Source organism: Perca fluviatilis, chromosome 3 (assembly GCF_010015445.1).
Source record: "Perca fluviatilis chromosome 3, GENO_Pfluv_1.0, whole genome shotgun sequence".
Taxonomy (NCBI): Eukaryota; Metazoa; Chordata; class Actinopteri; order Perciformes; family Percidae; genus Perca; species Perca fluviatilis.
Window position 1 is genome coordinate 44,426,649 of NC_053114.1, and position 72,089 is coordinate 44,498,737.

At 40.6% G+C, this 72,089-nt stretch overlaps 1 protein-coding gene across 2 annotated transcripts; it reads right to left on the reverse strand.

The window, feature by feature from the left end:
• Positions 1 to 19,534: 19,534 nt before the first annotated feature.
• On the reverse strand, positions 19,535 to 50,619 carry LOC120556335 (scavenger receptor cysteine-rich type 1 protein M130-like). Of its 2 annotated transcripts, XM_039795877.1 has the most exons (11): positions 50,436 to 50,619; positions 40,311 to 40,434; positions 32,111 to 32,143; positions 31,646 to 31,999; positions 25,798 to 26,112; positions 25,414 to 25,704; positions 24,448 to 24,762; positions 24,066 to 24,356; positions 23,567 to 23,896; positions 20,550 to 20,632; positions 19,535 to 20,440 (listed from the first exon to the last, which is right to left on the reverse strand). In XM_039795877.1, the coding sequence occupies exons 2-11, from the start codon at positions 40,354 to 40,356 to the stop codon at positions 20,321 to 20,323; spliced, it is 2,178 nt and encodes a 725-aa protein (XP_039651811.1). In that variant the 5' UTR covers positions 40,357 to 40,434; positions 50,436 to 50,619; the 3' UTR covers positions 19,535 to 20,320. The 2 variants fall into 2 exon arrangements, with proteins under 2 accessions (XP_039651811.1, XP_039651810.1); XM_039795876.1 differs by lacking the exons at positions 19,535 to 20,440; positions 20,550 to 20,632 and having other exon boundaries at positions 22,411 to 23,896.
• Between the last annotated feature and the right edge of the window lie 21,470 nt (positions 50,620 to 72,089).

Consider the following 72,089-nt stretch of genomic DNA (forward strand, 5'->3'; position numbering starts at 1 on the left):
CCTTCCTGAGACTATTTAGCAGAGCCACTATCGCTGCGTCAGGAGCTTAGTGCCGCCCAAGACGATTATAATGGGTTTAAAGAAATGCAAACAACAGTTTTTTTCTCTCCTATCCCAGAATGCACCTGTGGTGTAGCCAGACCCTGGCATTGTAAGACTAGGTTAACTGTGTATTTCACTCTTTTTAGTTGCACTCTGGAGGACATGTAGCCTATATTTACTGATTTGCGAGATTAATGCACAGTTGCACACTTTGTATGGGGACTCACTTGAAACGGCAGAGATTTCAGCCTGAGTTCATTACATGGCTTTCTCTCCCACTGTCTCTCTTTCGTGTTTGTCTTTCAGCCTCACAGAAAATAGCAGGTGTTTTCAAGGTCAATATCCACGGAGGCGTCTCTGCCTGGAAATCTAATTCTGAGATCAATTTGAGATTGGTTAACACACAAAGTGCAGTTCTCAGTCAGCTGTTGTGCAGTTTGTCTAAATCTAGGAATAATTAAATCTGCCTGTCTGTGTAACTGCTTCTCTGCCTCCAACACACACACACACACACACACACACACACACACACACACACACACACACACACACACACACACACACACACACATGTATCCCCCATTACTCTGTTGGATCCCAGTGAGTGGTGCACTCAGGCTTGTAAAGCAAATAGCTTCTGTTCCCATCCACAGTAAATGTTTCCCTGCTGCCGACGAGGCGGAGGGCCGATTTAAATATTTATCACCTGTAATGATTGTCACATCCATCCCACCACCTGCCGTTTAGGTCACACGTCCTCACAAACATACAGAGAGGGGAAATAGATAGTGAAGCTGCTAATGCATATTTATCTCTCAGCTTCTCACCTCTGCCATATAAAAAGGACAACATTTAAAATAAGATGAGACATCCAGAAGTGCTCATATGACTACTGCTGTGAAGCTGTATCTCTCTTCGAGTAGGGATTTACATATATATCCTGTCACTGAATTTAATATTGTTGAATGATATTTGGAATTTAAAGATATGCTTTCTGTAGAAATATTTTATTAACAAAATGTGTGTATGTGCTCGTTGCAAAAGCGCTGCGTTAGTAATTGAGGAAGTGGCTAGAAGTACTCCGGGTGACCTCTGATGCACAGAAAGTTAAGCTTAAGTCATAAAAATATTTTAGGCTTTCATGGCATAGAGGTGCATTGTTTGAAGGTTGCGAGAACAGAAGGAGAAGTTGCACCACATGGAGGCCCAGACCTTGGAGCGTGTGTGTGTGTGTGTGTGTGTGTGTGTGTGTGTGTGTGTGTGTGTGTGTGTGTGTGTGTGTGTGTGTGTGTCTGTCTGTCTGTGTGTGTGTGTGGGATAACAGTTTCTGCCTAAAAAACAAGACTCCCCCCGGTGAGGATCGGATAAAAGCTTGAGGGAGAGAACAGATCGGAGATCATTTCAGAGGAGATCTTGGTGGACTGAGCTTCGACTTAATGTCTGTCGCTAGGGAAACTTAGACTCTGTTTGTGAACCCAAAATTGTGTTATAACCTCTATGCTAAATCTAAACTTTGCTCAACTGAACTCTTTGTCTCACATTGATCCTTGTGTTCTGGTAAACTTAAGTCCGATGTAAGAAGGCGCGGGAATTAATAAATTGGAGTCAGATTTGACAGGCCTTAGGGCCTTATTTATTACAAATTCAACTACATTTCACAAATTAAGATTGCTTTCACAGCTAAGTTTGGTCCTTTTTAACAGAACCCTGGAGCGTTTCGTGGGATAGTCAGGTTGGTTTGAAGCGGTGTGAAAGCTCCTTCAAACTCTGGTGCGGACCAAACAACTAATCTCTGGTCCGCTTGAAAACGGGGAACTATTCCAAGGTTGTTCCTGTTGAGTCAAAGTTGATCTATCAGCTGCCATGTCATTGGTTGATTAGATAATTGCATTAACGTGAACTTTAACAGGTGTTTCTAATAATCCTTTAGGTGAGTGTATATTGAGAATGAGGACATATGTCATGGTAGCTTGCTGTCACGTGGCGATTTGGTGCCTGAGCCCGTCCACCATTTTGGTATCCTACGCTATCGGTTCCCAGGGGCAACAGTGTCAGAGCGACACAGAGACGGAGCAGGATAGACGGCTTGAGGAATTATCATCACGGTGTTTAAACGGAGAAATTACGAGAAAATTAAACTACCAGCGCCAAGCAGAGGTATTTAGAGAAGCTGGCTGATATCAACAGCATCAACCCATAGCAGCTGCCTGCAGCAGAATGGAACAGAGACCTAGACTCTTTGCCACCTTGCACCTATATGGAAATTGTTAATTACTTGGTTTTTGGCATCAGTTATTACACTATGCAATAATTCAAAAGCCTGAAATCCTTGGAAAGCTACGAGACATTCTGCTGCAGCTGGGTGCAAGACTTGGTTATCTACAAGCCCCCAAACTGTGAAAACACCGTTGTACTGGCAAAGGTAAGTTGCTTCACCTTTTGTATGTTGTAGCCTAATGAGTTTTAATGTGGGGGGTGTAATGTTGTAATGTAACTACGATTGTTTCATAAACAATAGATTGTAACTAGATGTTTCATGTACACTTGTAACTTCCACAAGTTTTCATTAGCTGGGTTAATCTGTAATTTGTCCTCTGTTGTTGATCTGTAATTTATGTAATTTTTTCTTGTGTTGTTTTACTGATTTGTTTTATTTCATTTAACTTATAGGGACCTGTCAGGGACTGAGGATGGAAATTAGACCTTGAGAGGGGAGCACGAGCTCAGAACATGCCTGTGTGTAACTGTGGTCATGAGTGGAACATCCTGTAGAGGGGGAGGGAGTAATGGTTCACCCAAAGTCGTACGCATTCTGTCATGCACTCATCTCTGGTCCCTTCTCTGTAGTGTGACACCACCGATGCAGGCAGCCTCCAGAGTTAGGCACTGGGACGCCTTTCGTAGCGCGTTTCCAGTGACCGCGCACGCTGAGCCACCGTCACGTGGTCAGTGTGCGGAGGCAGGCTTCGCTCAGCACAGGGCCTACTACATCAAGTGGCACGAGGCTCAGCTCCGGCTGCGGAAGGTGTACATCGACTCCCCTTGGGACTTTTCCTTTGCTTGAAATCGAAAGCCGTACAGCTGTGATCAATGTGGGGCAGCTTTCACAGTACAGACTTCCCTAAAACAACATCAACACATGAACATGTTTTAGAGCCATGCTGTTTCCTCCTGCCTCCTCCAGCAACAGTTGATGGTAAGGGCAGTTCTTCAGGGAGTCAGCATTTGAAAGTGTCAGCCAGTAGTTAACTGCACTGAAAATGTAACTCATTCTTTTAGCTGTGTGTGTGTGTGTGTGTGTGTGTGTGTGTGTGTGTGTGTGTGTGTGTGTGTGTGTGTGTGTGTGTGTATATCGATATGATTAATTGTGAGTGACGACAGCCACCCTGCACAGTCTTCTCAGCCTCCTGCCCTCTGGGAGGAGATATAGAAGCCTCACTGCCCGCTCCACCAGACTAGCAAACAGCGTTATCCACCAGGCTGTCAGGAAACTGAACTCTCTCCCCTCTCTACCCCCTTTCTCTGCCGCTCCCCCCACAAAAAAAACCCTCTGGACTCTGAAGTTGCTGCTGTTGCATTTTTTGCACATCTTTCTGCTCTACCACAGCACATCATATAAAAAGGTTTGCTGCATGTGACATTCTTGTGTTTTTGTCTTGTGATGATGTTGCCGTTTAATTGTTTTAGTGTTAGGAAAAAATGTCCCATCTGTTGAGCACTTTTTTTGTGCTCACTCGTTTCATGTCTCGTCTTATTTGTTGTAAATTTTTCTTCTTCACCGTGGGATGGTGAGAAAAGAACTTTCGATTCCTCTGCGTCTAGTATATGTGAAGAAATTGACAAAGTTGACTTGACTATATTCAATTCGTTCAATAAATAAATGTTGGAAATGAAAAGGAAAAAAAAAAAAAAAAGAGGGGACAAGCCTAGGCTGGCCACAGTGCAGAGGCTGCTAGCTGGGGAGACGTGGGGAAGCAACAGGCCGACCGCCGAGGATATTTTGAAGGCGTGGATGCCACCCCAATCGGTGTCCCGGGACGAAGAGGCCCTCCTCTGCTCTGTCAAAGCAGGCTGAGCAGGTGAGGAGCGTAATAACTAAATGCAGCTTCACATTGTTTGGTCCTAGTTCTGGGAACTCTGAACAAACCTGTCCCAGATGATCTGAGGGGTCTGGATCATTGATAGGGAACCAATAAATCCAGCATGTAGTTCGGTCCATGACCCTTTAATGCTTACCCCACTAACACAGAACGTTAGGTTCTCTAGAAGTTAGTTCAAACCAAATTAGGAAAACGGAAACGTTCCCTTACGTTCTCCTGTGGTTGTACTGTACCTCCACACAACGTTCCCGTTTGGTTGTTTTAGGTTGCGGTTTTGAAATGTTTATTTAAACCAGCTCCATTTAAGCTTTTGAAGTAGCATATAAAAAGGTTTGCAGTTACTTGATTTAGATTCACTCAAAAATGATTGGTCTTATAAAATCGAAGTAAGATAAACAGCATCGCAAGAGAATATTTATTTTCAAGCTGATATACATTTTTCTAAAAACAATACTTTTGTGCTTGATTTCGATTTTCTTTTAACTGTAGGCTATTAGGCGAAATACTTAAAACAAGAATCTATCAATAGAACGATTTCCACAACTAAGAAAATTCACTTCTTTCATTTCACATTTCACTTCTGGCTCAACAAGTGGCTCAGTTCAGTGTACAAATCCAACCGTTACTCCCCCACGCCGGTAGGGGGAAGACAGTGCCTCTGCTTTCAGGTGACTGATTGAAGTCCTGTCCTGACTTCTGTGTTGTGCCATTTCTACATACCCAAAGTCCTTCTGGATACACAGAACTTGACTGGGAACATGTCTTCTTTCTGTAGCTTCCGTCTCCTCCTCCGTCCTGTACTGCTCACTGCTGAGGTAGGTTGCGTGTAGGGTTGGGTACCGAAACGCGGTGCCAATAGGGCACCGGTTCCGATGTAAACGGTAGTAACGAGACCGAATAAGAACGAAGATTTCGGTGCCTCATTACGGTGCCTGACTTTTTTTTTTTTCAGAAGCATCGTTGCACGGGACGCTACGTTACTGTTAACTAGTAGCTGGAATAAACACAATGGTTAAAGTGCTGACAGCTTACGTTAAGCGGTGTAAAGTGTGACTGTATTTCCCTGTAGAGGATTCCAACAGCGGGACGTAACAGTCTGACTGCAGCTGCCGTTGTCGGAAAAACCCAACAGACGGTGACTTTACTTGAAATGTGCCAGCCTTGTGGTGCATTTTAAGTTATTGTAAAATACCCTTTTCCCATCTGGTGCTTGTTTTTGTCGTTTACCAGAAGTTTACTGGTGAAATAAGTAATTGTTATAAGTTGTTATTACATTATTAATCAATCATTTAATTTTGACCATATGGCCTTAGCAATAAACAAGCCATTCTTTACTGTCGCCAACTGTCGTTTTGTGCTCCTTTTTTATATTTTATATTTCATGTCAGGCACCGGCGCCGTTTTAAAAGTATTGATTTAGCACCGGTATTGGAAAAAACCCAAACGATACCCAACCCTAGTTGCGTGTAAAAATCTGCTGTGCTATTTTATTTTCTTTGAAAATTGTGTTGTGACCCTTCACTATTTAGTGCCTCAAAGCTAATACGATGTTAAGTTAGCTGTTTAGTTCTGTTTCTACGGTTAACGCTGCTGCCATCCTCCTGCCTCCTCCCCTCTGGCAGGCGCTACAGATCCCTGCACACAAAAACAACCAGACACAAGAACAGCTTCTCTCCCACTGCCATCACTCTCCTGAACTGCCGATAAGTGGGGTCATCCCCACTTTGGCCATTCACCTACAAATTACATACTTTATCATTCCAATATGCATCTTGCACACTACATTTGCACTATGATGTGTCTATATGGCCAATAAAACAGATTTTCTCTCTCTCTCTCTCTCTCTCTCTCTCTCTCTAGGCCTTTTATATTTTTTGTATTTTGTTAATTTTATATTGTATATTCAAGTTTTAAATCCCATCAAGTTTGCCTGTTCATTCATTCCTGTTAATAGTCATTCCTGCTCATGGACAGTTTAAAGTAATAATACAATTGGTACCATGGTTGCTAAAGATTTTTAAAGATTAGGGGAATGTGAAAAAGAACGTTCCCTGAAGGTTCCCTAAATGCTGCTTCGATGTAACCAGAACGTTAAGAGAAAACTTTCCATGGAAACCAAAACCGAACCTAAAACCTAACCTTCAGGGAACGTTCCCGCAACCATAAATTGTTAGCTGCGTAAAGACCAATAATAACGATGATCTGAGGGGTCTGGATGCTCGATAGGGAACCAATAAATCCAGCATGTAGTTTGGTCCATGACCCTTTAGTGCTTAAAGACCAATAATTAGGGCCCGAGCGCCGACAGCGGCGAAGGCCCTATTGAAACTGAAGGAATTATTATTATTCTTCTATTATTATTATTTTCCCGTCAAATGAATTGGCTTTTTGAGGGGCTTAATATATTCAAAAACTCACCAAATTTGGCGGTCGCATCAAGTCTGGTGAAAATTTACGTATTTTAAAGGTTTCGGGAATAGGCGCACAAAAATGGCTTGCTAGCGCCCCCTAGAAAGTTAAGAAAATTGAGCCCCTGCAGTGCGTTTAACGTAGACTCACGAAACTTGGTACACATATGTAACATGTCAAGATGTACAAAACACTTCATTAGAGCCATACCCGAAACCCAACAGGAAGTCCGCCATTTTGATTTCAAAGTTCGAAATTAGTGCGATTTTGGCCATTTCCACATGTCGTACTTTAACGAACTCCTCCTAGAGATTTCATCCGATCAACTTCAAACTCGGTCTGTGTCATCTTAAGATGTTAAAGATGAAAAGTTGTTAAAAGAAAAACTTTTCCTCATAGGGCGTGGCGGGGCGGCCATTTTGTGCGTTTTGCTGCCGAAACAGGAAGTGGGTGTAACTCGAGTGTACGTTGTCCGATTACCTCGAAACTTTTCAGGATTAATAAGGAGGACAAATAAAGGCCGATATTTACTTAAAGTCATAGCGCCCCCTAGTGGCAACAGGAAGTAGGCCTAAAAGGTAGAGTCTTGTGTGAGGTGTCATTGAACTCAGCAGAGAGTTCCTTCTTTATTGGTGATGGTTTGGCCCGCCCCCTATGCATAAGCCACGCCCCCTTTCATAACCCCCTTTTCACCCAACCTTAGCCTCGCGATAACACGTAGCTGTATACAACGTAGACATACACGCGGATAGCTTAATATGCGTACAGATAACACACAACTTGCCTTTAGGAAAAGGTTTATGTTGACAAGAAGTCATGAGGTTATGTGGCCAATAACTTGCATGTAGCCAATGTAGGGACCGGTGTGATATGGTCCAATTCCAAGGGTGCTGTAAGGACCCTGGCAGCAGCATTCTGGATCAGCCGCAGCTGCCTGATTGATTTTGGTTTTATTTAGACCTGTAAAGGCACCATTACAATAATCTAATTTACTGAAAATAAATGCATGAACAAGTTTTTATTGGCAGCTGCACAGACGGCCATTCCGACGAGACACTTGCCGGCCAGCAGGTAGGCGCTTCGGCAGGCTTCACTCAACACAGGGCCGGCTACATCAAGTGGCGCGAGGCTCAGCTCTGGCTGCGGAAGGTGTACATTCTGGGTAAACTTAACCATCGACTCCCCTTGAGACTTTCCCTTTGCTTGAAATCGAAAGCCGTACAGCTATGATCAATGTGGGGCAGCCCCTGCCCTCTGGGAGGAGATATAGAAGACTCAGTGCCGGCTCCACCAGACTAGCAAACAGCTTTATCCACCAGGCTGTCAGGAAACTGAACTCTCTCCCCTCTCTCTGCCCCCTCCCCCCAAAAAACTCCAGACTCTGAAGTTGCTGTTGCATTTCTTGCACATCTTTCTGCACTACCACAGCACATCATATAAAAATGTTTGCTGCATGTGACATTGGCTGTGTCTCAAACCGCCTACTTGCACACTTCAAACACTTAGTTTTAAGTATATCGTGTAAATAACGCACTGAAAGTACCCGGATGACCCCCTAAAAAAAGTCAAAAAGTTCAGTGTGGAACGATGGACACTATGCGCACTAAACGGGCGCCATCTTGACTATGCAGCGGAAAGGGGAGGGACCAGGGACGACGACCGGCAGCTGATTGGATGAACACGTCACATGGGTCTGGCTTCTCCCGGATTTTACAACAGAGCATAATGGCGGCTCGTTCAGAATATAATCTCGTATTTTACGAAAATAGTTCACCGAAACGTGTTTCTGAAAACATTTTAAGAGAGAAATAGGCCGTTCAGTTGCTGTATCTGTCTTCATTTCACATCAAAAAAAGGTCAGATTAAAAGATGTCAGATTTTGAGAGGGAGCGGGGCGAGTTTTCCGTTAAGTGTTTTAACATAAATGTTTCGTTTGGGACAATACTAACCATCCAAAGTGGGCTCTATGGCAGGAAGTGGTCCGTGCACATTAGCAGTACACTGACAGAAGTGTGCGGTTTGAGACACAGCCCTTGTTGTGTTTTTGTCTTGTGATATTGTTGCCATTTAATTTTTAGTTTTAGTGTTAGGAAAAAATGAGGTGTGAGGTTGTCACAAACGGACTCAAAGAATGTGACAAAGAGGGGAGACCAGACAGGAAAAAGTACCAATGAAAGGTTTATTGCTAAATAAACAAGATAACTGGTGAGTAAATGGTACCAGTGGTGTGTGGGGTCAATGGCTGAGTTAACCCTTGTGTTGTTTTCACAGTCGTCCAGGTCTGGGTCCAAATTGAAAAATGTGTATTTCTGTGGGAACTTTTTCCCCGATTACCGCTTAGGCACGATTTTAAAAACATTTTTGTCCCTCTTTTCAACGTTTTCATGTTTTTTTATTTTAAATTTATGGTCAATAAACCTAATTTAAATCACATTATACCTAACTTGAGTATGAAAAAAAAGCAGATATTATGAATTATTTTGACTAATGTTGAGTGAATCACAGACTGGTTTATGTCAGAGTTTGGTCAGGATGCTGTTTTGAAACCATTTAAACCATTCCATACAACATATACTGTACATGCATGCATCCAAGTTATTTTGGGGCAATTTGGTTGTTAAGAAACCAATATTTCTGATATAAGAAACTTCGAAAACGGGTCAAGAATGCATGGATGTATGGCGACTGCAACAAAAGCTGCAAACCGACCCCAAACCAGGAGCTGTGGAGCCTAGAAGAGCAACAAGCCAGAGACACAGACACTGAGACGTGACTGGTAAATATAGACTTGGTTGAGGCCTCCCCAGGTGTAGGCCTATTAGCCAATTAACCCTCCCAAACTGCCAGCTCCTGCAGGATGGCCAGTGAAGCCAACTGAAGGTAGAAAAGGGAGGGGTCTTAACAGAGGTACACTGGTAAGACCAAATGAGGTTTAACCATGGATCGAGCTAATTACAGGTTTTTTTCCGATTGCTAAACGACACTGGGCACAACTGAAGCCACTTGTGCAAAACTCAAACTACAGTCTGCATTAGCAACATGCATTACCAACATTACCAATGGTGATTTATGGAATTACTATAAAAAAAAAACAGTTACAGAGAATAGTGTGACTAATCCTGCCTCTCTCCAGCATCATGGCACAAGTTTTGTTCATCACGTTGGATGTCTGCATCATCTCTAAATACAAATGAATGTGGTGTTTCTATTGCTTTCACCTCCATTACTTTCTGAAAAACAGTAAGAACGCAGTTTTACAATCTGTGTATTCATTCATTATTCGGTTTTCAAACCAAAACTACCCAAAATAAAAAATTGTTTTTTCTGTTTTAAAAACCAGAACGGAAAAACATAAAAACCAATATTCTCTTTCTGTTTATAATGACTGGAATAATGATTGGTCGTCTAGGAGATGCAGAGCTTAATTTGAGCCGGAACACGCTGGAACTGTGTGACTATGAAAAATGTATCGCCTAAATGAAAAAAATTAAACTACTATTTGTGTAGTGTTCAATGTTGTTATCTGTTCTGTTAGTCTTTATTCCCCAATGAAGTTCCACACAAATCTTGTGTTTGCATTTTCCAAACGTTCTGAGGTGAATTTTCAGGGTAAGACTGAGGGGGGAGAGGGAGGGAGGGAGGGGAGGCACTTCAAGTGACACAAAGCGCTTGTCCTGGTTGAGATTGCTGTTATAGCCTCGTTTAACTCAGGGGCAAAATGTCAAAAAGACAACAAAGTTTCCTTAACTTGTTCAAATACGCTGGCCAGTCGGATCTCAAACAAGCAAAAAAACGTTTCCGCCGATCAAGAATGTGGAGACATTACATTTCGTACCCATGCAGTGCATGTTCTGAAATTAAAATAAACACTGCCCTGTGTGGAGGTGCGGGGAGGAGGTGGTGGCTCAGGTGAGCAGGCAGGGAGGGACTGGTTGTTACAGCTGTACCGAGTTGTCTAATTGTGCTCTCCCCTTTAAAAGCAGTAGCAAGCCGGAGCAAGAGGACTTTTTATGGCCGACTGTGAGAGAAGAGACGTGGACACTGTGTGATAAGCTGGACAGCGTGAATTCCTAGATGAACTGTGGGACAGTTCACTGCTGATACGATCATTAAATAAAGAGCTGTGGAAAATATTCCTCTCCGAGTGTTTGTGTGTATCTGTGAACAGAGGTCTGCAGCAGCGGAGCTGCTACACCCTGATGTACACACAGCGTTGTTTAGGTTTTTTTAGTCAGAAGCTACGTAGGCAGTGGCATTTTTTTTTGGTTCTTCTACCTCCAACCCTGGTTTTGAGTCGCCAGATCCACCCCCCGTCCAGACTGATCTCATTATGTGGCGTATGTATGACACAGCAATTCGTATGCCATTTTGGAGCGTTATCAAGACGCATAATCGCTTTTTAGCATATTTATCAACGCCATTCGGCTACCATTGACCTACATTATGTGTGAATTATCACTGTAGCGAGTAGTATGAAAGGACGGAAGTCCGCGGAGGGAGGAGGGTGGATGGGTAAAACACAGGACTTTCACCCTGTCGTTTGTCATTTTTTTGTGTTACTAAAGCCTTTCCCAATGTTCTTTTCCTAAACCCAACACCCCGCCTGTGACCTTGTTCTTGCGATAGTACGGCAACGCCACGTGGATGTATGTTTACATCCACTGTATACAGCGTAGACATACACGTGGATAATTCTAAATGCGTACAGATAACACACCATTTGGTTTTAGGAAAGTGGCGTGTATGTTTACGCAAAGTCTGCGCTCCGGGACCTCCCACTTTACAAATTAACTGAGGAGATGTGAGGAAATCCTAGAGTGCTCCGCACGCCCGCTATCAGACGCAGTTTCATCTCCTCTCCCGCCTGACACACTGACAAACTGACACGGTCATTCATAAAAAGCCAGCAAAGCAAAAGAAAATAGAAACATTCATTTTATTTCGCAGAAGCCAACCTGTGGGTTTCAAGGCAGAAGAAAAAAAAATTGTTGAATGATTTTACACTTACACTCTGCTTTAACGTTAGCTAGTAATTTAACGTTAACGTTAGCCCCACACCTGAATCTATCGTTACCTTCGGTCAGTGTAGCTGCTAGCTTCTAGGATTTCTACACAAAGACCAACGACCTATCAAAATACCCAAACGCCATGGCACAATCCCAAGGCAAACTTACTGTAAAACAGGAACACTTGTATTCTGTATGTTCATTCATTATTCCGTTTCCAAACCAAACCAAATAACACCTTTAATCAATTTATTGCCATAAGTTAGCCTCTAGCTAGCGAGCCGCTAGGATGTTGAACCATTTTAGTTTACCCTTTAATACATAGCATCCACTCTGGGCAGATCGGCTGTATTTCTACTTTAGTATGATACAATTTAATATCTAAAAAAAAATAAGAGTAAGAGTAAAAGTTTAGTAAAAGTAAAAAAAAAAAAAAAAATACTGACACTTTTTCTAATGTTACAAACAACCCAGCCTCACGGCAGTTCATGAAATGATGACGTTATTTAATTATTGATTCGTGTACACAGGCACATTTTTCTGTTTTTTTTCATGGTGGCCAGAACGAAAATGTAAACTAATGAAGCTCAGCGTAAGTTCTTAAAGGAAGACTTCTAATTGTGTCTTTCATCACTCCTAATTGATCAGCTGTTCCATGGCATTCGTTTGTCAGCAGACAGTCGGATTCAGCTGTTTCATTGTTAGTTAAACCAATCAGATTCAGCCACGTATCACAAGCCAATCACAGCATGACATCCTGTTTTAAATCTTCTCTCTCCTCTGCGGTTGTCAGTTGTCGTTTCAGGAATAGAGTGCGTCCCGCCTCCTCCCCTTCATCCACCGGTCGTCTCACCCACGTACTCCGTGGATCGTCAGGTGTATGGCTATCTTGATTGGTTCCTGGGCACCTTCATCAGCACCACCAGTGTCTGGACTCCATCGGGGGATAGGTTTGATATGTTTTGATATTTTTGTTTGTTCGATGGAATCTAATCTCCAGAGACTTTGCACATTGCATTTTCATATTCTGTCTTGTACAATAAACATGTTCATAATTGCAAGGAAGTCTCTCCTGATTGAAATGTATTTCAATGGGAAGCATATTCTGCAAATAGGCCTAAACATCACATATATAATTATTGTGACAGAGACTGGGACTCCAGGTTAACACGATTCTGAATGAGTAGCAAGATATGAATTCAATTGTCATTCTGTGAGAATTCAAACATGAGTCCTCTAAGTTACAGTACGTCTGAGAGGTTTGAGACATTAACGTTAACATTAGCCTAAAATAAAGTCGATTTGAGACAAGACTAAGTAACGTTATCGTTGTCAAAAACAAGAACAGCCTTGAGTAACGTTAACGTTACTACAGCACTGTTACACTAAATCAAGTTACTGAATTCATTTTTAATATAAAGCTATACATGCAGATATTGTATCAGCTAGTATTAGATTATTTTCAAATAAACTGAACGCTCGCTAACCTTAATGTTACATGGGTTACTTAACTAAATGCTAGTGAACCAAGGCATCGTGATTGCTAGCAGGAGAACAAATGTAACTGACCATTAACGTAAACTTAATAAAGTTACTGAAACAAACAACAAATAGCTTTTGATAACAACACAAAGATGCATTTACCTCTGTGTTTTTCAAATTCGATGGGGAGTTCTTGAAAGCCAGCAGTTCGTGGTGTTTCGGTTGGCACAATTTGCAGCACATTATAACAACGTATATTCCCATCCAATTAGATTGAATTCAGTATTGATGACACAAAAAATTATAACGGTAACTCCACTGAAACTATTTGAAACTAAAGTAACAAGCTGATTTAAAAAAAATTTAAGGAGTAGAAAGTACCGATATTCTTGTTAAAAATGTAATGAATAAAAGTAAAAAGTCAGCACAAAATAAATAGTAAAGTAAAAGTAAAAATATCTGAAAAATCTACTTGAAAAATCTAATGAAGTATTTGTACTTTGTTACTTCCCATCTCTGGTTATATTTCAGGATGGCCAGTGAAGCCAACTGCAGGCAGAAAAGGGAGGAGTCTTAACAGCGGTACACCGGTAAGACCAAATGAGGTTTAACCATGGGTCGAGCTAATTAAAATAGCTCACGTTACTGTATTGTGTCAACACTTAACTATATTTAATATTGTATGTGGAGTTTTCTTTTGTGGTGTGAAAATGTTCTGATAGAGCTGGCAATGCGAGACTAGGAGAACAATAACGCGCATTTATTTGAAAAAAATAAATAAAAAAACATCAGTCAGCATCACGCTTTATTTTATTTTGTGGAAGCATTTTTCACTCCTTTATACCTTGATTGAGTTAACAGGTCATAGCGTCAGCACTGTTGCCATGATTACCTGCAGCTCACTGAATTGGCCCGATGCTTAATTTTCCAGAATAATCTCCCAGAATGCCAGGCGTTCCTCTGATAACAACTTGAACCAAAGCCCAGACACAATGAAACACATTTTGGAAGAAAAAAAAAAGACGTCAAACCAAAGAGTTTGGTCCTGAGACAGAAACAGGTCTGGAACTAACTTAAATTGCTCATATTATGCTCCTTTTCAGGTTCATAATTGTAATTTGTGACTTAAACAATTTGTGACCCAACATGCCGGACGGCATGTTGTTCACTGGCCATGCCGGCTAGCTAGCCAGGTAGCATAACAGTCTGTTAAGCTGGGAGAGGCTCCGGTCGCTACTGCACATTCAAGAACAGAGAAGAGAGTTAGAGGATGAAGAAAGACCGGAGATACACCAGAACAACGTGTGCTCGAGAGGAGCCGTCTGTTGTTTCAAAAAAATTGGACATAATTTAGCCACTGTTGTTGCCCGTCGCTCTAACATTACTTGGTTGAGCTAACGTTACTCGGCCGTGCTAACGTTAAAGACATGTCACTTCAAGCATGCAGCGGAGCAACATTATGAACGCAATAACAATCCACCTACGGTCCCGCTACACACCGTTGAGAAAGACGGGTTCAGAGCAATGATTAAAACTCTGGATTTAAGATGCCTTGCCTCGCTGAAATACGTCCGCCAACCTGCTAACGTTATTCAAACAGCGAAGGAGGCTGACAGTGGAGCTCCGTTCAGTCCCCCACTACAACCCCCCCACCACACAAAAAAAAAAAAAAAACTGGTGGTATAATTTTTTTTTTTTAAAAATATTTAAAAATTTTTTTTTTTTTAAAAAAAAAAATTTAAATTTTTTTTTTATTCATTTAATTTAATTTTATTTTATTATTTTGAATTTTCAAAAATAAAATTGTCTAACCCCCCGGTGGTTGTTGTTTTTTTTTTATTTTTTTTTTTTTTTTAAGGAAAAAATATTAAAAATTTTTGTTTTTTTTTTTTTTTTTTTTTTTTTTTTTTTTTTTTTGCATTTAAATTTGTTGATTCTGTAACCGTTTCATGCATTCTCCTTCATATAACCTTATTGTATAATTTTGTGGAGCAAAGCAAACCCTTTAGTAATAAAAGCTTTCAGTAAACATGATAATAATAATAATAATAATAAATTGAATTTATATAGCGCTTTTCATGGACTCAAAGTCGCTTTACAGGGCAGGGTAGATTATAAAAACATAACAAAACAAAACGAGCAAACAAAACAAGTAGAACAAAACAAGATACAGATGAAAAAGGGGAGGGGGCAGGTGGACTATGGGTAGGCTGAGGTGAAGAGATGGGTCTTGAGGCGGGACTGGAAGATGGTGAGGGACTCAGAGGTGCGGATCTCTTGGGGGAGGGAGTTCCAGAGCCTGGGAGCTGCTCTGGAGAAGGCTCTGTCCCCAAAACAGCGCAGGTTGGACTTTTGGATGGAGAGGAGACCGGCTGAGGTGGATCTGAGGGACCGTGAGGGTTGGTAAGGGGAGAGGAGGTCAGTGAGGTATGAGGGGGCCAGATGGTGGAGGGCTTTATAGGTGAGGACCAGGATTTTGTAGGTGATCCGGTGGGAAATGGGAAGCCAGTGGAGTTGTTTATGATGACATTCAAATGTTTTTGTGATATTCTATGTACTCCTGACAGTAGAATAAGCCATTATAAACCTATAAAGGCCCATTATTATTATTATTATTGTTTATTTAAATTATTTTAAGAAGTTTGATTACATTATATTTTCGATTTGACTGCACAATAGTTTTTTAAATCACAAATAAGAATTCAATACATTACATCTATGTTATTTTGTCTTAGTTAGGAAAGTCTGGTGCCTTAAGTGTTCGTGAAATTATCACATTATTTTTAATCTATTGATTTGTGGTGGCCAGCACGAAATGGGAACCATCTATACGGAGGTTGGGTTTAGGAAAAGATTAATGGGGAAAGAAAACGTCACACCCCAGGACAGGGCCGCGGTGGAGGACGCCTCACACGCCGCGAGACGGCCGCAGGGAACGAGCGACAATAACAGACGCTAAAGAGGCGCGGCCGTGGACAAACCCACGGGACACAGAGACAGGAAACTACTCTGAGTTGGGGCGTCTCGCTTCTAAACCGTCTCTGATCAAACTCAGTAAGTCTAACCGAGGTAACGAGGATGTGAGGCTTCTGCGTGATGCTGCTGATGCTTCCAATACCAAAATAAAACCGTGATTCACATGCATGCAGCCAGCGTGACCTTTCCATGACTCCCCAGCTCTGTGAGCCATGTACTGTACTGCATGCTCCCAAACAGCTGCACACCACGAGGCAGTCAGACGAAGTAGAGCAGAAATACTTTAGATCATTGTATTGCTATAGTTTGTAGCTGACTTGTTTTCTCTAGTGGCTGTTGTAACAGACATTAACATTTTAAAACCAGCCTCTGAAGACTTGACTAGCTGAGTCAGATGGCGACACCATTAGCAATTAGCTATTAGCTCCCCAGCACAAGTCACAGTGAGTGAAAATGTGATCTGAGATGCACATTGCAAAATGTATATGGAATTGTTTATAGCTCTAGCTGTGTGATATCTGTCAAGCTGAATGGACTTAGAGTAGTAAAACTGATTTTTGCTTTTAAGAAAGAATATTTGCAAATAAAGCAAACTGTTGCTAAAAAGGAAGAACACACTTGGATAACGTTACTGTTGACAACTTTAAGCATAATCTGCGACCACACTCAGGACCCATAACACCTACAATATTTTGTATTACTGTTTCCTATACGCAGTGAAGCTACTAATGCTAGAGCTTTATTAGAAATGAGGGTACCTAAAGGGGTACTGAAGGAATTTATGTTAATGTGAGCGATGACAGGTCTGGCCCTAAAAAGGCCAGACTTAATCTGACTCCAATTCTATTGTTACTACACCCTGAATAGTGTTCGTTTACTGGTAGATCAGAGAAATAAAACTCAGGATTCGTTCAGTTAAAGTTATAACAACCTTTAGTGAATGATATTGCAAAATTCAAGAGCGTATGCATACGAATCAAAGATGAGTCTACCTCTCCCTGGCCAACAGACAGAGGTTTCCCCAGCATGTGATGCTGCTAAGTTAAAATCCTCTCTTTTTTTCCCATTTCTGTCCCATCTTCTGGTGGTGCTGTCATCAGTTTGGATACAGTCCAGATCTTCTCAGCTCCAGCCGGGCCCTACCACTTATGTAGCACAATGTATGAAAATGTTACCTCGGCCTCTTCCGTTCTCAGGTCAAAAGAGACAAGCTGTTATTGTTGGGATTTGAATACCTATGTGTTCTTAATCTTCTGCAGATTTAGGGGCCATCCACACAGAAACGTTTTTTTTGTGCAAACGCACATGTTTTGCATCGTTTGGGCCGACCGTCCAGACGAATCCTGCAAACGCACTGCCTGAAAACGCACTTTTTTGAAACCCGGGGCCTGTTTCACAAAAGCAGAATATATAAATCCAGGATAACTGATAAAGCGAGGCTTGACCTAGTCTAATCGGTGCATCCTGGCTTGGTGCGTTTCACGAAGGCCAAGCCAGGCTGAGGAGGAGCGACTAGGTTGAGCCAGGCTGAACTAATTCAGATAGATGCGCGTCCACGGCTTTCCTCAAAAGACCGCAAGGTCGATCACAGATTTACTGATGCCAAAATGAGAATACGCATTAACATTAACTGACCACTGCTCTGAATTGAAGCCGTCATAATCATTCCATTCAAGGATTAGGCTACTAATCATTTTCACAAATTAACAGTTGTACTCTTTGCCTTAAAAGTAAGCAGAAGATAATGTTACTCAGGAAATTTACAATGAAGATCAATTTTCTACAACGCTAGAATATGATGCGTAAATATCTCTTTCACTCTGTTCCTCCCTCTCTCTCATGGGCTAAAATATAAGTTTAACTTTTTAAATATAAGTTTAGCTTTTAATACAAAGTGTACAACTGTTCGTTTTTGCAAATGACAGTGACTCATTGGTTTCAGTTAAGAGCAGTAGTTCATAAATGTATATTTTTAAGCTATCATTCAGTCGGTCCGCTATTATCTGCCACGCTTTTTCTCGCGTTTATTTTTTTTTTATTTTCTATAGAGGCAGAGTTTCCTTCTTTACATATTATATGCCTTGCGCCCTGTATATATGGACATAGAAAATAAAGACACTGAAGAAATTGGACTCTAAAATCTAGAAACTATGAAGATAATTAAGTTATAAATTCCATGCAGACTGTAAACATTTATTATAGTAACTTTTACCACGGCTTATTGTAGAAAGGCTACTGCAAGAAAAACGTAGTTTATCAAAAAGACATCATTCATGGATCATTGATGTTTGTTTGACTGCCGATGTTAGAGCTAGCTCGCTAATAACGTACTGCAATCATGCAAAATAAAAAGCAATCCGACAGCACATTATACAATGTAAACAAAGACGTTTTCCTGCGGCGGCCTTTATAAAATGAGCAGTGGTGAAAGTTATTATAGTCCACGGATGTATTAAGAGAGCGTTATAATCTAGCTAGTCATGTTATGATGGGAAGTGGAAGTGACTATGCTCTTCTTCTCCGTTTTTTGGTGAATTTCTGTAGCAGAAACAGCGCCGCCTATGGGCCTGGCATATGAAGTAGCGTATTGAGTCATTTACAAGTGGATTCGTTTGGACGCAACTATTCTTGAAACGAATCCAGGGAAGACGGGTAAAAAAAAGATTGTTTTGGTACGTGTGGACGGGGCCTTAGGGAGTTGCGTGAGAGCCGAGGTCATTTTCATAACCTGTGCCACACTTCTCACACTTGCAAAACCCTGCTCCATTGTCGTCTCTGCCTCCTCCGGTCAGACGAGACCTTTCTCAGTTCCCAATCATTCCCCAGGTGCCAATATCCCATACTACCTTTATAATGTCTTATCACTTTAAAAACCAGATGGCCTCTCATAACCCAGAGAAGCAGAGACAAGGTCAGCTCATGACTTCTAAAGCCTCTCACTTTATTCTCACCAAATATATTCCTACAGTACCTATTAGATTTTATATAATTTTTTTTAAATAATAGCCTCCACTTTCAGTATGAACTTTAACTCATTTTTGTCACTGTTCATGATGTGTTTATACATTGTAAATTAAGATTCACTATAACAACTTACTACAGATTTTGTCATCATTTGATAACCACTAATAAAAAACTTTTTGTATAAGGCCCTGTAGAAATGGACTACGGGCAAGTCAATTCTTTTTGGTTTAAAAAAAAAACAACAAAAAAAACTTAACATTGAACCCTGCCAGGGTGGGGCTTTCTCAGGAGGAAGTGACCAGTGGGCCAGATACCTTCAGTTAAAGGCATAGTAATACTACAACATATTTGGTAGACCCAAACCTCCTCTATCAATCAGTCTTTGTAATTTATTAAAATGTAGGGGCAGGCTTTTTCTCAATGGGCTGTTGAGTCTTCTCAGTGCCCTGAACCAAACTGCAAAATCTTTCTAAATGTCCAGAATTCTTGTCCCTGAAGGTCAGAAATGTAACAGGATTCAGAGAATTGGCAGACCCAAATGCACAGACAGCATGGCAGTGGTGAGCTTGATGATTTAATAAAACAAAAATCAATACAACAAAATGAGTCCTGAAGACAGCAGGCAAAACCGTTCCAAAACGTCAAAGAAGCCAAAATACCAGGAATAACAGAAACAGGCCCACCGAGACAAAGGGGTAGACTACACACATTAACACAATGACCTGCCACCAGACAAAGACCACACAGAGACTAAATACACAAGGTAACGAGGGTGAAACAAGGGACAGGTGACACGAGGGCTCAGGAACAGGTGAAACACATCAAGGCAGGGCAGACAATCACAAAGGCGGGAAAACACAAGGCAGGAAGTAAAACAAGACATGACATGGGAGAAAACAGAGACTACAAAATAAAACTGGAAACTGAAACATACACAACCATGACAAGAAGGGCCTCTACAAAAATCCAAGATAAAGTTCACTTAAAGTCATTTAGAAGAAAGAAATGTCTGTTAAAAATTCCCCTGAAACAGGGTCTCAGGGTTGATGCCGCTAATAATCAGTTGACCTTGGTCCGAATGGAGAAAACACGTTCTGAGCATGCTAGTGCTGTTTTTGAGTGTGTTGTTGCCACGTCCGAGTGGGGCGGGACCATCTTGGTTTAGACCTGCTAGCACCTAGCATGTCAGGGAGGGAAGCGGGACACATGCGGGACACGTGCCATTCAAAATGAGCTGAAAAGTTTTGTAAAGTGTCCAGTTTTTAAATGGCTTTATTTCTTTTGAAAATGGCGCAAAATGCTTAAACTCCATCTGGATGTGAGATGAGCTCCCTGGAGGTTCTACACTGCTCCCTGAGCTCCTTCCTTTTCAGTCGGTCCTCTTTCAGCTGCAGGAACACCCAGGTTATAATAATCCGGCTCAATGTTCTTCTGTCTGCACGACATTTGCCCCCTTTTGGCCTGGAGAGACATGACAGCACACAGATGTGACTTCCTACATCACGCCTTACTTCAGTTCAATAAACACAGTCAGTGGTGGAAACAACAGAGAGAGAGAGTGTGTCCGTACCTTACAGTAGAAGTGAAGGGGAGTGATCACGACCAGCAGAATCAGCGGCAGGGTGATCGCTCTGATGATAAAAGGCCTTGGATCTGATGAAACACATGGACAGTCATCACATCCCACAAACACATCACCCACTAAACACAACCTGACCTGAAATCTAAAATCACTTCAACATAGACACTTATCTCTCACACTTGGTACACTTCATGTTTACTTCAAATTATAACATGGTCTCAACATGGTCCTCCAAACCATACAATGCGTTTGTTTTTACCCTCTAGTACTAGAACGTACCTCGAGTTAAAATGTCCAGTAGCTTGCAAGTACTGCTAGCCTACATTCACTGACAATATTGCTGGTGAATCGCTAAACGGCAACGGGTGTCCTGTTTGGTTATCCGTGGTCCGACCCTTTGGAGGAGCTCTTCGAACTGAGCCCTCAAATATTGCACGAAACTCTCATCATCCAGCCGCAACTCCTACACAAGACGGTGGAATGAGCCTAGTTCAAAACGGGCCTGGAGGGTATCGTGCACCCGTGCACAATGACGACGGCGCTGTCTTCTTCTCCACAGCACGTACACAGCCGCAATCTCAAGAACAGCGGTCTTTTTATTTTCCATTATAGCGGGAAGGCATTTCATTTGTTGACAGGACGTTTAGTCATAATATTTCATCATTCATATGTATATCTCTGGGTCTATCCATAAAGTAAACAGAGGGGACGTGCTTGAAGGTAGCACCAGAGTCAAGTGAGTGCGTGTCGCTGTCTTTTTGTATAGATCAGACGTCCTGGTTTGACCGGGACAGTCCCGATTTTAAGTTGCTTGTCTCGAGTCCCGACAAAAGCCTGTCGGGATGCTAAAATGTCCCAGTTTACACCAACCACTATGAAATTGTCCCGGTTAAAAATGGTTAAAATGCTGACAGCTAAACGGTGTAAAAGTGTGAATGTATTGTAGGAGGATTCCAACAGCGGGACGTACAACAGTCTGCCGCTAAAGCTACGAGCTACAAGACACAAACTAGCTAGCACTTGGTCACTGCTGTTTTCGGAAAAACAACACAGACGTGAATAAAGGTTGTGTTGACTTAAAACTGGTAAAGCTCGTGGTGCATTCATAGTTATTGTTAAATAACCTTTTCTCATCTGTTTTTGTCATTAAACAGCAATTTACTGGTGAAAGAAGTTATTGTTAAACGTTACTGTTATTACATTTTTAATTAATCATTTAAATTCCCCCATTTTTTGTGCTGATCCGAAAATGTATCTGATTTGTGACTCATAACCATGATCCGATCCAACTGTGAGTTTTGTGATCTGTTGCACCCCTATACAAAACCATTCCAAATAATCAGTGATTTAAGGCAAAACAGGTTATTGAAGTCATGTCAATTCCTGATGATTCGTAAGAAATAAATGAACAAAGTAATGCACAAATCATGAATTAGTTCATGCATTAATTCATAATTCATGTACCCTTCCCGTAAAGTGTTACCATAACTTTAGTTCAAGCCTGGGGCAGCAGTTCCAAATAATTTGTTTAGTGCCATGCAATGAAAAATACCTTATCACAAAGTTTCTCACAAGTTCAGTGGGTGCATTTTCCAAAAGAATGCTTTAATTCTGAAAAATAAAGTTGGTCCCCCACAAAACTCATGCAATGTCTTTTAATATTATTTCTTAGATATGTAGGCTACATACCAAGACAATTCATGAATATTAACTGAGATACCCCATTAGGTTCTGAGCAGTAGGCCTACATGTGCTGTGGGCAAAATTGTGTCTAATATGTCTGTGTCTATGTCTGACCTGGGCTGACACATGTTCACGTTAAAAAGCGTGTGCGTGCACAAGCACTACGGTCACTCGCAAAGTGTCCCGGTTTTAGTTCCGGGAAATCTGGTCACCCTACTTTTGTAGCTAATTTGACCGTAGGTTTATATCTAAACAAGAGAGTAACTGGGCAAGATTTAAAAAAAACGTTATTAAGGTTGTGAAACACTGCCTGTCTGACTAATTGATTTGGGGACAATGGCATGGCTGATAGCTAGATAGTCTTGTTGTTTAACATACTGTCACATTATATTTAAATATCTACCGTTGCTAAGCGTGGCAAGTCGTATCGAAGGTCCGTCCTATTTACTAGAGCAGTGGACGTCTGCACTGCAGAAGAATCTTTAGGGATATAAATTATTGTTCCAGGTATTTGTCAAACCCTCAGGTATTACCAGGAAAACGTTATTGTTTGATAAACTTTGGATTTTAATTGTAAAACACTCAACAAAATATCAATTAATGGTCTTAAAGAATGTAATTTCTCAAGTGACCATGGTATAGGCGGGTTCTATGCCTTTGGTAGCATTCTCGGTATGTGAAATAGATGCTGACATACTGTTCTTATATCTTTAATTATTGTCAGTAAGTTTGATGTGCAATATGTACATTTTTGATGATTGATAGCTCATTAGACCGACAGTATGCTTCAATAAGCTAGTTTGCCACTATTATCTTGGGTTGTGCTACATGTAAGTATACTTTAGTTTATTTAGATAAACAATATAGGTCAAATTACGTACACTGTATAACAATACATTATGTATTTCCTTTTTTTCAGCTTACATGTTACTTACTGTATATACTACCGCATTACAGTGAGGTGTAGTTATATTGTTTTTACAATTAAAATTGTGTAATGTTTGTGACTCATCAGTATGTGAGTAACTGGTCACTGTGTTTCATTCCCCAGTTTCTAAGTCAAATAAACTGAGTTAGGACGATCGCAGTCTCCAGAGCTTGATGGTGGAAGGTGTTTAGCTGCTGGTCAGGTTGCACAGGGTTACGTGCATGCAGGACAAGACAGTTTATAACTGAATCTGTACCTTCCAATTTCCCAACAGTGTGTTGTGTTAAAAATAAATAAAAATTGTTAATCACAAAAAAAAGAAATGTCATCAGCTCTTTATTTTCACTCAGTTTGGACAAATCCTCTTTTTCAACCTTGTAAACGGTCAGCTTACCTATGACAGTGAGAGAGAGCAGACGGCTCTCAGAGGAGAAGTTATGAGAGAAAACATACAAGTGATAAACACAGCTGTAGCTTCCTTGGTGGGCGGGCTCTACTCTAGGAAACAGGAAGTGGGCAGAGTTATTGACAGCTGGCTGGGTGGAGTTGTGTGCTGAGTCGGAGGAGGTGAAGGTGAGCTGGAAGGAGCCTCCTGGGTACTGTGGCTGGATGGAGCAGCTAATGGTGAAGTTGAAACCCCTGAACACCCGGAACCCCTGCTGCTGGGCCTCGGAGACCCCGTCCATGGAGAAGGACACAGAGATGTTGGGCTGAAGCAGCAGGCCTTTAAACACAGACAGACAGACAAACTGTTGGAAGCTTCCGGGAAACACTTCTCTACACTTAAGGATGTCATTTACCTGGAAAACGTTACAGTGGAAACCACTGACTGTCACTGTGACAGAGGAAGAAGGACACATTACTACCACAGATGGTGTCACTAATGGGCTTACCTGAACAGGTGAGATTCAGGGTGGATTTGGAGAAATATGATGTTGCACAATCCCTCAGAGCAGATCCAGACTGTATACAATCAGAGTTGACACTCCACACAGATCTGTATGAGGAATCTTCTCTCTGTTCTACAAAAACAGCAGAGCCACAGCCCAACTCACTGCAGGCAACATCTGCTGTCTTCAGGGTCCAGTTATAGCCAACCAATGGTCTCCAGTCTGCCTGAGGTTTCAGCTCCAGTGTTCCTGCGCAGCGATTGTCTCCTCCCACCAACCTGACGACATCAGGCTCTGAACAGAAACCAGAGTCATCATTAAAAGAGTACAGTGAGTTTCATTAGAACAGAAATGAACCAAATCAGAGCTGCAGCTCCTCTTCTACCTGAGCAGGTGAGTCCAACAGCTTTTCCAGATGAGCAGGTGTTTCTATCTGAGCTTGAGCTTCTACAGTCCATGAGAGCAGACTCGTTGCCTCCACACTGGAACTCTTTGACCCTTATTGGAGCCTTCACTTCTCCATAGAGCGCCCCCTGGAGGACTGAAGGAGCCCCACAGCCGAGCTCCCTACAGACCACCTCTGCATCCTGCTGGTCAAAGTCATCTTCACACACTGAGGACCACTTCTGGGTAGACTGGCTAGTCTTCACCTCCAGTCTGCCTGAGCACAGACTGGTCCCATTCACCAGCCTGACAGAGTCTGGAGAGATGATAGAAGATAAAACAGAGAGAGATAAAAGACACCAGACGCAAAATAAAAAGATGTCATGAAACAACTATTCAGGGATTCAAACTGGACTTCATGATAAAACTGTTCCTTCTATCCAGGTACTCCACAATCTTTGCTCTTCACTCACTGTTTTTCTACAAAGATCTGAGACTCAGAATAAAAAGTCTGTTAAGAAAATGTTCCATACAATCTAAAAGAGATAGGTCAGGACTCTCTCCTTTGAAGGGGTTTCCCAGGGTGAAGGATGCCATATAGTATTGGAGATACTGACAAGCCCCCAGGTGAGCTGCCCAAAGTTGTGGCCAGTAGGTCATTGGTACCTGTTATGGTGGCAACCAAAGATCCTGATGGTGGAAAGCGGCTCCGAAAAAGGAGTCCTTTCAGGCTGGTTGGCCCATGGGGACTCCTGAAGCAGCACATGTGTATGTTTTGATATATACAAATATATATCTACTGTAGATGCTTTCAGCAGCTTATTTACTGAAGAAGCAGCTCATCAGACTCCGTCATGGCTGCTGGAGAGAGTCTGCTGCCATTCTAGCTGTTGCATTTGCATGTGTGTGTGTGGGTGTGTCAACCTGGGTACATTACGGTCAAAGATTATGTCACTGATTAGCTTACCTGAGCAGGTGAGATACAGGATTTTGTCAGAGGAAGGTGCTGTTGCACAGTCCCTCAGAGCAGATCCAGACTGAACACAGTCAGAGCTGATCCCCCACAAAGGTGCGTCTTCAATAACTCCCTCGTCTACAATAAGAGCAGAGCCACAGCCCAACTCTCTGCAGATCACAGCTGCTGTCTTCAGGGTCCAGCCAGATTTAGTACTAAGTCGGATCCATTCTCTGTGATGTTTCAGCTCCAGTGATCCTGCACAGTGACTGTCTCCTCCCACCAACCTGACAACAGCAGGCTCTGAAAAGAAATGAGAAAGTCATTAGCAAAAGAGTACAGTGAGTTTCATTAGAACAGAAATGAACCAAATCAGAGCTGCAGCTCCTCTTCTACCTGAGCAGGTGAGTCCAACAGCTTTTCCAGATGAGCAGGTGTTTCTATCTGAGCTTGAGCTTCTACAGTCCATGAGAGCAGACTCGCTGCCTCCACACTGGAACTCTTTGGTCCTCATTGGAGCCTCCATTTCTCCATAGAGCACCCCCTGTAGGACTGATGGAGCCCCACAGCCAAGCTCCCTACAGACCACCTCTGCATCCTGCTGGTCAAAGTCATCATCACATACTGAGGACCACTTCTGGGTAGACTGGCTAGTCTTCACCTCCAGTCTGCCTGAGCACAGACTGGTCCCATTCACCAGCCTGACAGAGTCTGGAGAGATGATAGAAGATAAAACAGAGAGAGATAAAAGACACCAGACGCAAAATAAAAAGATGTCATGAAACAACTATTCAGGGATTCAAACTGGACTCAGAACATTTCCAACAAAAGTTGATCATAAACAACATAACACATCTTTATAACACCACTGACTGTAGCAGTGTTACCATCACATTTACATACGCAATACACTAACAAATGTTTTCCATTTTTGAGAGAATAGATGATGTCATGGATGATAATTTAGACCAAACTGGTTTTATTCCTCAACTGGAGGACAATGTGAGACGAACATTGTCTTGTGGTTGTGGACATTTCTGTTGCTGTTTTGTATCTTTATTCTGTACATTTCTGTTCCCCTGTTGTGTGTTTCTGTTTATCCTGTTTTAACTGTGTATTCCTGTTCGTTGGTGATTCTTTCTGGTTCCTGTTTTATTTTGATAGTCTAGTTTTACTTCCTGTGTCCTGTCTGATTGTCTGATGTGTTTCACCTGTTGTCTCACCTGTTCCTGGTTTACTCATTACCTCATGTATTTAGCCTCTGTGTTCCCTCTGTCTCTTGTTAGATCGTTTTGCGTCCTTGCCCTGCTAGTCTGTATCAGTTTGTATGCATCTGCGTCAGCCCCTGTTACTTTAAGGGTTTCCTGTTTTTTGGATTTCTTTAGATTTTTCTGGACTTTGTATTTTTGCCTGTAGAAGCCTCAGGTCTCCCTTGGTTTGATTTTTGTTTTTCATCAATAAATCCTCAACTTCAACCTTCTCCTGCCTGCCTGCTTCTCCCTGCATTTGGGTCCTTTTAATTCCCTGAACTGCAACACATTGAATATTATAAATATAGCACAAAACATAAAACACCTGTAGGAACATCACTTTAGATGCTGAGAAGGCTTTTTATTAGGTGAATGGCCTTAATTTAAAACACTCATTTTGGGTTGAGTCCAACTTTCACTAAATGGTTGAGAGATATGTAAAAAGAGAATCAGAGCTAATAGAGTGCTCTCAAACATTTAAAAAATGTATCGAACCATTCAACCCGGTCTCAAGGCAGTTTGTGTAAATGTCAACGTTATTCTTAATCTATTGATACGTGTTCACAGAGACGTTTTTCTCGTTTTTACGTGTAAATGTCACGTTATTTTCTCGGGGAAAGGACGCCGGGAGGCGGCGGAAAAGGAAGCTCCATAAGCCAGGAGGCGCCCGCGAGGCGGCCCGCTGGGTACGTGCTGGATGAGGCGGTCGGGAGGCGACCAAAAAGGACGCTCCATGAGCCGGGAGGCGCCCACGAGTCGGCCCGCTGGGGACGCGCCACAATAATGGGATGGCGGAGGTTGGGTTTAGGAAAAACCTTACGGGGAAAGGCTGCCATAAACGCTGGGAGACGCTCCACAGTAACACGCGGGACAAAACGCTACACGCAGGTACGCCATCCCCGGAAACAAAGCGCCACATGCGGGATGCGATCCCCCGCTCGCCCGGGTGAAAGTCCTGTGTTGTTTGACCCATCCACCACCCCGACCAACCTCCCTACGCAGATTTTCGGCTTTTTATATTACATTACTCCCTACCATTTTCCTTCCCTGTGTGGGTCATCATCATCCCCGCTAACGACAGGTGCATAAGCAGCATTAATGATAGGCGTACTACTGCTGTGTCCACTGTGGTCTCCACATTCTTGATCGGCGGAAACGTTTTTTGCTTGTTTGGGATCCGACTGGCCAGAGGGGTATTGCACAAAACTAGGATAAGGGATTAAGCCGGGATATTCAGGTTATCCTGGATGAATTTAGCTTTGACTTGGTTGCACAAAAGCAGGTTGAATTAAGCCCAGCCAAGTAACCATGGCGATTTATCCTTTGCAGCTAGCCTGGTCCAGAGCAGGCTAACAGCCAGGCTAAGATTAATCCTGGAGTCTGATGTGTTAAATCAGCTGCCTCTCTGATCCAAAATAAACGTGTTTAACAGTTATTCCGTTGTCTTCTGAATGTGTTCTGCTTTATTTTTATTAACATGCATTACTTGTCACTATTGCTGTCACGAGTTTGATTTAAATCCTACTACTGCAGTTGTTGAGATGGTAATGGTAAAAAGTGGGACGATACGGAGGAAGTGGGCTTTTCCTCCGCTGCTGTCCCCGTGAAATGTGCCCCCGCCCGTGCAACACGGGGTGGCGGGGGGAGGGGGGGGGCAGGGGGATCCTCCCACACCGTGCAGCGGACTCTAAAAGCGGACTTTTAGCATCAATAACGATGACAATGGCACCTGATCAAACGTCCTTTTTAACCAAATGGGAGTGAGAATGTGTTGGAACGCCACAAAGCTTCTTAATCATTTTATTTTGGTGCTGTCACTTGTCATCTTGGAGCTTGGGAGTGAGAATAAAAACATGAATAATAACAGGCTACATTGTTTTACAGATATGCTTACAGTGTGTATTGAAGTCACTTCTTTTTCTAGTTTTTGTCCAGTCATGCTTGTTCTGTATGAACATTAATTGTAGAAAGATATTTAGAATTAGACATAGCTTATGGAGATTTGTGCATATGGTTGTAAAACATATTATCGCATTATGAATAAGCTTTGAAATTAAGCCTAGTCCTTATAAATTTCCCAGGAACAAGAAATATTATTTTTTTTATTTATAAAGTGCTTTACAGGCTACTCAAATACACTTTACACTAAAACCAGCACATTTGGCGCATAAAAACAGATACAGCAATACAACCAACACATAAAACAAGCATATTAAAGCAATTAAAACGTGGAGTGACTAAGTAGATTTTTTTAACTCCATACGTATTCAGTCGGTCCGCTATTGTCTGTCGGGCTTTTTTTCCGTTTGATAACAGCCGTATTTCCCTTTTTGCATATTATATGTTTCACCTCCTCATAAATTTCCATTAGAAGCTGCTGCTGCACTCGTCTTCTCCATTTCTGCATCAGTAAATCTGTGATTGATACCGTGGTCTATTTAAGAAATCCGTGAACGTGCACTTATCCCAGCTATCTACTCCTGGCTTGACATAGCTTCACCTACTTATCCTGGCTCGGCAAACATGCAACCGATTAAGCCGCGATGAGTGGATCACACTTAGTCAAGCTGCGCTTTTTCATTTATCCTGGATTTCTTTATTCTACTTTTGTGCAATAGGCCCCTGCATATTTAAAAAAGTTAAAGGTGCTCTAAGTGATGTGACGCGTTTTTTAGGCTACAACATTTTTTGTCACAAACAGCAAACATCTCCTCACTATCTGCTAGCTGCCTGTCCCCTGAACACACTGTAAAAAAAACGCCCGGGCTCCACAAATGCCAACAAAAACAAACCACGCCAACCTACACCACCAAACCATAACAAACAGAGTTCCAGCCAATAACAGACAAGAAGGAGTTGGTTAAGTCATGAATACGCATTGTGGAAGTAGCCTATGTGCTAACGCTGCTGCAGTGATGGCTCAACCAGCTCCTTCTCATCGGTTATTGGCTGGAACACCGTTTGTTATGTTTGGTGGTGCAGGTTGGCGCAGTTTGTTTTTGTTGGCATTTGTGGAGCCTGAGCTGTCTACAGAGACCATGTTTTTTTTTACAGTGTGTTCAGGGGACAGGCAGCTAGCAGATAGTGAGATGTGACATGTGATGTGACAAAAAATGTTGTAGCCTAAAAAACGCATCACATCACTTAGAGCACCTTTAAGCAAACTTTGTTGTCTTTTTGACATTTTTCCCCTGATGGGAAACGAGGCTAACAGCAATCTCAACCAGCACAAGCACTTGCCTTACCATGAAAATTTACCTCAAAACGCATCGAAAATGCAAACACAAGATTTTGGTGGAACTTCTAGAGCACTACACAAACAGTCATTTATTTATTTCATTTAGGCGATTCATTTTTCATAGTGACACAGGAGGTGCCGGTAAAAAAACTTTCCAGAGCCAACGTCAGAGGTGCCGGAACATGTTCCAGATCAAATTAAGCCCTGCTCACTCAGTAGCTAAATTTTTTCTCGCCTATTATTAAATTTACAAGCCTATTATCAAGCAGCACAACTTAAACATTAAAATATGGTTATCAGGAACCCCATAACAATAAATGGTGAAAGATGGAATACACCAATGACTATTTTTCCTTTTAAGAAATACACCAAATCCCAGGTTGATAGATTGGACAATAGATGTGTAGTCGCTACACTTAAGGTGTGGAGGGAAGTTTGTAAGAGTTTCAAACTGGAGGGAGAATTAATGTTCCTCATTCCTCCTTCATAAAAATGGCCAACGCATCTTTAAGTTATAGGCAAATAAAGGTTTATGTATATATGGTCAAATGTTTGGGGAAAAGGACATATCTTTCAAACAGTTAAAACCATTATATGACTTACCTGATTCTCATGTTTTGTTTTTTACAAGTGAGAAGCTATCCATTTGACGTTAAGGAAAAGAACTAATCTATGGAATGCCGTTTTATTCACAATTAAATAAATGAATAAATACATCATGAAATAAATAAATGAGGCAATAAATACATAAATAATTAAATAAATTTAATTATTTCATAAATCCATATTTATTTATTTCAAGAAACTTATTTTACTAATGCCACATTTATTTATTTCACTCTCTATTTATTTCAAGTTCTTATATGCAAATCAGGGGGCGTGGCTATCTCTCACATTCAGAACAAGGTGAATGGGACTTCTTTGGCAGACCAACAACAAGACAATTTTAACAATTTTCGCCATCTTATTCATCACTAAATTCACTTCTGACAATGTTTTAGGCGAGAAATTAACTGTTAACATTTCGAATATAGGCAGTCTTGCGAAAATCGTTGCCGAATTGACAATTTGCTTCAAAGTTTTCGGAGCGACAGCCAGCTAGTGTCTGCCGGGGCTGCTAGCTCGTCGCTCGGAGAACCCAATGTAAGCTGGAGGTCTGACACACACACACACACACACACACACACACACACACACACACACACACACACACGGCCAAAGCGCAGCAGGCACAGGCGGGTGAGAGAGAGGTACCCGTTTCTCTTCAAGAAAAATTCCCATTCACCTTGTCTCACTTCACCTTCAACGGAAATGTTGAGTTTAATATGAATTAGAGCAGTCGTTTGCCCGCTAGCTCACTTAACAACGCCTCAGATCTGGTGAATGAAATATATGAATTGGAGAAAACTACTTTAGAAGTCAAATGCATTTACTTGATAAAAGATGGGAGAAATAGATCAAATATTAATTTCTTATTTTTTCTCTCTTGTGGTTTCAATGTGTATAAACATGGGACATTATGTTCTCCTGTAACATGATTTACTTTACTTACTATTTTACCTATCAACCTTTGAACTGTGATCTGTGATTTACAAATTATTATTATAATTGTGTGTATTTATGGTCATTTTATGTTTAACTTTTTAGGTTTTGGTGTATATTTGTTTTGTCAAGTATGTTGTGTATTTGTTTGTTTAGCGTTAAAAAAATGCAATCCAATAAAAAAGATCATAGATGATGTCACTGATGGTCTTACCTGAGCAGGTGAGATCCATGATGTAGGAAGAGAAAGATGATTCTGCACACTCTCTCAGATCTGACTGAACACAGTCAGAGTCGATCCTCCACACAGATTTGACTTTGAGATTTTGTTGAAAAAAGGGATTGTTGTACTCATACTCATACTCATACTCATGCTCATGCGTAAAGTTCTCTGAGGACTCTGTTCTCTTTCCTACAGAAACAACAGAGCCACAGTCCAACTTCCTGCAGACAACATCTGCTGTCTTCAGGGTCCAGAGATCGTAATCAACTGGTCTCCATTCGCCGTGATGTTTCACCTCCAGTGTTCCTGCACAGCGACTGTCTCCTCCCACCAACCTGACAGACTCTGAACAAAAACCAGAGAGTCATCAGCAAAAGAAGTGAATCAAATAAAGGAAAAATCAAACTGAAGCTGGTGATTATGCTTCAATGATTCGTTATTTCTTTCTCTGTGTACCTGGTGAATTGTGTTCTCCTTCTGCCTGGAGTCCTGAAAAGAAAAGATAAATAAAGCAGCATGAATGGATCACAGCCGTAGACAGGACAAACTCTCCCAGGTTGTTCTGTAAAGAATCTTCTAGCAGCTCAAAAACAACTCGGTGAAGAGTCATTTTACCAATCTACTATCAGTGGGATGAACGTGTGAATACACAGAACACAAGTCTGCTGTTTGGCAGTAATCTAAAGAGAATGTATTCTGTAATTATCTTTAACTAACCTAATCTAATATTATTTGCTATCACAGGGGTTCTCAAATCGAACCAAACAGCAAGTCAATCCGGTAAGTCAATCCGGACCCAGCCCATACCTCGTGTGATGAATTCAATAGTCTCACATTGCCAGACCTTCCTCCACAGCGCTGCAAAGGAGGGTCTGGCTAGTCCACACAGCATTCCGGGATGGGAGGAAAACGTGCTCTGGTTTATTGGCAGTTCTTTAAACCAATCACAATCATCTTGGGTGGCGCTAAGCGCCAGACGGAGCCACGGTGCCTCTGCTAAATAGTCTCAGTAAGGAACTTGTTGTGGTGGAACATGTACGTTCAACAAAAAAAACAAATTATAGTCTAGCTATCTGTCTGGATTTACCCTACAGAGATCTGAGGAGCAGTTAACCATAGTCCTCATAAATCCACTGGGAGTTAAAAATTACAACACAAAGAAAACGGAAGGTAAGGGACATCCGGCCGAAAAGAGGGCAGCAGAGAGACAGAGCAAGACTATGTCACCTCTGCAGCTAATTTTTTTTATCTTTGTATTTAAATGTAAAAAACTGCCAAGTCGTCATATAGTGAAGCTTTGTCAATGTCTCTCAGCGTCAGATAATGACGCAAAAATCCCCCTTTAGCGTCTGTATGGAATGCACCGGGCAGAGCAGCAGCTCGACCACGGCGGTGTATGGTGACGTAGTATAAAAGAGGGAAAACGGTAGCAAGTAGTGTTAGAATATATTTGTGAGAGTAAGAGTAACAGGTTTGTAGAGTGCATGATGCTGACCTTGTTGCCTTGTTTCCCAGGGTTATGAGAGGCCATCTGGTTTTACAGTGATTTAACATTATAAAGGGAGTCTGAGATTATTGCCTGAGAAAAAAGGTCTTCTCTGATCAGAAGGGGGAACGAGGCAACAATGGTCAGTGTTTTGCAAGCGCGTGATTTGTGACCCAGAGTATGAAAATGACCTAGCTCTCAGGAAACTCCTTAGTTTGTAGGAGATTAAAAACATACAGGTGTTCGGACCCAACTATAGCGACTTGTCTCTGTTGAGCTGAGAATGAGAGAACTCAGGGTCATGTTTTCATACAGTGTGTTACATATCGTTAGCCGGCTGCAGCCAGAAGATCGGGACTACGTCCAACTGATAACAGCACCACGAATGAAGCAGAGGAAATGGATAAAAAGTGAGGGTTCTGGGTTAGCCGGCATCAGATGCTGGGGGAAACTCTGTTTGCTAGGTTTTAGCAATAGGCTGTTTTGTCTTGAAGTAATCTGATCCTTGTGCATCCTTGTGTGGAAGTTTATTGTATTTTGCAATGTTATTAACTTTAACTGGATGAATCTGGAGTCTTAATTTGAATCCTGAGTCTTTTCCTCTGATCTACCAGTAAACGAACACTCTTCAGTGACCATAGAATTGGAGTCAGATTAAGTCTGGCCTTTTTAGGGCCAGACCGGTCATCGGTCACATTTTAGAATAAAATCCTACAGTAGTATGAAAGACCGACATTCCGCGTATGGAAGCAGGTTGGGGGGGTGGATTGGTCAAAAAACACAGGACTTTCACCCATGAGACCGGGGTTCGTGTAACGTTCTTGCCCCGCGTGTCACTAAAACGTACATTTTGTAACCCCATCCACCATCTTTTCCTAAACCTAACTCTCCCACTCTAGTACGCGTGTCAGTTAAACATACGTCCCGACCCAGAGTGTCAGAAAGTGACGCCAGGAGTCCCGACCAAGCACGTCTAAACATGACGCCAAAGGGCTAGACACGACTCCACCGACCTAGACCATCAAATAGTGATGGCAAGAGTCCCGACCAAGCATGTCTAAATAGAGACTTTTTGTGTCAATAACAAACGCCAAAGGCACCTAACCAGTCATCACCTTTTGATGCGATGGGAGTGAGAATGTGTTGAACAGTCACCAAACAATAGTTAAAAATGTGAGAGGATAAAGGTAGGGGCAGAGGTGGAAAGTAACCAAATACATTTACTCACATTACTGTATTGAGTAGTTTTGTTTTGTATTTTTCAAGTAGTTTTTAAAATCGGTATGTACTTGATTACGTTTTGAGTGAAGTATTGCATTTTGCTACATTACAAATCCCATCCGTTACTGAGAAAAACTAACGAAAACCGAAAGGAAGGACATTTTTTTTTGCCCGGAACAACTACTGTTGTGAATTCCTCACGCTACGGAGACTGTGTAGGTTACAGTGTGTGTAGTTATGGCTACGTTAGTATGAAGGTAAATATGGTGCAAAACGTGAGAGCTTGTAGAATACAATGTGAGAACTTGCAGAACAAAAAAATTTAACTTGTATGTTAAAATTTGCACTTGTAAAATAAAAATTTGCACTTGTAAAATAAAAATTTGCACTTGTAAAATAAAAATGTGCACTTGTAAAATAAAAATTTGCACTTGTAAAATAAAAATTTGCACTTGTAAAATTTCACATTTGAAGTCACAAAAAAAAAAAAAAAAAAAAACATGAGAGCTTGTAAAAAAATCTGAACTTGTAAATTGAAATTTGCACTTGTAGAAAAAATATTCACAAATGTGTAGATTGATATTTGCATGAACACAATGACAGCTGCAAACTTGTAATGCAACATTTACTCATGTACTTTTTTTTTACTCAGGTTGATTTTCCATCACAACCACAACTCAGTGATTACAACCCTCGAATTTGTCACTGTATGCTCTCGCGATCACAAAGAGCGTATGCGCCGACCTCGCAACACTTGTTGCGACATACATTTGGTGCAAAACTAATTTGTACCTGTGGACTTAGGCTGTGGAGCTCTGATCCAACAGAACGGGAAAGCAGGGTTTCTATCGCCAGATGAGGGACAACTCTGTCCGGCTTATTTAGCTATGTCGCATGGAAGCCGGGTTGAATAGCAAGCTAGCGTTAACTAACTAACCAACCAGCCTGATTCCAAATAAATACCTTTTTATTATCTTAACACTTTTTAACAGTCAAACTGAAACACTGGCGGTGAGCTCCAGGTCCTGCAGACGGACCGTCACCAGCGGGTATCGGCCAGCGGAGCAACATCGCTATTATTGCCAGAAAGCTTCGCGCCGACCTCGACCTGCAGTCGGAGCTCCAGCGGGACACGGAGACCCCCGCGACCGTGCGCATCGGCCCATCCCCGGCCATGACCACAGCTTGCTTTGCTGATGTTGTGCCTCACTGCCAATCATTGCACCCGCTTGGGCAGCAACAATAGCTTCTGCAGAATTACATCCACCTCGCGGGCAGCAGCAATCATTTTTGCCGAATAATGCGTCATCTCTTAACCCTCGTTGCTGCCGAGATTTGCACCCAGGTAGCAAGGAAATGATAGTCTGATAAAACATTGATGTCTCTAAACGTTGTAAAATTATAATCATCATTGATGAACATGACAAAGGAATGTATATAGCCTACATTTTAATTAAACAGTAGCTACTTTGCCTTATAAAATCATTATTTCCCCTTATGGATGGAAGTCTTGGCAGGGATGCAGAACTTGGCACGTGTTACCCGCTGATGACGGTCCGTCTGCGGCGCAGGACCTGGAGCTCACCGCCAGTGTTTCAGTTTGACTGTTAAAGTGTTTAGATAACTAAAAGGTATTTATTTAGAAGCTGGTTAGTTAGCTAACGCTAGCTTGCTATTCCACCAACACTAGCGGTGAGCTGCTACCGGGGCGGGGCTCTCTGTGTCCCGCTGGGATCCGACTGCAGGTCGAGGTCGGCAGCAGCTTTCTGGCAATAATAGCGATGGTTCGCTGGCCGATACGCGTGACGGGTCCGGCCCTGCAGGACCTGGAGCTCACCGCCAGTGTTTCAGTTTGACTGTTAAAAAGTGTTAAGATAATTAAAAGGTATTTATTTAGAATCAGGCTGGTTGGTTAGTTAGCTAACGCTAGCTTGCTATTCAACCAGGCTTCCATGCGACATATAGCTAAATAAGCCGGACAGAGTTGTCCCTCATCTGGCGATAGAAACCCTGCTTTCCCGTTCTGTATGGATCAGAGCTCCACAGCCTAAGTCCACAGGTACAAATTAGTTTTGCACCAAATGTATCGCAACAAGTGTTGCAAAAGTCGAGCGCAGATTCGCCTTTGTGATGCGAGAGAGCCGCATACAGTGACAGATTCGAGAGGTTGTAACCACTGAGTTGTGGTTGTGATGGAAAATCAACCTGAGTAAAAAAAAGTACATGAGTAAATGTTGCATTACAAGTTTGCAGCTGTCATTGTGTTCATGCAAATATCAATCTACACATTTGTGAATATTTTTTCTACAAGCGCAAATTTCAATTTACAAGTTCAGATTTTTTTACAAGCTCTCATGTTTTTTTCTTTTGTGACTTCAAATGTGAATAATTTTTACAAGTGCAAATTTTTATTTTACAAGTGCACATTTTTATTTTACAAGTGCAAATTTTTATTTTACAAGTGCAAATTTTTATTTTACAAGTGCAAATTTTTATTTTACAAGTGCAAATTTTAACATACAAGTTAAATTTTTTTGTTCTGCAAGTTCTCACATTGTATTCTACAAGCTCTCACGTTTTGCACCATATTTACCTTCATACGTTAGTTACGTATGCTAATTACGTAAATTACGTAAGCAATCCCCAAGATTAACTCGTGTTTCTTTTCATTACGGCGGTTGCCTGTTCAGAAGTTTGCCTTTTTTTGGTACGCTTTTTGTCACATTTTTTGTTGACACGAAGCCCTACAAAAGTCATCAAAAGAGTTCTTTCTGGGGGAATTTCTGAGTCTCAGAGTCGGCAAATCTGCCAAATTCTGCTTTGAATGTCAGGTAATTGCAGTTTAAAAGCGCACAACTAGGCGGGCCTAAATGTATCGTAAACCCAAATTGATATACGGGCCATATCTAAATCTACAAGGGGCCGGATTTGGCCTGCGGGCCTTGAGTTTGACACGTGTGCTAGTTTATCTGTATTTTGCTAGCTTGCTGACTTTCCACTGTACATCACGTTTTTTGTTTTTTTTTCGTGGGTTTTTCCAACTTTAATTTTTGACAGGACAGCTAGGTGGGGGGTCAGACATGCAGGAAATTTGTCACAGGTCGGATTCGAACCCTGGACCTTTGCATTGAGGCATAAACCTCTCAGTATATGTGCGCCTGCTCTACCACTGAACCAATCCGGCCACACATCACACATGTTACTAGCTAGTGTGTGATAAATTTTTTGGGGCTTTAATTGTTACTGTGCTGGAGAGGATGCTCATTTTACTTGGACAGTGTACTAATTGTACATTTTATGGAAGTATTTGTTAATAAGTGATTAATAACCCACTGTTATATAAAATAATAGTAGTTATAACAGCTGTGACATTAATGTAACTTTTTTGGATTTATTTCAGAAACTTCCTTCATTTATCCAAAAATATACAGCTTGTGAATCCTGTAATGCACCATCTTACTACCAAGTAAAAAGTTGAACTCCACCTGGTGACTCGTGCTCTCTGATAGGAGCCCTGAAGTGGCTAATACACATCATCCAGCATTCACAGGGTTAAAATCCCAACAACTACAGTGACGAATAATCAGCATCTAGGCTTCCTACCAGGCGCCAAGTTTTTCTGTACAAGGTGGAGGTGGATCAGGCAAGCGACGACGGTTCAGAGACTGTTTCAGTAGAAATGCTAGCTGAAACATCGAATTCTGCTTTCCAAAACGACGAAAAAGCATGTTTTGGTAAGTATTTGTGCATTGGTACTTCAAACAAAGTTTTCATGACTAATAGCAAATTGCCAATTAGCAAAACAACATGTTTAGTGGCATTGCAAATTTTTGTCTAGCATTTGCAACCCATAGGACAACGTATGTAGGACACAGGCTACTTAGATGTGTAGAAGCTAGCTGCTAGTCTGGGCTGTTAACTCTTGCAGCATTTTTTTTCCCAGTGTACAAAACAAATTTCTCCTTAGGGAGACTAATAAAGATACTCTGAACATTAGTCTCGGTTGAACAAATGAAATTGTCACCGGTTTGAATGTAAAAGAGCCTTTGAATTTACAGTCAGCAGTGTGAATGGTAAAGGGAGAGCTCAGTTTTTTTGGAGAGGATTCTAGCATGTCATGTGTGACATGTATACACATGTAATAATAACATAACATTTGTATAGATTTTTCTTTAATTAAAAACCAATTGTTTTATTATTTTCACTACATGAGAGGGATCCCTCCGCCCCCTTTTATATATTTTTTTTTTATGTAACTAAGTAACTTTTACTTGAAGTACATTTTGAATGAACTACTTGAGTAATTTTTGAGATAGGTAATTTCACTTTTACTTGAGTAATATTTCATCAAAGTATTGGTACTCTTACTTGAGTACAATACATTTTAGTACTTTTTCCACCTCTGGGTATGGGACAGGTTACAATAAAAAGAAGCATTAAATAAAAGCAATACATAAGAGACAATGAATAAAGGCAATAATAAAGCAAATAACAGGACTCACGGAACCCAGCATCAAAAATCCCGGCACAGGAAGGAGGTTAATTTGCATCACTTGGGAAGACCAAATCCAACATTGAAAAGCTTGCCAAAAAGCCCAGGTTTACCTTTCCCTAATATTGGGACATTTGGCAAATAAAAAATGTCTACCCAAATGTCCTTCACCAACTGGGAATACCAGAAGGGTGGCTGGGATGCATGTATGGGCCTCATAGTGCTCCTTTTCAGGGTAATTCCATGAGCTGATTCCCCTTGGAGAACGGGGGACACTTGGGTAGGTCATTGCGTAATCTGGTTCAGGACAGGCTCTGTCCTTGACCAAAATCAATGTATAGTCTCGCAATGCTCAGGTTTTGATGTGTGCGCCAACTTTCATGAGTTTTCGAGTATGTCAAATGCATCAAAAATGTGCTCAAAGGCTAAAAGTATTAAGGGTTAGGGTAAAACTGTAAAAAAAAATAAAAAATCCACAGATTCTGTTTGGGTCTGGAAATAAGCAATGAATTACTTATGTATTAATGACTCTTTGCAGACATCTCCCCCTCTCTCCCCAAGCCAAATAGGCATAATTTCCCCCCAATAATCAAAACTGGACAGTGTAACCCACCCCAGTGCAATCCACCCAATCATAATATTAATATCATAATTTCCTTTACATAAATAAAGATATTTGCAACATAAAGTGATGCAAAAGGCACAAATTGGAGTAAAATTCACCAGAATGCAGGAAATAATATATACAATATTTAAATTTTGCTCAAAACTGGAGATCTCAACCCTGTGTTGAACCCAAAATTACGCCCCTTGGTTTCCTCTGACTGCTTCACAATAAAAGCCCCGTTTGTGCCGTTGAGGTGTTTTAATGCGAAGCAGCAGCAGGAAGTGTTGTGTGTTAGCATTTAGATAAATCTGCTGTGAATAAATCCTCATATCATTCTGATCAACTCAAACGCAGTCGGACTGATCACATGCTGCAGTGTTTCCTGTCAATCTGTCATGAGGCGGAATCTGTCAATGCAGAATTTTCCGCTTAATGATGAAAACCACAGCACCCAGAGATTAATACTGATTATCAGCGTGGTTCATACGGAGTCCGCAGACGCAGAAGTTTCCACAGACTTTAAACAATTTAAACTCAGAATGTTAACACATCTTCACCCCAAAGCAGAAAAACAGTGTGCTAAATGCAGCAGATTTCCTGGTGATTCTGGATCACCGCTGTGTTTGATTATCAGTAATGTTATATTTTTTGTTATGTAATCATTAGTTCAGTGTTTTATCAATAATTAGGATAAGGGTTGGATGTTGCAGAAATAACAACTGACTCAAAATATAATCAAAAACTTAGTTCTGATCTGTTTGAACACTACAACTGAAACTTTGTGCTCCTGACACGGAAATAAAGAATCAATCAATGATAAGAAGAGATGATGTTTAAAGCAGAGTCGTACCTGAGCTCCACAGCAGCATCAGCAACAACAACAACAGGTGATCCATGTCCAGGTGGAGAGTCTCCGTCTTATCGTCTGTCTGCTCACTGCTCTGAATATCACATGTGCTGTCAACAGGTTGTATCTGCGTACAGGAAGAGGCGGTGCGTTACTGGAATACATCATATTTTCTTCCTCATCACTTTGACGCTAAAGTAATCAGAGTGCAGAATAAAACCTTGACTATCAGCATCCCCTTGATGGCAGGTGGCAGGAGAGAAAAAGTGGCTTGCATCGCGGTACTTTTCCATGGTCCTTGAATATGCAAGAGACTGCCTCTCCATCTCTGTGCAAACACTCAAGGTCAGGGCAGCAACCGTTGACAGCTGGGATGGGGGTTGGTCTGCAGGGTGCAGCTGGAGGAAGTCCCTGAAATTCCACCACACCTTGCTGCCCCTCACGTTCCTGAACTTGATGTCAGGGAAGAATACTACCTTTTCCTCCACAAACCCTTTCATCACACAGTCTTCTTCCCAGCCAGTTCCACCAGGGTACGAGCCCTTTGGAACACGTTAGGGACTGGAAAGCATTGTTTGGTTGACAACTCCTTGCAGAAGGTCTCTAGATCCAATGCCTGATCAGCCTACCAGGTGGTGTGTTGGAACAAAGCGCAGCCATGGGGATTCTGTTGTTCCTCTTGCAGATGTCCCCTAGTAGCACTCTAATCAGTGCTGCACCTGTGACTGGCGGTTGAGCCTCCAGGGTCTGGCATAGAGGGAAAAGGCGCTCTATCTGGTCCCTCTGGAGCTTGTTGTGAGTCCAGTGATGTATTGGGGGGGACCTTCACCACAGCTTGCACTACTATAGGATGCAAGTCCCAGAAACCCTCTGGTGTTTGTTAAGCTCTTTTCAGCCACTGTGTTGACCCCGAAGCTCACTGATAGCTGGAAATCCAGTGGGGAAAGAGAGCGGCCGTAGAATAATTCCTCCAGTGCAAGCTTGCATTGGAAGGCCTTCTAGGACTCGTCATAGAGGCCGACTCCTTCACTTTTTTTTTTTTTTTTTTTTTTTAAATCGGTTCACTGATGGAAATTCCACAGGAAATACATAGAATAAAGTGTGTATCAGTATAAAAATATTTCCAACCTTTTTTCCAACAACCGTCATAAACATCATTCATCAAAATGCCTTAAACTAGCATTACAACATTACAAGTAAAAGATTAATGGCAATGTAAAATTAAAAACTTTATTAATTTATTATAAAGAAATAAAAAACAGGAAAAAAAAGAAAAGGGAAGGGGAGGGGGGAGAGACGGAGATCAAGGCATATCGAAATGCCATAGTAATACTGATAATAACAGCCTTAGTAAATCGTCTGATAAAAATAGGTGTTTTATAAGCCTGTACACCGCGCATTCTCAAAGAGGAAAGAAGAAAAAGTGGAAGTGCAAGGTAGATCATATGGGTTCGGGCTCCAGTCCTTTTAAGTTCCGAAAGTAGGTAATGATGGGTTGCCATCTCAAGTAAAAGTTTTTTAATTGACCCTCTCAGTGTAAATTGAATTTTTTCTAACATAAGTAAAAGCATAACATCCTAGCGATGGAGGTGTGGTGGATTTCCACCCTAGAAGGATTCTATGGCAGGCAAGCAGAGGTAAATGCAATAACATCGGACTGGGCTCTAGTAACTGTTTCCGAGAGGATACCAAATATCGCAATCAAGGGTTCGGTTCGATGGTTATATTGAGAGCCTCAGATAAAATTTTGAACACTCCCGACCAATATGTTTCAAGGGAAGGACAGGACCAAGAAGCGTGAGTAAGATTAGCAGGGGAAAAAGAACACCTGCTTCAGCTAGCTTAGCTTTGCTGTAATGTGCTCTATGTAGCACTTTAAACTGAGTAAGTGCCAAGCAGGGCTCAAAGGAGATGGGAATTTCCCCCTCAAACCTCACCACCTGCTCTATTCTGCAGCCGAGCTGACACACCAGCTTCTCCTTCCGGTTCCGAGCTACGTCACTTTTTTTTAGTCAAAATGTCTGTATCTCCTGAACGGTCGTAGAGACTCGGGGACAAGTTCTGCATATTCAGCGCCCCCTAATTATGTCTGACGGAAGCTGTTTCCAAGTGCCTAGGACGTACTGTTCTGGAGTTATAAGCGAAAATGTCCACGCCATAGACACCCCTTGTTTAGGGGTGGTGGCCATCTTGGTTGTAGGCTGTTGCAGCCTTCCTTTCATCCAGGACATGGCCTCTCATTATGATGTTGTACAGAACTAAAGTAGGAAAACGAGGCTGATCTCTGTGAGGCCACTGTGCGTGATGTTTACACTCTGGACTGAAGGGAACTTCTCTGAACTGAATTTCTGGCGAAACTGATGGTTTGATAAGAAACTGCTGACAGATCACAGATTGTAGGACTGTGGTTTCAGACATGTTCCTGTCTCGTTGCTATTTCCGCTCGATGCAGCCATTGATAGTCTTTCACAGGAGACTCAACTAAGGCTGCAACTAACCATTATATTGATTTGTGATCAATCTATTTATTCTGCTAGGGCTCCGCAACCTTTACTATAAAAAGAGACATTTTCTAACATCACTAACAGTTTTAAATCAGCATCCATGGTTGTTGAGATTTTCATGGCCCTGGCTCTGACGCTCTTTGCACAGAGGGACAAATTCAGAGGAGAAGGCCGTCGGGCCATAGACGCACGGAAGCTATTGCTGTGTCTCTAATCGCAGTACTGAGTCTGTCCTGTCTGAGTTTTCTGTTGTATAATTAAAACAAGGCCGTAAGCATGAAGTGAACTTTGGGGGGGACCAAACCTGCACCCTCTGTGCCACCCAACCCAGTCCCGGGATTGACACCATTTATTCATTTTATAAAAATGTCTAATAGTGTATTGTATTATATAGCTCTACTTCTACTCATCTCTTGTACTGCTGTACACTTGTATCATCTGGCTGGTACTCATTTTCTCAAGCTCTCAACTGACTTTTCTTGTTTTCTGAGGCTGCCCAAATGTCACCACCCTTCGTCTTCCACACGAATAATGATTTTTATCATGAGAAAGTAACATTTTCAATACAGACACTTTCCTCGATGGCTCTCTGACAAATGTAACGTTGCTATTAAAAGGTAATAATCACTGAAAATAGTCTCTCACCCAAAAAGTGTGTTACCACAATTCCACCATATACAATTAGAGCAACAGTTCCAGCACAAAATTAAGTATTTCCATTAACGTTGTCTTTCATGCATGTCCTGGCTGAAGTTACGCGCTAATGCAAGGTCAGGGCCCTAAAGTATAATCCGTTTTAAACCAAAAACGAAAAAACAAAAAAACGGGTCGATATTTCGTTTTTCGTTTAAATCCAAAAACCAAAAAACGGAAATATGAGCTCCGTTTTCCCGTTTTTTCAATGTCCATGCAATTTGAAAATTAAGTGGAAAATTGCTCGTTTTTCAACTGTTGCTTTTTTGTTATTCATCTTTCCGTTTCAACCCAAGAGCGAGAATACGGGCTCATTTTTATAATGTGCATAATCATTGAACATCTGATGGAACACTCGGTCTTACGTCTTAAGATCAAAGTTGACTAAAAGAAATCCGCTCTGGACAGGAATTAACATTAACGTGTCAAAATAAAAGTATAAGAGCTTTAATAACTGCCAGAAGAACAATGTACTTTAGCTTTTGCCTGTAGCTTGTCAGATTAAGCTACAGTTAATTATTTAGGGTTATATAAAGTATTTAATTGAGCAACATTCATTAATATAAGCCACAAAGGGAGTAAGAATGGATATTGTTTTAAAATAGAAATAGGATTATAATATTTTTTGCCAGAAGAATGAGGCACTTTATGAATACATTGTTTGCCTGTAGCTTGTCAGATTAGGCTAAAGTTAGCTATTTAGGGTGATATAAAGTATTTAATTATTAAATAATAATTTTTAAATCACATGAAATATGCATTCATATATTATTAGCCTATGTGTGGCAGTTATTGACTAGTTACTCTAATCTTACACCAGCCAGTAAAAAGGCATCTAACACTTGTGTTGTCTTCGGGTTAAATTTGTCGTGTTTTCAAAGTTTCTTATAAGAAATTTGGGTTTCTTTCAACCAAATTAAGTAAGAATGGATATTGTTTTAAAATAGAAATAGGATTATAATAATTTTTAAATCACATTTTAAATAAAATCTGCATTCCCCTAGCATTATGTGTGGCGTTATTGACTAGTTTTACTCTAATCTTACATCAGCCAGTAAAAAAAAAGGCAAAAAATATAAGGGCTTTTATAAATTGCTCTGCAGAATATTGTATGTGACATGGTTGACCACATTAGTTACCAGTGAACATGTCAATGTGATGAAGAACATTTTTTAAATAAACAATTTTAAGTGTACTGAAGACTCTCTCATCCTCGTCTGGTCCCCTCAAGCCCTGCAGACTGGACCAGAGTTCATGGTGAGCATGGTAGACCTCCTCACTGCTGGACCTGTGCCTGGATCATCCAGCTCGTTAGATGTTCACTGCTCATACTAAGCCCTTGAAACAGTAGTTGGCCAATATTGGATAATAAAATATAATTCATGATAGGTATTGTGTGGTTGAATTACAATAAGGAATGGTCAATGGTAAGCACTGTGGCCTCACAGCAAGAAGCTACTGGGTTGGAACCCTGGTGGCCCGGGGCCTTTCTGCTTGGAGTTTGCATGTTCTTCCCGTGTCTGCATGGGGTTTTCTCCAGGTGCTCCGATTTCCCTCTCCCTTTTACTTAATTGTAAGTCGCTTTGGATAAAAGCACCAGCTAAATGACATGTCATTTAATGTAATGTAATAGAAATAAACAAGTGAACTAAAGCACATATAATAAGACTTAGAACATAACACCGTAATAACATAAAACTCAAAGAACTAAATAACAAAAACGATGTGCTGCTGTTTGCTTGTGTGCTTTTGTGTGTTGTAAATTAAATAATTGGTACCAGTCCTGACTTTGCAATGCATTATTTTTCTGATCAAGATAACGGACATCTCCTCGTAAGCAATATAAATATTTACTGCCATTGTATTGTTGGAGGAGAAGCAGATGGCACAGAATCATGCAAATGTTTAATGTTACAACCGAGATCTCTCTCTCTCTCTCTCTCTCTCTCTCTCTCTCTCTCTCTCTCTCTCTCTCTCTCTCTCTCTCTCTCTCTCTCTCTGAACATACACTTTCACAAAGGCTGGTGCATGTTTATCATATATTGTATGGTGCTGTGGACTCAAGTGGCAAATCTGAATCAGCAAAGTGGCCTACTGTAATATTCTAGAAGTAAACCACAAGTGTGGTCCAGTCTGCAGGGCCTGAGGAGACCAGGATGAGAGAAGCAACATGGCAGCTTCCTCACTAATATGTTGAGAAGTTTGCAATGTGGCCCAGTTGTATCTGCATCACAGAGTTCTTCATCACACTCAAATTACAGTTTTTCACAATCACTAATTTCAGAACCATGATGTCATTTTTCAAAACTCTAGACACAAAACTCAAAATGGTCATCACTTGTAACACAGACTGTCCAATGTTCAAAACATTGCATTGTGCATTCATATATTTAAAGAAATATTGCACTTGCACAATCATCTGTTCAAAAAACTAATTGATTGTGAAATACTGTTGAAACATTACTTTAGATCACCCACACACAAGCTACTCATAGTTTCACTGGGTCATCGTTTGTACAATCATCACAGCTTTTTACAATCACTTTGGCACTAATTTCAGAACCTTGACGTAATTTTTCAAAACTCTAGACACAAAACTCACAACCAATGATCAAAATGCACATTTTTCAAAACTCTTAACACTTTTTCAATTGCTTGGATACAACACACATAAAGCTGAGATCATTTGTTCATTTAACAAAGATCACCTGTTCATTATGACACAACTTAACATCAAAGTATTTCAAAAAGCAATTCACACATTACAGTTCAGATGATTATCTATTAATTTCCTTACAATGATCTAACTATCAATTCATACAACTACACAAAATGAGAAGTAACTGTTGCATTACTCTTAATGCATAGTTGTATGGAAACAGACAAACAATATTCCATGTTTAGATCATGAAAGTTTCTAGATAACAAGATTTATTGTCACCACTTAGCGTGGAGCATGAACCAATTAGACTACATTATTTATGGATGTAAATTTTCATCATCCTTCTTTACTGTAATATACTACTGTTTATCAGACACTGTTGCTATGCTCCCATGTACCACCTTCAAGACTATTGACTGTATTGACAGTATTGCACTGTATGGATGCAGGCCCTTGGAATTGCTGGTCCAATTCCGCCAACTTGTTACTGATGATTGAGATATATAATTTATAAAGTACTGTATATGTGTGTGTGTGTGTGTGTGTGTGTATATATATATATATATACATACACATATATATACATACATACATACATACATACATATATATATATATATATATATATATATATATATATATATACATACTTGTACCACATTGGTCTGTAGTATTCTCTCTACTGCAGTACTTTTACTTGTAGTACCATAATGAAACATGTATCACCTATTTTGTACTACAATATTTAATGATTGTCTAAACGATGACCCAGTGAAACTATGTGTGGCGTTTGTGTGGGTGTATCTAAAGTAATGTTTCAATGGTATTTCACAATATATATTTTTTTGAACCAGTGATTGTGCAAGTGCAATATTTCTTTAAAGATATGAATGCACAATGCAATGTTTTGAACATTGGACAGCCTGTGTTACAAGTGATGATCGTTTTGAGTTTTGTGTCTAGAGTTTTGAAAAATGACATCCAGGTTCTGAAATTAGTAGCAAAGTGATTGTAAAAAACTGTATTGGCAGTTAAGTTGGTCAACCATGTCACATGAATATTCTGCAGAGTTGCAAAAAGAAGCCTTTTCATTTAAGTGGTCAAGTGGTTTAGCCCTTGTGTTGTCTTATAAATTGGGTCATTATAAATGTTATTGGCATAACTAAATTGACCATTTCATAAAGCATGAAGTAATTTATCACTCAATTCTGGGTTACCCCTTTTATCCAACTTCATTCCACTCATTAGTTTTACACTTATTTTTTGCATTCATGGTCAACAGACCTCATTTACATGAATTATACCTAATTTCTAAGTAAGATGAGGATATATTATTAGTTGTTTTGGATTATAACAGACTGGTATATTCAATTCACTTTTATTTATAGTATCAAATCATAACAAGAGTTATCTCAGGACACTTTACAGATAGAGTAGGTCTAGACCACACTCTATAATTTACAAAGACCCAACAATTGTGTGTGTGTGTCTGTCTGTGTCTTGTATCTTGTAAATATATCTTCTGTAAAGCTCAATAGTGCCTTATTGCACTACCAGGTCAAAATTCACCCGGGAAGACCATAACTACTATAAATTTGAATAAAACACCCAAAATGTTATGAAAGTTGTGAATATTAATTTACTTGCAAAGAGCATTGGAAGGGAACAATGCATGTTATTTTTGGTTAATTTGGTTGAAAGAAACCCAAATTTCTTATAAGAAACTTTGAAAACACGACAAATTTAACCCGAAGACAACACAAGTGTTAGATGCCTTTTTACTGGCTGGTGTAAGATTAGAGTAACTAGTCAATAACTGCCACACATAGGCTAATAATATATGAATGCATATTTCATGTGATTTAAAAATTATTATTTAATAATTAAATACTTTATATCACCCTAAATAGCTAACTTTAGCCTAATCTGACAAGCTACAGGCAAACAATGTATTCATAAAGTGCCTCATTCTTCTGGCAAAAAATATTATAATCCTATTTCTATTTTAAAACAATATCCATTCTTACTCCCTTTGTGGCTTATATTAATGAATGTTGCTCAATTAAATACTTTATATAACCCTAAATAATTAACTGTAGCTTAATCTGACAAGCTACAGGCAAAAGCTAAAGTACATTGTTCTTCTGGCAGTTATTAAAGCTCTTATACTTTTATTTTGACACGTTAATGTTACTTCCTGTCCAGAGCGGACGAAATATCGACCCGTTTTTTTGTTTTTTCGTTTTTGGTTTAAAACGAAAAACGGATTATACTTTAGGGCCCTGACCATGCAAGGGATGTATACTAACATTAGCTAGCTAACGTTTTGACAAGAATTTAGCAAAACACTGCGGGACAATATCCATTCATACATTTATCATTTAAATAACACTACAAAAACGACCACAATCAACAGTGGTCCGTGTACTTTTTCGTTCATTCGATTTTCATTTCATAAACAGACTTAAAAAACAAAAAACGAATGGTTATTTGATTTTCGTTTTAAAATACAACAATTGAAATTGAAATACAAGGCATTTTTTTCCTTTTCATGGTCAAAAGGGGATGGGAGAAATTAAAAATATGCTGTGATTTTCATTTTCTATTTCATATAACAAAAATAAAATCACTCGGAAATAGAAATTAAAAAAGGTTTTTTTTTTCATATTCAGAGACCGGATGTTGTCATTTCCAAGGCAACAGCGCCAGCCTAGCCTACCAGTGTTGCTTTCAGCCCAGGCTGAAATTACTTTGGAAACCTGTGCTCTTGATAATGCTTGGGGGGGGATTTTATTTCATAATGTCACATGTATTTATTCCCCTCTCTCCCTGCCTCCCTCTGACTCTCTGTCTCTACCCGCCGCAGACAACTTCGCCCCAAGAGAGTCGAACCAGCTGAGGAAACAGACTTTCAGTTCACGGCTGTAACGTTACCGTTACGTCACCGTTAACAATCCCAAACGTTCTGTTGCTGATCTGGCAGAGTCACCGGCGGTTCGGGATCAGATCATGGGGATCAGACCTCCGGTGCTGGGTCTAATATTCTAATATTAGCTGCTGCTGCAGCTAGCTAGCAGCTAGCCACCAGCCCTGTGACCTCGGTCCCCGTGGTTGGCCCCCCAGTGCTGACTGACTCTGGTCCGTCTGCAGAGCTGCGTTACCCGCTCTAGCTGAGCTGGGAATCTGCCGCGCTCGTGATTTATTCATATTTTATTTTATTTGCAGATAGTGATATGCTATGATGCACTGATGTCAGGCAGGCTTGCTGCTGCTTTTAGTCTGAGTCTGTGAGATAACCAAACTTCCCTTAAATATAACGTGCATATAAATAGATGGAATAAATAAAAGTCCCTCGAAATACATAGTAAAACATACATGTATTTAGGCTATTGAACTATTATGACTAAAGCCTGTATTTCATGATCTATTTCATAGCCATATGTATATTTATGTAAAGGGGGGCAAAAAACGGAAGTTAGGCTACAGATTCCCTCAGCTGCAGCCGGGACATTCTAAAACGCTTTAACGTGAAAAAAGCTTAACTTTAATGTACCTAAACAATGATCAATCAAATATCAGTCAGTTATCAGTCAGATAACGTCCATAACGACTTTGGGTTAGATTTTTTGATCACTGTTTATAAACAGTGATCAAAAAATCGCTTAACGTGAAAAAGCTTAATGGTTAACCACGTTAAGCTTTTTCCTTACAATTTCCCTTAATGAAGCAGACACCCTTAATGTCAGCTAACGTCCATAATAATTGTACTTTGGGTTAGATTTTTTAGTTTTATGAAATAAAATTCCCCCCAAGGATTATCAAGAGTATAGCTAGCTAGGTTTCCAAAGTAATTTTGGCCTGGGCTGAACACTGGTAGGCTAGGCTGGCGCTGTTGCCTTGGAAATGACAACATCCGGTCTCCGAATATAAAAAAACAAGCCTTTTTTCGTTTCTGTTTTCGAGTGATTTTATTTTTGTTATATAAAATAGAAAATAAAAATCACAGCATATTTTAAATTTCTCCCATCCCATTTCGACAATGAAAAAGAAAAAACGCATTGTATTTCAATTTCAAATGTCGTGTTTTAAAACGAAAATCAAATAACCATTCGTTTTTTGTTTTTTAATACCTGTTTATGAAATGAAAATCGAATGAACGAAAAAGTACACGGACCAACAGTAATATAGTCTACATATCATTCGTATTACATTCTAGTTTTCTATTTTTTAATACATATGAAAAGAGATCGTACAGTGTATTTGACTTACCCACAGCAGTCGTACAACAGCTTCTGCTGGGGTACGGCAGCACCACTTGAACAAACCACACGTAACGTTAGAACTGCAGTAGGCTACTGCTTAGTTATGATTATTTCCTGACAGCAGTGCTTAGTCATAGAATAGCAATGGGCTCGTTCGAGATGAACTGCGCCTCGCCTGTAGACGAGAGAAGGCGGCAGCAGCGGGGGGCGGGGACAAAAGTCCCTCAAGTCGGACAGTTTTCCAGCTGATTCCAGCAGCCTTCAGGATGAACAGGAAGTGACACAAACACTGTGGTCCGTTCGGGTCCGATTCCGGTTTAATAAAATGTTATCAGACCCATATATCAGCTCCTACACAGTCTCCAGTTGGTTTTATTATGACAGAGTAGCTGCCAAAATTCTCTACATGTGATCTGTTGCTGATTTTAATCACCAACAGACTGTAGATGATCCGTAATCTGAACAGATTTAGTCTCTCTGACTTCTAAACATCACTATCAGCCACACTACATGTGTTTTGTACAGAATAAGCTTTTAAATCAGACAATCGCAGTTAAAATCCCTCCGATTCAAAATCAATAAAAAGTTTATATAAAACGTCATCATGTTGAGTCGATTCTGAACCAATCAGCTGTTTGATCAGCTGAGAGGCCGGCGTTTCCCAGCATGCCCTGGGTCCACCTGCATCCGCCTGGCTCTTGCAGTTGGTGAAAAGCAACTGCGCTTGTCAGTACCCGATCCGTTCCACCTGCACAATCCGTTCTGCGCATGTGCAAGATGACACGTATGCCATGACGTAGGCGCAGATGATAATGCTGCATTCATTCCACCACCACCTTGGAATAACGGCACCGCTTCCACCTGCACGATCCGTTCTGCGCATGCGCAAGATGTTCACACGCTAGCCTCCAGCTAACGTTAGTTAGCTAATAGCTAATTCGGCGGACCGCTAGGTGATTATAGCGGTAGCTAACTGTTAATTCGGCGGACCGCTAGGTGATTATAGCGGTCTGCCGTTAGCCTCCCCCGGGAAGCTAACGTTAGTTTAGCTAACGGTTAATTCGGCGGACCGCTAGGAGATTATAGCGGTCTGCCGTTAGCCTCCACCGGGAAGCTAACGTTAGTTTAGCTAACGGTTAATTTGGCTAACCGCTAGCTGATTGCAGCGGTCTGCCGTAGCCTCCACAGTTAAGCTAACGTTAGTTTAGCTAACAGCTAATTCGGCTAACCGCTAGCTGAGACAGCATGTAAACTTTAAAAGACCCTCAAAATAAAACGTTAACATATATAACAGCTGTTACGTCAGTTCTACTTTACTTGTGCTCATTTAAAATACAATCACTCAATACTTGTCTTTATTGTTATTACTGTAATGTCTTAATGTAGCTGTAGCCTGCTTTTCCCATTAAGTTTGACTTAACGTTATTTTAGACTGAATCTAGCTGCAGAAACAACGTAACCAGTGGGGCGGTGCCTGTTATTTCGAGGTGGCTTGAACGCAGCATTATCATCTGCGCCTACGTCATGGCATACGTGTCATCTTGCACATGCGCAGAACGGATTGTGCAGGTGGAACGGATCGGGTACTGACAGCGCTACCTGCGTCTCAGAACTGCGGCCGCCTTGGTCTCGTGAGATTATCGTTGCCCACGTGTGCATGACGTCAGAGCAAGTCGGGATCAAGTCGGACGAAAATCTAACCGGGGTTGGTCCAAGATGGCGACCTATGCAGACGTCTTTTTCTAAGCTCCGAGACTCTGACTGAGTACCAATGGTTTAAATTGAGTTATTGAAAATAAATGATTGACTAACGAAGGAGTGGAACGTTGCTCTCGCATCTAGTAAGGTAATTCGCCCGAACAAAAGGACTTTTGCTCATAAAACTTTGCGACGTAGCAACTAGCTTACAAACTGTTAGCTGTTAACCAAAGTTTTGCTAACAGCCAGGACACGTGTGCTAAGATGTCAAAGAGAGATGCCAAGAATGTGAGAAAGGGAGGCCTAATAATGGATATAGATGCTGATAATTCGTTCTCTGGCTTATGTACACCTCTTCCTGATACTCCCACGAAAAGTCCAAATCCGAAGAAGGTCTGCACTAAAGAAGAGGAATCTGTATCGAATGCTGACATCCTAAAAGCCATTAATGGCCTGAATGACCGTTTTTTGAAGTTTGAAGAAATGATAATGAAAAATACAGCTGAGATTGCTAAAGTGCAGGAAAATGTCAAAGGGCTGGAAATCCAGTGGAAAGGAACTGATGACACAGTGAAGAAGATGAGTGACCAGATGACAACCTTGAGGGAGAAACAAGAAGAGTCGGAGTGATACAGTAGGAGATGGAATCTCCGTCTTCTGAATCTGCCAGAAAGAAGCAATGAGGATGTGAGGAAGGAGGTGCTGGAGATCATCGCTGAAATCATCCCAGAGGAAAAGAGCAAGCTTGGATTCATGGTGGACACCGTGCACAGGGTCGGACGCCCGAGAGAGAATAAAAGCACACGTCCCATCATCATTCAGTTCACCATGCGCACCTTCAGATTCAAATTATGGAGAGCTTCCCTCAACGCTGATGTCATGAAGAGAAAGAACCTTCAGATGACTGAGGATTTAACTCAACACGAGAGAGAGTGCAGAAATAAACTTTGGCCTCTTGTGAAGCAAGCACGCGATGAGGGAAAGAAAACCAAATGGCAGGGTCCTGCTGTCATCGTTAACTGTGTGAGACACACTGCGTAACTTGTTATATTTCCATTAATATGAGGTAAAACGTTCACACTGCTTAACTTGTTAAATTTCAATTAATGTGTGGTAAAATGTTTAAGTTAAATATTCCACCCAATCTTCAGGGGTTATTTTGTTCGCCCTGTATACATTTCAAAGAGCAATAGGTTCACTCCACTAGTTAAAATGAGATTTTTTCCTTAGGAGTCATTAGGTACTCATGTTAAGAGCTTCCCACTTGACGGTGAGTTAATCTCTGATATTCTCTATCTCAGAGTATCTTTTCCTTAACTAATTCCTATAACCTTAACAGACATCCAGTTCAGATTTTTTTCTCTTTTCTTCATTATGACAGACTTCCCTTTTAGTTCCTTAAAAATAATATCTCTTAATGTCAGGGGTATACGTGACAGCACCAAAAGGAAATCAATCTTTTTGTTCAGTAGACGAAATAATGCTGATTTGATATTTTTACAAGAGACTCATTCAGTGGACAGTGATGTGAAATTTTGGAGTGCTCAATGGGGTGATAAATGCTATTTTTGTCATGCCTCTCAACAATCAGCAGGTGTTGCCATTCTCCTTAACAATTTTAAAGGAGATATAGTTGAATCGGTGATCTCTAATGAGGGCAGATGGATAATCTTGATTTTCAAATTAGACAATTCCTTCTTTATAGTTTGCAATTTATATAACTATAACAATACAGCTTTAGCAAAAAATATGTTTTTACAACTTTGTATGAAACTTGAAGCCTTTAAAAACAAATATAAGGATGCACACTTGATTATTGGAGGCGATTATAACGATGCTCCAGATGATCTTGTAGATAGAGTACCTGTGAGATTAATTCCACATTCAAAATTCAAAAGTACTGCATATATTTGTGAACAACTGGCAGTTATAGATATTTGGCGTTTTTTAAACCCTGGCATTAACGAATTTACATGGAGCAATGTCCGTAGGTCCTTACAGTCTAGAATTGATTTATGGTTTATATCTCCCTCTTGTCTGCAATTTGTGTCAGAATCATCACATAGCTATGCCCCACTTTCTGATCATAAATTAATTTCAATCCACTTAGTAGGAACAAAACAACAAAATGGTAAGTTACGCGGTTATTGGAAACTAAATAATAATTTATTAAAAGATGATGAGTTTTGTGATTCAGTCAAAAAAGCCGCCAAAAGCATATTTGGTAATAATGAAGGGAATCATGTACAAAAATGGGAATATTTTAAGTTTAAAATTAGAGAAATAGCAATTAGACGAAGTAAAGTAATAAAGAAAAATAACTTGGCTAAAGAAATAAATATTATGGATAAACTGAATGTTTTAATGACTAAAGATAATCTTTCATAGGAAGAAGAAATAACGTTGAAAAAATTAAAAGAGGAAATAGATAATATGTATATTGAAATGGCTAAAGGGGCATTTGTAAGGTCTCGAGCAAAATGGTTGGAACAAGGGGAAAGAAATTCAAGCTACTTCTTTGCTTTAGAGAAGCGAAATCGTAAGAGAAATAATTTAACTACTCTTAAAATTAATGATAACATCACCTCTAATTCTTTAGACATTTCAAGATATGTTGGTACATTTTATAGCAATATATATAAGTCAAATATTCAGTTTGACGAATGTGATAGATTTATCGAGTCAGTTAAAGCATTTACACCAACTATATCTGAACAATTTAAATTGGAATGCGAACGTCCCATTACTAAAGTGGAAATCTCAGAGGCTGTTGGCTCAATGAAAAAAGGGAAATCTCCGGGTAATGATGGACTTTCAGTCAAATTTTATTTGCATTTTTGGGAAATTATTGAAAATCCTCTATTCGATTTATTCAAAGAATGCTTCTTAAAAAAGGAAATGTCCACAAGTATGAAACAAGGTTTAATATGTCTTCTCCCTAAACCTGATAAAGATCACTTATTGATAGAAAATTGGAGACCTTTTACGCTCTTAAATATTGACTATAAAATGTTATCATTAAGTTTTGCTAAACGATTAAAAAGAGGTCTTCATGAGATAATAAGTGAAACACAAACAGGCTTTATGTCTAACCGTCATATTAGCTCTAATATAAGACTTGTTCTCGACCTGCTGGACTATTTTGATAACATCAATTCTGATGCACTGATAGTATTTCTTGATTTTTATAAAGCATTTGATACGGTAGAACACTACTTTTTACTCAAAGCACTTAAAATTTTTGATTTTGGACAAAATTTTATATCTGCAGTTGAAATGTTTTATAAAAATATTGATAGCTCTGTTATATTATATCCTAACACCACAAAAAGATTTCCTGTACTAAGATCAGTTCGCCAGGGCTGCCCTATTTCACCGTTCTTGTTCCTGCTAGTGGTTGAATTACTGTCATTACATATTAGACACAATCATAATATTAAAGGTTTGTCTATTTTTGGTAAGGGAATTAGAGTTACTCAACTAGCGGATGATACGGCTCTCTTTTTGAGTGACAAACATCAGATTGAATATGCTATATCTCTAATTGACCATTTTTCAGCTGCTTCGGGTTTGACACTTAACAAATCTAAATGTGAAATTTTATGTTTGTATCAGACTGAAGAGGAAAAAATGTTTAATATACCTGTTAAGAAATGTGTTAAATATTTAGGTATTCATATCTGCAAGGATCACAAGGAACGTCAACAGCTTAATTTTTCGTCTAAATTGAAGAAGACTAAAACAATACTGAATTTATGGCTTCAAAGAGACATTTCTATTCTAGGTAGGATTCTTTTGACTAAAGCAGAAGGAATTTCAAGATTTGTCTACCCTGCCCTCTCTCTCAATGTCCATGATTCAACGTGTAAAAACAAATTCCATATTTACGAATTTTGTATGGAAAAACAGACACCATCATTTAAAAAAAGCGGTGCTCTCTGGTTGTAAGGATGAAGGTGGATTTGAACTTCTGGACTTTTCAGACTTGAATTACACCTTTAAGGTGAAATGGTTGAAGGAATGTTTGAGAGCTCCAGAGTCTTTATGGTACTTTATCCCCAATAACATTTTAAATAGCGTAGGAGGTCTTAAATTTGTATTGAAATGTAACTACAATATTACAAGATTGCCCAAAAAAAAAAAAAAAAAATTTTTATCAATATTTTTTTTGGTTTTTGTTTTTGTTTTTTTTTTTTTTTTTTTACAATATTTTTTTTTATTATTTAATAAATAAATAACAAAAAAAAAAAAAAAACCTTTTTTTTTAATTTTTTAAAAAAAAAAATTTTTTTTTTTTTTTTTTTTTTTTGATTGTAATGGTCATTTACTTAATTATGAATCTTTTCTCAGAGAGAAAGCATTCCCAATAACGTTCAAAGAATATAATTCAGTTTTCAAATCTATACCTAATGGCATTTTAGAATTAATGAAAAGTTATAAAAAACAAAATGAAGTTACTGGTTTTAATTCTACTCTTTATATAAACGGTATGGATATTATGAGCAGTAATTGTACTAATAAGCACATTAGAAAATGCTTTCTAAATTTAAAGAAAATATCACCTCGTGGGAAATTTTTCTGGAATTCTCATTTTACTGATGTTAACTGGCATAGGGCGTGGCTTGTTCCCTTTAGATATTGTATCACGAACAAAGTTAGGGATTTGCATTTGAAAATATTACATAATATATACCCTACAAACTTATTTGTCTCGAAATTCATGCTTGTTGATAACTATTGTAGTTTTTGTAAAACAGAACAAGAGTCCTTAACCCATCTTTTTTATGGTTGCTCATTCTGTATTGTATTCTGGAAAAGCTTTGAAGACTATATGGTATCTAAAACAAAATATACAATCACACTTGAAGGGAAACATTATTACCTATTTTGAATGTAAAGATAGGAAGTTATGTAATATTGTAAATCTTTTTATTTTATTAGGTAAGTTCCATATCCACAAGGCAAAATTTTCCAGTTCAACACCATGCTTCAAACTATTCCAAGTTGAATTTGACATGTACTTTGAGTCTCTCAAGTTCGTATCCAATAAGAAAGCTATATTAATATCTGATATCTACTCAAATCTCTTTGTTTAAGCGTTTCTGCTGTCTTTAATATTAACATTCTTGAAAGTCTGTCTCTTTTTGTTTCTTTTATTTGCCTTGTTTAGACTATTACTTTATATATTTTATATATTATTTGTATATTTCTTTGTATCATATTTGTTCACATATTATGATAATTGAATTTCTGTTAATTGTATTTTGAAATAAAGTTTATTAAAAAAAAAAAAAACACAAATCTAACCGGCATGCATTGGGCGCCGATCGCCGGTGATCGATTCTGCGCAGATCTGGCTCATCTCGAACAAGCCTAATATATATGAGCCTGTCAATATATTGGGTGTGTCCACTCCAATATATATTATGATTACTGCCTTGATTTCTGTACATTTTGTATGTTGATCAACCGAGTGCAACATTAATCTAACGAGCCAAATGGTTTGTTAAAACATAGTCTCACATTGCCAGAGCTTCCTGCGCTGCGGAGGAAGGTCTGGCTTATCTACATAGCATTCCTGGTTGGGAGGAAAAAGTGCTCTAGACTCAGTGACTGTGTCTCTGCAAAATTGCCCCCCCCCCCCTCAATGTTCACTTCATGCTTACGGCCTTGACAGAAATAGTAAAATAATGGAAAAAGTGTGAAAGAGAAGTTCAAACCTCTGCTACTGTTACACCAACCAGTGATTGATTCACGTTTACGGTCAAAGGGTGGTTTCGGATGCTGTTAGCACGTAGTTTAAAGCACACGGAGGCCTTTAGGCAGACAATTCAAATCCTCATAATTTGACCTATCCTCATGATTTTAGCCAGTTTTTTAACAGTCGAGTGCTGAATGTTTACTAGAGACACCTGGATGTTTCATATTTATTCATTATCTTTGTGTTGACTTTCCCGAACCGATAAGTAGGTCAACTCAGCAGAGCTTCAATCTTCTGCAGTGGAAAAGTTTCCCCACTCCCTTGAAAACTCAATCTGTCTTGTTTTCTCCAGCGAGAGAGAAATGGGAGAAAAAGTTTGTGTATTTGACAAAAAAAAAAAAAAGTACCTCAAGGGTACCTTTTCCCAGGAGCTGCAGGGACAGTTGATTATCAGCTGTGTATTGGATCAGTCTGTCTTTGAAAGTCAATAAAGTAATTCTCATGCCAGGTATATTGAGTACAGTAGGGTCCTGAGGGGCAGGAAATCCGGCGCTTCAAACATCGCTAACGGAGAAAGAGGAGTTGCTGTTGAATTGACGGTGTTCCCGTGGGTCTTAGACCTTAAGAGCAATGTTATTCACCCAGACACTGCTTTAGAGGAAGAAACAAACTCTAGCTTTGCTGAAAACAACTTCAAAGCTGACCGAAAAAGAGGCACTGAGAGAATTGTCTGTCGCACTTTACATAACAAAGACACTGCTGCACGAATCCTCACTGTACCTGAAACTGAGACGACACACGGTATCAGAATTCGTAGGAACGCTGCAACCAAACACACACACATGATTCATTTCACCTTCCGTGGGAGTCTTATAAAGCTTGGGAGAAGTTTTCGAAGGTCGAGATCCATTTGATATTCAGGACGAGCAGCGCGGCAGATCTCCGGAGCCGACAGCTCGCCATCAGCCGAACCATCAATCACGTCAGAGATGAAGCCTTCGGCGTAGTCTTTCAGTCCCAGGGGACGCCTCACGAGAGACAGAGGATCAGTCCAAAGTCAGGTTTACAGTTCACATGTAGCTCAGTGAGCACAAACTAGAAACCTCATCTGAAGAACCCAGCTGAATGATTGATGATTTCTTTTAGGTCTTTGATACACTTGCTGTGAATCCACCTTCCTAAAATGAATGCAATAGTGAGTAAATAGAAGAAACCGACAGTCTTTTACATTGATTTCTAATAGCAGATACTGCAGTGGAGAGTCATTTATCTTAGAAAATAGATGGTAAAAACAAGCGGCAAAATCCTTCCTCCACAGTGCTGCGGAGGAGGGTCTGGCTAGTCCACACAGCATTCCTGGATGGGAGAAAAACCTGCTCTGGTTTATTGGCATTTCTTTAACCCTTGTGTTGTCCTTCGGGTCCCAGTGACCCGAAGGACAACACAAGGATTATGTACTTCCGTTTACTTTGTTGAGAATTGCTCTCTGAACAAGGGTTAATACAGCACCTTAGTTCTTGTTTGTACAGCATTTTGGTCAGCTTAAACTGTGTTTAAATGTGTTCTAGAAATAAACTTTACTTACTTACTTTACAAGAAACAGGGTTTAGAGAGCAATTCTCAACAAAGTAAAGGGAAGTACATAATCCTTGTGTGGTCCTTCGGGTCCCCGGGACCCGAAGGACCACACAAGGGTTAAACCAATCACAATCGTCTTCGGCGGTGCTAAGCTCTGGACAGAGCCACGGTGCCTCTGCTAAATAGTCTCAAGAAGCAACTTGTTTTGGTGGAACATGTGGACATTCAAAAATAGTTTTAGTCGTGCGAGAGAAAACTCAGATAGGACAGATAGTCTAGCTAGCTGTCTGGATTTACCCTGCAGAGATCTGAGGAGCAGTTAACCGTAGTCCTCACAAATCCACCGGAGGTTAAAATTACAACACAAAGAAAGCAGAAGGTAACGGGACATCCGAAAAAAGAGTGATATACGGTGGAATTTCTAGCAGAACGAGAGCAATCCCGGAAGTGGAACGTCGTGACTATAGACTAGAAAAGTTAAGCCAATGGTGAGGCTCCTTAAAGCTGCATTCTATCTAATTTCCAGCAGGGGGCGACTCCACTGGCTCCAAAAAGAAGTCTGTTTCTTCAGAAGGCTATGAGAAAATGACCCTACTTCTCACTTGATTTATTACCTCAGTAAATATTTTCTGCCAACCAAGCTAGCTAGCTAGCTACCACTAGCATTAGCTGGTAACTTAGGAGAAAGTTTGCAGATTTTCTGTTCGGCCATACGTGCAGATAAATGGCTGCAGTACGGAGAGGCCCACGTTGATCTGCAGGTAAATCTCCGCTGGATGGATCTAATTTAAAGAACATTGTTGATTTAGTTCCCTCTCTTAACTTCCTTCTTCTTTACTTGACTTTGGTTTTATCATGTCAGTTGTTTTGTATTACATTTTGAATTGTTCTTTGGTTATGTACTTTTTTTAATCAATGTAATGTATATGTATCGATATTTTACTTTGCGTCTAATATTGGATCCTTGAGGATTAAATCGCTATATCGATCCAGATCAATATGTCGTTACACCCCTACTTCTTACACATTGTAATGCGGAAAGCTGTTGGAAGGACTACTGTACACACACATGTGGACTACTGTACACACACATTGTGGCTCCATTAAAAACTAGGCAGCCTAAAACTAAATCTGAGTCCTGGCTGAATGACGCGGCTCATGCTGCACCCGTAGACCACCAACCCGTTCTCTCAGGTCAGCTGATCAACTGCTCCAGAGTGTCCCCAAAACTAAGCGTAAGCTTAAATTGGGGGATTGTGCCTTTGCTGTGGCAGCTCCTAAACTGTGGAACGATCTTCTCCTGCCCATCAGACAGGCCTCTTCACTGTCCGTTTTTAAATCTCGTCTTAAAACCAACCTCTTCTCCTTGGCCTTTAACACCAGACGTTGACATTTGGATTTTATTGTTTTACCGTATGGCTGTCTTCTCTTCTTTTATGTCTCTTAACTTGTTCTATTTGTATTCTTTTTGTATTTTATGGCTGTGTGAGTTATGCACTTTATTTATTCTTATGTACAGCACTTTGGTCAACTTTGGTTGTTTCAAAGTGCTCTATACATAAAGTTTGATTGATTGACATGCACTCATCAAATAATCACAGTGGGAAAACATTTTAAAACTCTTCTGTTGTTCGTTTGATAAGCAGCTGTCAGATTCTCAGAGGAGCAGATGGAGAAGAGTGGGCAGTGTTGAAAAGAAGGCCAACAAATGGGGTTTTCTTTAATAGTCACCTGGTTGTTTGCTAGCAGCTGGCTCTTGCTGATTGTGCCCTGGTGGTTGTAGTTTTAGGGTTGTAGGCTGTTGCAGCCACCTTGGCTGGACGTTCCTTTCATCCAGGACATGGCCTCTCATTATGATGTTGTACAGAACCAAAGTAGGAAAACGAGTCTGACCTCTGGGAGTCCTTCTCTGAACTGAATTTGTGGTTTGATAAGAAACTGCTGACAGATCACAGATTGTAGGATTGTGGTTTCAGACATGTTCCTGTCACATTAATGCTTGCACAGTCTCGTTGCTATTTCCGCTCGATGTGTGGACATCGACAGAGTCTTTCACGGGAGACTCAACTAAGGCTGCAACTAACCATTATATTGATTTGTGATCAATCTATTTATTCTGCTAGGGCTCCGCAACCTTTACTATAAAAAGAGACATTTTCTAACATCACTAACAGTTTTAAATCAGCATTCATGGTTGTTGACATTTTCATGGCCCTGGCTCTGACGCTCTTTGCACAGAGGGACAAATTCAGAGGAGAAGGCCGTCGGGCCATAGCCGCACGGAAGATATTGCCATGTCTCTAATCGCAGTACTGGGTGTCTGTCCAGTCTGAGTTTTTTGTTGTACAATTAAAACAAGGCCGTAAGCATGAAGTGAACATTGGATTATTTACTTTGTCTTTATTTATTCTTATGTACAGCACCTTGGTTAACTTTGGTTGTTTCAAAGATCTCTATACATAAATGTTTGATTGACATGCACTCATCAAATAATCATGGTGGTAAAAATGTAAAACTCTTCTGTTCTTCATTTGATAAGCAGCTGTCAGATTCTCAGAGGAGCGGATGAAGAAGTCACCCTCAGCGTGATCCTTGCATTACTGATGCACACAGTGTTTGAGCCCATCGTACATGTCAAACATTCACACTGTATGCTTATTTAAGTCATTCTTATCTCCAGCCATACTGCCGTGCAAATCCCCAGAAATGAGTCCTAATCTGAGAGATCTGTGACAGGATTTACCGACCGACTGTTTAATTCAGTGTATCCAGGAACACACAGGCTTGTGTTTTAATTATAGAAAACCAATTTCACTTAGACTCTATCTCTGCTTTATTTATTCCCTGTCATATCAGGCTATTAAAAACTTTGGAATTTCCTTATTAACTTCTGCTAAATTATTCTACAATCTGCACATCTCAAGTCAACACTTTTGCCTCCAGGTTTATTTTTTCCTCCGCCAGAGGATGACGGGAAGACGGCTGTACCCCCTCAGAGACAGACATGTGGATTAGAAGTCTTGTCAGTCTTTGGTCCTCGAGAACAAGAAGCCACGAAACCCTTGCAGCTGCAAGAAGTGTGAAGTTTGTTCCCCCCGAACATCTCCGTGTTTGACCGCGTGTGCGAGGCAGATCGCGTCTTATGCTGCTGTTGGCTGGTTTTAAAGGAATTATTCATGAGCATAGCGTTGGACAGAGCACACAGGTTGACATGTTTGAAGATTTGATTCCGTCTAATGGTGAGTTTCAGTGCCAAAACCAACACTCGTCTGATCTGCTCTGACCCTCAGAAGTCGGTCGGCCTCTGAAGTCGACTTTCCTTCTTTAAATTTGTCCTAAATGTTAAGGAATACACTTTCTTAACCTCTCCAGATATTAAGCTGGAGGCTCAATACATGTGATAAGATCAAGATCAATAAGTATTTTACTTTACTTCTCGTGATACTGATTGTTTATTTTGGCTTGCGTCATTTTGTGTGAATTTCACAGCTGGACTCTTTGTGCACTCCGAGAACGGCAACACACACAGAGAGAGTAAGGTGAGGGACATCTGGCAATTATCCTGGAGATGTTCTTCCGTTGATCCAGACTGTAATGTAGGCGTCAGGTTTTGACAAGGAAAGGGAGAAAAAAAAAAGTTTTACGCATTGAGGGTTGAAGTGAGGAAAATATCTTTTAGGCTTGAATTGATGAAAACTGACATGACACACCTTTAGGGATATTACTTTGACTTGGAGCGTACCTATGGGTGATGTAACGCCTACGTGACTTCTCACATGACTTCCACACTCATGACAGTTGGGGTCTCTCATCCTGTCGGGGTATTCTGTCCTTTTCCACTGCCCCATGCTGATGTGGCCTGTCAATACTAGCTCATCATGTGTTAACAGTAATGATCTAATCCAGTTTACACACACATATTGCACAGAGCGTCATTGATTATCTAATCAGGAAATAGCCCATAGGGATGTGTATGTGTTTATGCCAGGTCACGAAGACAGTGAAGGAGAGAAGGAAGACATGATACAGGAGTCCCCGTTTCACTCTTACTGGAGTAAAGACCTTCCTGCTTTCCTGGGGTTCATGGAGCAAAACCCCCACCCATTCTGAAGAAGCAGGAGGACCAAGGCCCAGAGGGAAATAAATAGGGACTAAACTGTTCAGCATAACTGGGAGGCACAAAGGTCCGTGTAACGCTTATCAGTTCAATTTTCTAAGCACAAACGGACATTTGGATAAACAGAAAAATGGGTTCCAATATTAAATTTTTCATTTTTTTCCACCCTGACAAATTAAAAAAATTGGATCTTTAACTTGTTTTTCCAATTTTCTGTTTCTGAGGATCAGAAATTGCGAAAAATACTGCAATGGTATTCTCTCCCTCGTACCGCCTAGCTATGCCCCCCCCCCCCACTCGAAACCATCAGTTGCAAGCACCTCTAACCCCAAAGTCTATCAGTTGTTTTTTTTTGGTCCATATGCAGTTAATGACCTGCATATTCTGCAAAGTAGAGGGAGAGAATACCATTCCAGTATTGTGAATAATTGGAGCCCAGACGCAATTTTGTAATTTTCTCAATTTCTGATCCTCTGAATAAAAAACTGAAAATTGGAAAAACAGTTTAAAGATCAAATTTTTTTATTTGTGAAGGTGGAAAAAAAAAAATTGATATTTGAACCCATTTTTCTGTTTTTCCAAATCAGTTTGTGCTTAGAAAATTGAACTGATAAGCGTTACACTGACCCACGAGGAGGTGTCAGTTGTGTAGCCCGCGTGTGTATAAGAAGTGTTGACTTTAGTCTATCGTCTCAGTAATTTATTTCAGTCCACTGGTTAAGTGTTCATCAAAACGAATATCCTTAAGAGGGATGGTTTAGAGTGTAAGGCAACTGGAATCAGCATCTGGGGCCTAAGTGCCTGGGGATTTCAGATCTTATTTTATCCCTTTTTAGGGTCCAAGTACAGAGGGTGCCATATGAGCTACAGATTGAGGAAAATTTGTGATTTGTAAAATTGGTCTGGATAAACAAAATTGGGATAACTGTGCCAGCAGTAGCTGAAGATAGAATTATGGACCTGTTTTTTTATTCTCCCCTAGACACATATCCCTCCCCTCTCCCTCCAACGCACCTCCTCTGTGGTGAAATGTCATGGCCGCTCTGTCTCACACACCGACGACTAAGCTTTGTGACAGGTTGACATTTGGCTCCTTGGTCGTAACCCTCGTCTCGAGCTTCTTATCTCTTCATGCAGCAGGCCGGCCCCACTCTGTTATTCCGCCTGTGTTATCAGGCTGCGGACAGGGTAAACATGTATGGAGACAGGAAACACACGGCAACCTCTTATAAGCCACAGCTTCATTCAGGAATACTAAAACATGCAATGGAACGGAGACGAGACTCAATCGAGAGCAAATTCCAGGCCGGAGCCGGACATGTAGATGAAAAAACAGAGAAGAGGCTTCATTGTGCGTTTAGTAGACCTTTTTCACAGCAGACATGTTGACATGTCAGAGTAGGAAAAGCACAGGTGTATTCAAACCCATTACTGATGGCTGCATTCCACTTAGGAGAGACCCTGGTATTAAACCATTACTGATGGCTGCATTCCACTTAGGAGAGGTCCTGGTATTAAACCATTAATGATGGCTGCATTCCACTTAGGAGAGGTCCTAGTATTAAACCATTACTGATGGCTGCATTCCACTTAGGAGAGGTCCTGGTATTAAACCATTAATGATGGCTGCATTCCACTTAGGAGAGGTCCTAGTATTAAACCATTACTGATGGCTGCATTCCACTTAGGAGAGGCCCTGGTATTAAACCATTACTGATGGCTGCATTCCACTTAGGAGAGGTCCTGGTATTAAACCATTACTGATGGCTGCATTCCACTTAGGAGAGACCCTGGTATTAAACCATTACTGATGGCTGCATTCCACTTAGGAGAGGTCCTGGTATTAAACCATTACTGATGGCTGCATTCCACTTAGGAGAGGTCCTGGTATTAAACCATTACTGATGGCTGCATTCCACTTAGGAGAGGTCCTGGTATTAAACCATTACTGATGGCTGCATTCCACTGGTAGAGGCCCTGGTATTAAACCATTACTGATGGCTGCATTCCACTTAGGAGAGGCCCTGGTATTAAACCATTACTGATGGCTGCATTCCACTTAGGAGAGGTCCTGGTATTAAACCATTACTGATGGCTGCATTCCACTTAGGAGAGGCCCTGGTATTGTGCATGCTGACTCACTGAAATATCTTACTGGGACACTTGATGGAACTGAGCCATCGTTAAGGTTATCAATCTCAGCTGTGCTTTTCCTGCTATGACAAGTCAACACGTCTGCTGTGAAAAAGGTCCGTTGCACCTCGCAAACTCATGGTGCATTCAAGTGCACTGGAGAACCTCAAACGGTTGGAAGGTACCTTTCTGCCATCTAGTGGTTATTTGTGTTGTTTTAACAGCAATTGACTGGTGTAATAAGTTATTACGTGACCATATAGCCTTAGCAATAAACACGCTGTTCTTTAATGTCACCGACTGTCAAGTATCGGTTAAGCCAGTCGGACTTTCCATCAGACTCGTTTCTGCAGGAAGCAAGATCAGCAGCAATTTGCTGCCAAATTAGATCAACAAATCTCTTTGCATGCACAGCACAAACACATACACACTACAAGACGGTACATCTGATCATCCAAGGACACTCAGAAATCAGGAAGAAGAAATGCAGAGAAAACTCTTTGTGACAATATGGACCAGAAACAGACCATATGCAATGGGACAAAAAAAATAATACGTTATATAACTTTTATCATAAACAATAGGACTTCTGTCCACCCTGCCGAACCTGATCGACTAATCTACCATAGGCTCCACCTGCACTTCTACATTTTTTATATTTAAGGGTTGTTTTGAGACAAAAAATGATCTCCGTCCACACAAGAGTTTTAGCTCCAGTAGCAGAACTAATGTCCGTCCATATTAACACGTCTGACATGACCATACACACACACACTGGTGATGTGCATGCCGGTGTTAACAGGAAGCAGATTGTCTGACGTTACTCTGTGGTTGAAAATTACGGATGTAGAAGTTGAAAAGAGAAAATCCTTTGGACAAAGAACAACAAGGGTGAAAAGTAGGAGCAGGGACTTATCAGCTTGGAGCCAGGATGAGGTGGAACTGTAACTGAAAGGTCTGTAAGCTACCTAACCGATAAGACTGACGGACGTGCGTCCTCGTTTCCAAAGGTCTCCGTTTGTGCCGGTCCAAACTACAAAGCGACCCCGAGGGGTATTGCACAAAACCAGGATAAGGGATTAAGCCGGGATATTCAGTTTATCCTGGATGAATTTAGCTTTGACTTGGTTGCACAAAAGCAGGTTGAATTAAACCCAGCCAAGTAACCATGGAGATTTATTCTTTGCAGCTAGCCTGGTCCAGAGCAGGCTAACAGCCAGGCTAAGATTAATCCTGGAGTCTGATGTGTTAAATCAGCTGACGCTCTGATCCGAAATAAACGTGTTTAACAGTTATTCCGTTGTCTTCTGAATGTGTTCTGCTTTATTTTTATTAACATGCATTACTTGTCACTATTGCTGTCACGAGTTTGATTTAAATCCTACTACTGCAGTTGTTGAGATGGTAATGGTAAAAAGTGGGACGATACGGAGGAAGTGGGCTTTTCCTCTGCTGCTGTCCCCGTGAAATGTGCCCCCGCGTGGGCAACGGGGGGAGGCGGGGGGGATCCTCCCACACCGTGCAGCGGACTCTAAAAACGGACTTTTAGCATCAATAACGACGACAATAACACCTGATCAAACGTCCTTTTTAACCAAATGGGAGTGAGAATGTGTTGGAATGCCACAAAGCTTCTTAATCATTTTATTTTGGTGCTGTCACATGTCATCTTGGAGCTTGGGAGTGAGAATAAAAACATGAATAATAATAGGCTACATTGTTTTACAGATATGCTTACAGTGTGTATTGAAGTCACTTCTTTTTCTAGTTTTTGTCCAGTCATGCCTGTTCTGTATGAACATTAATTGTAGAAAGATATTTAGAATTAGACATAGCTTATGGAGATCTGTGCATATGGTTGTAAAACATATTCTCGCATTATGAATAAGCTTTGAAATTAAGCCTAGTCCTTATAAATTTCCCAGGAACAAGTATTATTATTTTTTTATTTATATAGTGCTTTACAGGCTACTCAAAGACACTTTACACTAAAACCAGCACATTTAGCGCATAAAAACAGATACAGCAATAAAACCAACACATAAAACAAGCATATTAAAGCAATTAAAACGTGGAGTGACTAAGTAGATCTTTTTTTTAAATCCATACGTATTCAGTCGGTCCGCTATTCTCTGTCGGGCTTTTTTTCCCGTTTGATAACAGCCGTATTTCCCTTTTTGCATATTATATGTTTCACCTCCTCGTAATTTTCCATTAGAAGTTGCTGCTCAGCGGGTGAAACATATGCTGCTCACGTCTTTTCCATTTCTGCATCAGTAAATCTGTGATCGATACCGTGGTCTATTTAAGAAATCCGTGAACGTGCACTTATCCCAGCTATCTACTCCTGGCTTGACATAGCTTCACCTACTTATCCTGGCTCGGCAAACATGCAACCGATTAAGCCGCGATGAGCGGATCACACTAAGTCAAGCTGCACTTTTTCATTTATCCTGGATTTCTTTATTCTACTTTTGTGCAACAGGCCCCTGGAGTTTTCAAACCAAAACAGGGGCAGCACTGGCCGGATTAGCTCAGTGGGTAGAGCAGGCGCACGTATAGGGCAGTCCTTCCAAAAAAATGCAGAGTTTTGTTTGTTGTGGGCAAAAATCCTTGATTATTCGGCACATTTTCTTAAAAAATGCGATGGAATATGCTATATATGATATTTATGCAATTTTATGCAATGAAATTGCGGGAACTTGCAAAAACTGCAAAAAAAAAGTGATTTCCCATGGCAACAGGGGAAACTGGCTGCTCTTGTGTGAAGTAAACGCAAAATTTTTCCACTTTCTGCTAAGATATATTACGGGACTTTTTTGCAACGAAAATGCGGGGATTATGACATCATGCAAGCACCGCATATTTAGCGCGGAAATCAGCAATTTATGCGGCAAAAGTGCGACATATTTCAAGAAATGCGGCCCTTGGCTGATTATGCATTGAATTATGCGTTCACATAATCGCGTTTTTCTGGAGGGACTGATAGAGGTTTACTCCTCAACACAGCGACCACGGGTTTGACTCTGACCTGCAGCCCCCCCTCTCTCTCCCCTTTCATATCTTCATCTGTCCTGTGGAAATAAAGGCCTAAAAATAATCTTAAAAAAACAAACAACCAGGGGCAGCAGTGTTTCCAAATGTCTTCGTTTTAGGGGCTTGAAAACGTTTTTTAAAACCAAAACATAGCGTGGATGTAGCCGTAGTGACAGAAAGGAACCGACTTCCCTTTCTTCCTCTCTACACGTTAATCTCTATCCTTCGTTTCGTTCCACGGCTTCAGGGTTTTGGCGCTCCAGCAGAGGTGATGTTTTCCCAGCTTCCTCAGCACCGTGACGAATCGACAGAGACTCGGAAGCTGTGCTTTTGGAGAAAGTCCTGTCGGAGCCTAGCCAGCCTCCACGGGGGATATTACTGTACTCCGCCTTTCTTCCTGAGGGAGAAGCACTTTAAAGGAAGCCTGAGCAGCAGCGAGAACATCGCCTTATCAGTCCTGTGGGCCAACGTGTCCATTTTACAAAGCCTTTATTTATTGTACGAGGACATGTCAGCTTGGGACATTGAATATAAGATAGGACTTATTAATCCAGAGGGGAACAAAGTAGAGAAGAGAGATTAATATAAACAATAAAGCTAATCAAGTAGATGTGAGAACCAAATGTACAAAATGCCAGAAATATAAACCAAAAAACCCCCAAGACAGAGCAGGAAAGAGCAGAGCTGAAGGGAGGCTGGAGCCACTTCATGTCTCTGCTGCCCGTCTCAGCGTGAGGTAGATGAGTTGTAAAGTTTGATTGCCGCAGGGAAGGAAAGGATTCCCCGTGGCGTTGTGTGGTGCAACTCGGTGGCAACAGTGTCCGGCTGAAGGTGCTCCCTCACATCGTGAAGAGGGTGAGAGTCATTGGCCATAACGCGACATCTCAACATATTACTCACCACCTAGTATGGAATTTGAAGTGTTTCCTGTTATGTTATAAGGATACATTTCTGGATGTGTATGTTTGAATGAATCCACAGAAACGAGCTGTTTTAATCATGGCCGAAAGAGTAGAAAGTTTTTATCCAGATTTAAGGTTTGTGTTGATCTCTTTTCTTAAATAGTTGTTGTGTATCTGTTATATTCCACCCCCCTAAAAACTCTGAGTATGGAGCTGATAGGCTTAATTAGCTTTGTAGCAACTCATTTGGCAACGGCTTGAATGTAACGGACGTTCATTAATATCAAAAAGTTACGCTCTGGGCGCCCGGATAGCTCAGTTGGTAGAGCGGGCGCCCATATATAGAGGTTTACTCCTCATCACAGCGGGCCCGGGTTTGGGGTCGACTCCAACCTGTGGACCTTTGCTGCATGTCATTACCCCCTCTCTCTCCCCTTTCATTTCTTCAGGTGTCCTGTAGAGGTGGTGGGGGGGAAATCGATACAGCATAGTATCGCAATATTTTTCGTGGCAATACTGTATCGATACACAGGTGCCAAGTATGGATATATTATTATATATGTATTGTCTGTCTGCTTGACAATCTGATTTTGTAGCAATAAAACTGAAGTGAGATGAACAAACAGAACATCATTTGAAATTGGGAAAAATTTGAAGTTGGAAAAAAGGTAATATATCGCAGGATATTGCAATACGTTTAAAATCGCAATAATATTGTATCGTGACATAAATATCCTGATATCGTATCGTGAGGCCTCTGCTGATTCCCACCCCTAGTGTCCTGTCAATAAAGGCCTCCCAAAAAATGTTACACACTAAAGCTTTAATAACTTACATGACTTTAACAGACAAAGAGTAGATAAAGATATACAAAAATATAAAACATTGAAAATAATATAACTGAGGGGGCTTTAAGTCATTATGAGTCTTCACACGGTCCACTGTTGGTAGGATATGAGGATTCTGAGCAGATAAACCAAACCCAAAAAACAAACTATGGCACAAACACGCTTCGCCCAATTCAATTAACCACACAGGAAATCCAATTATGGCTTCGTCGGCGCTAATCCGAGCCTGGTCATTGGTGTTCCTGATAGCGTTGTTTGCCAGGAAATTACTGTGGAGCGGCACCAGCTCTAATCAAAGCTCAGACTTCTTTAAAACCCTTATTGATGCGGCACATTAACAAGACCACAGGCGCTAATTCGGCAAACACAACCTTTGGAGTGTTGCTGATGTACTGCGAGTGGGTAGACGCGAGGTTGGCAAACATTTGGTTTGTTTTCCCTTCAGAAGAGCTCGACGGTGCTTCTCTGCCGTGAGCCGGAGTCTTTCTGTCGTGCTTGATTCCTCTCGTCTCCTCAGGCATCCCCGCTGTCACTCACATGTAAAGATGAAGGCCTAATTAGTGTTTTCTCAGGCCTGAATCTACTAATAGATAGGAGAACCGGGACACGCAGGAACAGACTGTCATCAAAAAGCCTCCAGACTGCAGAAGCAACAAGGAGAGAAGGGCGGAACATGCAAACACACATTTTAATGCACAAATCTTTCATAAAATAAACCTCCAAAATACATTTTTGCATTACCCTGAAATGCTGAGATCTAATAAATCAATACATCTTCATGCTAACATTTGTTTTTTTATTACTGTCATCACAATCATTTAAAGAATCATAATTGATTATTTTATAATTCATGAGAATTTACCAACCGTTTACAGCATGTACAAATTTCTGCAGACATTCGAGAGCTTCAAAACATTTCTCTGTAAATGAAAGAAATTGGTGAACGCATTCTAAAATAAAAGCCTCTGCTCAAATATTAAAGTATTATTAATATTTATGTTTGAAGATATAGTGAGGGGAAGTCCCTTCCCTTCCGGTGAACCACCATGAGATCTTATTTCGTGAAAAATATGTATGATAGTGGAAAGAAACAAATCTTTTTTTTTTTATCCTGTTTGAATTGAGCCATGAATAACATATGATGTTCGTCCATTTCAAAGATAATTATCCAAGTCAAGAAGGTCTCAGTTTATTGTTAAACTGTTGAAGTATAAGACTGTGAAAATACGTCATTAGAAAGACTACACATGCCAGTTCGTGAAATGGTCACGTTATTTTGATTTATTGATTCGTACATAGGTCACGATTTTCGAATGTGACCATTTCACGAACTGCCATGACACTGGGCTGCTCTGGGGGACGCAACAACGGGGAAATGAAACGCCACGCGCCGGCAACAACAACAGGACGGTTGTGGTTAGGAAGAGAATAACGTGGAAAGGAACTGCAACACGCCGGACCCCATTCCCGGGCTCCGGGGGTGAAATTCCTGTGTTGTTTGACCCATCCACCCCCCAACCTCCCTGCACGGACTATCGCCCTATCAATACTGCTCGCTACCGTCATCGTTCTGTGATCAAAAAAATATGCTTCCCATTGAAATACTTTAAAATTCATGCTCACAACACAAAAATAACTGCATTAACGT

What these genes read in the sequence shown, in the direction of transcription:
- LOC120556335 (XM_039795876.1), bottom strand. Translation starts at nt 40,356, where the DNA reads ATGGATCACCTGTTGTTGTTGTTGCTGATGCTGCTGTGGAGCTCAG. An exon ending in AGGAGAACACAATTCACCAG is followed by an intron (nt 32,000 to 32,110) that starts GTACACAGAGAA and finishes GTTTTTGTTCAG; the next exon opens with AGTCTGTCAGGTTGGTGGGA. An exon ending in CCTGTATCTCACCTGCTCAG is followed by an intron (nt 24,763 to 25,413) that starts GTAAGCTAATCA and finishes TCATCTCTCCAG; the next exon opens with ACTCTGTCAGGCTGGTGAAT.